At 44.0% G+C, this 72,089-nt stretch overlaps 1 protein-coding gene across 1 annotated transcript; it reads left to right on the forward strand.

The window, feature by feature from the left end:
- Nucleotides 1-8,365: 8,365 nt before the first annotated feature.
- Nucleotides 8,366-57,010, forward strand: LOC134576590 (sentrin-specific protease 1-like; the record flags this gene model as incomplete). Its single annotated transcript, XM_063435401.1, is given in 13 exon segments — nucleotides 8,366-8,587; nucleotides 9,251-9,348; nucleotides 9,436-9,689; nucleotides 10,004-10,061; nucleotides 10,503-10,541; nucleotides 10,622-10,706; nucleotides 11,289-11,423; nucleotides 35,442-35,573; nucleotides 38,006-38,206; nucleotides 55,494-55,573; nucleotides 56,010-56,094; nucleotides 56,159-56,254; nucleotides 56,849-57,010. Coding segments are annotated over 13 exon segments (1,548 nt in total), but the record flags the coding sequence as incomplete, so codon positions are not given.
- Nucleotides 57,011-72,089: the final 15,079 nt, after the last annotated feature.

A 72,089-nucleotide genomic window follows, 5' to 3' on the forward strand; every position in this document is an offset into this window, starting at 1 on the left:
ACACTACATTCACTCAACACACTCTGCACTACACACACACACTACATTCACTCAACACACTCTGCACTACACACACACTACATTCACTCAACACACTCTGCACTACATTCACTAAATACACTCTGCACTACACATACACTACATTCACTAAAAAACTCTGCACTCACTACAAACACTACATTTACTAAACACACTCTGCACTACACACACACACACACTACATTCACTAAACACACTTTGCGCTACAGACACACTACATTCACTATACACATTTTGCTCCACACACACACACACACACACACACTACATTCACTATACACATTTTGCACTACACACACACACTACATTCACTATACACTCTGCACTACATTCACTATACACTCCGCACTACATTCACTATACACTACATTCACTATACACTCTGCACTACATTCACTATACACTCTGCACTACATTCACTATACACTCTGCACTACATTCACTAAACACACTCTGCACTACACACGCACTACATTCACTAAACACACTTTGTACTACACACACACTACATTCACTATACACACGTTTCACTCACTACAAACACACTACATTCACTACAAACACACTACATCCACTACAAAAACACACACTCTGCATTCACTATACACACACCTGCATTCACTACACACACACTCTGCATCTAATGCATGCATACAAACATTACATACATTACACAAACGTACAATCTGCATCCACTATATACACTGCATCCATGACACACATACTGCATCCACTATACACACTGCATCCACTATACACACTGCATCCATGACACACATACCGCATCCACTATACACATTCTACATCCACTATACACACTGCATCCATGACACACATACCGCATCCACTATACACACACACACTTCATCCTTGTGGGCGGACTCGGGGCTGGCCCCGGGGGCCCAGATCTTGAGCTGTGTCAGGGGCCCTAAAATTTCTGATGGCAGCCCTGCCTGTCCCTGCAGGCTTTTGAATGTAAACACTGACTTTGCAGAGAAAAGGCAGTGTTTACATTGCTTCCTAGTGACACCTCTAGTGACAGACACTCAGACGGTCACTAGAGGCGCTTCCTGTGTCAGTGCGGATTGGCTGAGATCATCAAGCTTGATGATCTCAGTCATAGAGGCAGAGACCAGCACGACGTTGGAAAAAAAAAAAGGTGAGTAAAACACTATTTTTAAAAACACACACAGACACCACGACTGACACACACACACACACACACCACGACTGACACACACACACACACACACACACACACGACGACTGACACACACACACACACCATGACAGACAAAGACACACACACACACACCATGACAGACACACACACATACCATGACAGACACACACACCATGATACAGACACACCGTGACACAGACGACACAGACAGACACACAGCATGACACATACAGACTCACACACACAGCGTAACACAGACTCACACACACAGCGTAACACAGACAGACACACACACAGCGTAACACAGACAGACACACACACACACACAGCATGACACAGACAGACATAGCATGACACAGACAGACACAGACAGACACACACACACTGCATGACACAGAAAGACACACAGCATGACACAGACACACCGCATGACACAGACAGACACACATCATGACACAGACAAACCGCATGACACAGACAGACACACACCGCATGACACAGACAGACACACACAGCATGACACAGACAGACCCACTCACATCATGACAGACACACACACACACACCATGATAGACACACACCATGATACAGACACAGCATGACACAGACAGACACACAGCATGATACAGACACACACACACAGCATGACACAGACAGATACACAGCATGACACAGACAGATACACAGCATGACACAGACATACACACAGCATGACACAGACACACACACACAGCATGACGCAGACACACACAGCATGACACAGACAGACACACACAGCATGATACAGACACACACACACACAGCATGACACAGACACATACACACACCATGACAGACAGACACACACACAGCATGGAACACACACACACACAGCATGACACACACACACACTCCCACTGACATACATATTTTTTAGTACCTGTGGGTGGGCAGACTGGTAGCTGTGCTGGCGGCCGCAGGGAGAACTTGAAAGGCGGCCGCAGGGTAAGCTCTTCATGAGTCCGGGAGCAGGCTCTTCTGGGGGAGCAGGCTGTTCTGTCTCTGCTTCCCCTTCCTCGCGCGCTAGACAGAGACCGGGGCCGGAATATGACGTCATATTCCGGCTCCGGTCTCATTAAGCTGCGAGCGAGGGAGGGGGAGCAGAGACAGAACAGCCTGCTCCCCCAGAAGAGCCTGCTCCTGGACTCATGAAGAGCTTCCCCTGCGGCCGCCTTTCAAGTTCTTCCTGCGGCCGCAGGTCACCCCGGCCCCAGGTGCCCGACGGCCCACCGGAAAATTTCCCGGTATCCCGGAGGGCCAGTCCGGCCCTGCTTTCTAGACATGCTATGCTTAATGGTAAAGACGTGATGGATACTTTTTGGGGGAATTATGTGTAATTGCTCATAGTTACACAGTCAAATTTGTATTCTCTACACTGTTTTTGCTTGGTGACAAACTTTGCAACTGCCACCCATGTATCTCAAGATTTTACTTGGTTGGTAGATACTATAAGCACCCAGACTACTTCATGTCTATGAAGTGGTCTCTGTGTAGTGCCCCATGCGTTTTGCTTCCACAGTGTAATACATTGCCATTTGGGAAGTGCGGCAATGTTAGATTGCAGGGCTAAATAAACCTCTACTGGCTGTTACATTGACTGTCTGTCACTACATGGTGCTTCTGGAGTGAGAACAGAGTCAAACTATGTAGTTGACATTTTGTGTCCTCACACATTGCATCAAGAAGTCAAATTTATCTTTGCTTCTCATAAAGAAACATTGCATTCATTGATTGGCTGACCCTTCTCATGCACTTGTTATACATAATGCTTCTCTATAAGAATCATTGGGATGAAAAGTAGTCTGTAGATGTCTGTAACGGAGCTCCGTGTACTCCGACCGAGTACCCTCCGTTGATGGATGCTCCTAGCGCTTACAGAGGACTCCAAGCACTGCAGACGACACCACAACCACCGCACGCTCCACAACCGCCGGAGCTTAACTGGAGCCATGCCGTCTTCCTTCCACCCTGGAATGAACCTCCAGCATTCAGGACCGTGTGGGGAAGACCTCTCCTCCAGGAGAGCGTATCCGGAACAAGCTCTTAAAAGAGCTAAGTGATTAAGATCAGGGGAATATGCAGAGAATAGCAATCCCCAGTGTGATACAGCAATTCCCTCCAATAACGAGACAAGGCTACGTTTTGAAGGGTCAAGAAGAACTGAGGACTGGAACACCCAGCCTGCTTTTTATTACAAAAAGGTACACACAGGACACTCCCAGGGGGAGGTTGAAATTAACCAATCACCTACATGGTACCACTCCCACGTCTCCTCCCCTCAGATAAACATATAACATAATTATAGCATACAGTAAAAATACAGTTTTCACACATACACTGTAACTTTAAAACTATACATTCAATCTCCATAAAAATTACATATTTGAACTCAGCACACTTCAAACATAAACACTTCCAAAAATCAGCCAAATCCCCCCCAGTGGATCAAAAGTTAGCTGGAGGTCCCTTTATGACCGACCGCAAGCACAATTTCCTGCCCAAAACAGTTCCATAGATTTGGGCTGTGCAGTCGGTCAATTTCATGCCGAAAAACGACTAAGTCCCATTTCAAACGGGACTTAGTCTCTGGAGCTGAAAAACGAAGTGTAAGAGAAGGTAAGGGTCAGCGGTGTTCGGTAAAATGTGTAGCCGATTTCAGTTCCACAGAATCTTTAGCATACACCGCTGACCGCGTTCGACTGAACAAAGATGGCCGCCGCCACGTGCAATTAACCTGCAGTAACCTCACAGCCTGGGAGGTAAATTGCCTGCACACTTTAACTTCTGGGTGGTCTGCCTGTGTGGTACTTGGTTCAGTAAGCCCTATTTACTGAACCAAGTGGGAGAGAGCCAGGGGCAAGTTATTTTACAGGTCTGGGGACATAGTCTTAAAGGGGTATTGTTCAGCAAAGTCACAATATGTCCCCAGACGGTTCTTAAAGGGCCATACACACCCAATAAAAGTTAATAAGTTTTCAGGGGCACAATCTTCCAGGGGCCATAGTCATGAGGAAGGAGGCTGGCAAATAGGCTTCTCCACAGGGAAGCAGGGCAATTTTCCATTTAAAGGGCCAGTTACAAATAGCGATTTGTAACACTGTCTGCATTCTTGCAGGTTAAAAATATGGGTCAGGTGGCTGGAGAAAGATTAAGTAAAACTTTACTTGAATCTGTACACTATAGTTTACCTTTTAACTGATATTCCACTATTTTTATTTATATATTTTAATTTATTCTTTGAGTACTCTTTAAGTTGCTATATGTGCTTTCTGGCCAATATTTGTTCTTAAAGGTATCCTGTAGTACCAGGAAAACAAAACTGTTTTGCTAGCACTATAGGGTTTTTAAGGTCCCCCTCTCCCAGGGGCGGACTGAGAACCCTCAGGGCCCCCGGGCAAAATAAATCAAGGGCCCCCTTACAGGCCCCACCCATACTCCGCAGCAAGCGCCACCCATGTCCCGCCTCCATGCACCGCCTCCAGCCACACCCTACACAATCTTTAGACACAAGGAACAAAAGTGCAATAATCCCTTCAAGGCCCCAGTAGAGACTACAATTGAGGGCTAATGGGCCATGGAGGGGGGTCTTTCTAGCAGAAGCTATATCAGTGTCCTTTAGAGAGTGTGTTAGAAAGAATACCCTCCAGGCCCTATTAGAGACTACAATGGAGTCTAATAGGCTTGGAAGGGGGTCTTTCTAACAGAGGCCATCTCAGTGTCCCTGCTGGAAACAGTCGCCTCCATGCCCCAGTAGAGACTACAATTGAGGGCTAATGGGCCATGGAGGGGGGGGAGCATTCTAGCAGAGGCTATCTCAGTGTCCTTTAGAGAGTGTGTTAGAAAGAATTTCCTCCAGGTCCCATTAGAGACTACAATGGAGTCTAATGGGGCCTGGAGGGGGGTCTCTCCAACACTCTGGTTCCTATTCACAATATAGCAACACAACATAGCTCGCTGATACCTAGGCCAAGTTGGCTCCTCTTACCTTAATTACTGTTGCTGGCTGCCAGTCTGTGGGCTTGCTGGAAGGCTGTGGGCTTACTGGCTGCGGCTGGTAGGCTGTGGGCTTGCTGGCAGGCTGTGGGCTTGCTGGCTACTGCCGGCAGGCTGTGGGCTTGCTGGCTGCGGCTGGCAGGCTGTGGGCTTGCTGGCTGTGGCTTGCTGGCTGGCAGGCTGTGGCTTGCTGGCTGGCAGGCTGTGGCTTGCTAACTTTAAGCCTAACTGGTGGCCTGTGGGCTGGCTGGCTGGCTATTGGCCAGCCTGTGGGCTGGCTATTGGCCAGCCTGTGGGCTGGCTGGCCGGCCTGTGGGCTGGCTGGCTTGCTGGCTACTGGGGCACTCGTGGATTATTTAAAGAAATAATCCATGCACAATAACCACTACTGCTCTGTGTAGTCGTTATGGTGCCAGGAGGGCCGGGCCCCCCTCCTAGAGTAAGTAGTCAAACCGTTTAAGAACAGTTTAACAACTTACCTGGGGTCTGCTGGGATATGAGGCTGTAGTAGGGTATAGGAGCAGTGGTGCAATGTGTAAGGGGTGCAGTGTGTGTGTGAAAGGTTCAGTGTGTGTGAGGGGGTGTAGTGTGTGAATGTGTAGGGTGTGTGGGGCAATGTGTGTACGAGGGGGCTGTGTATGTGTGTGGCAATGTTAGTATGGGGGGCTGTGTGTGTATGGGTGGGCAGTGTATGTGTGTGTGTGAGGCAATGTGTGTAAATGTGTATGGTCTGTGTGGGGGCAGTGTGTGTGTATGGGGGGCAGTGTGTGAATGTGTATGGTGTGTGGGGGCAGTGTGTTTATTGGGCTAGAGTTCACTCTCACCACTGCGACCACCAGGAATACCTGGTGGTCACAGTGTTGAGAGTGAACTCTAGCCCGTAGCTCCAGGGCTAGAGTTTACTCTCGCAAGAGCCGTAACGTTGCCGTGGTAACCGCGGCAACGATCTGTGCTCGCGCAAGAAGGACCCAGAGGAGCTGCAGGCTGAGCTCCCGGGTCCTCTCTTCCTCCCTCCCCTGCCGGCTGCCCGCACGGTGCCTGCGGACAGGGAAGGGGGCAATTGCCCTCCTCTTACTCCCCCCTCCCCCTCTTCTTACCCCCCCTCCCCCTCTTCTTACCACCTTCTTACTCCCCCCCTCCCTTCTTACTCCCCCCCTCTCTTCTTACTCCCCTCACCCTCTTCTTACTCCCCTCACCCTCTTCTTACTCCCCTCACCCTCTTTTTACCCCCCTCCCCCTCTTTTTACCCTCCCTCCCTCTCTTCTTACCCCCCTCCCTCTCTTCTTACCCCCTCCCTCTCTTCTTAACCCCCCTCCCTCCTCTTACCCCCCTCCCTCTCTTCTTACCCCCCTCCCTCCTTACCCCCCTCCCTCTCTCTTTTTACCCCCTCTCTCTTTTAACCCCCCCTCTTTTAACCCCCTCTCTCTTTTAAACCCCCCTCTTTTAACCCCCCTCTCTCTTTTAACCCCCTCTCTCTTTTAACCCCCCTCTCTCTTTTAACCCCCCCTCCCTCTCTTTTAACCCCCCCCTCTCTCTTTTAACCCCCCCTCCCTCTCTCTTTTAACCCCCCTCCCTCTTTTAACCCCCCTCCCTCTCTCTTTTAACCCCCTCCCTCTCTCTTTTAACCCCCCCTCCCTCTCTCTTTTAACCCCCCCTTCCTCTCTCTTTTACCCCCCTCCCTCTCTCTTTTAACCCCCCTCCCTCTCTCTTTTAACCCCCCTCCCTCTCTCTTTTAACCCCCCCTCCCTCTCTCTTTTACCCCCCCTCTCTCTTTTAACCCCCCTCCCTTTCTCTTTTAACCCCCCTCCCTTTCTCTTTTAACCCCCCCTCCCTCTCTCTTTTAACCCCCTCTCTCTTTTAACCCCCCCTCCCTCTCTCTTTTAACCCCCCCTCCCTCTCTTATACCCCCTCTCTCTTTTAACCCCCCCTCTCTCTTTTAACCCCCCCTCTCTCTTTTAACCCCCCCTCCCTCTCTCTTTTAACCCCCCCCCCTCTCTATTTTAACCCCCCCTCCCTCTCTCTTTTAACCCCCACCCTCCCTCTCTCTTTTAACCCCCACCCTCCCTCTCTCTTAACCCCCACCCTCCCTCTCTCTTAACCCCCACCCTCCCTCTCTCTTAACCCCCCTCCCCCTCCCTCTTTTTACCCCCCCTCCCCCTCTCTTTTTACCCCCCCTCCCCCTCCCTCTCTCTTTTTACCCCCCCTCCCCCTCCCTCTCTCTTTTTACCCCCTCCCCTGTAGCGTGGCCGAACGGCTTTCCGGTCCGCGGTGCCCGGCCGCCCGGAGTGATAGGAAGGTGCACACTGTGCACCTTCCTGTCAGTCCGGCCGGGTACAGGAAACAGAAACTTCTGTTCCGCGCGGAACAGAAGTTTCTGTTTCCTGTACCCGGCCGGACTGACAGGAAGGTGCACAGTGTGCACCTTCCTATCACTCCGGCCGGGCACCGCGGACCGGAAAGCCGCTCGGCCACGCTACAGGGGAGGTGAGGTGAGAAGCTGCAGCCGCCTGAGCGCTCTTAGGAGAGCGCTCAGGCGGCTGCAGCATTTAAAGGGGCGGCCGGGCCCCCTGATGGCGGGCCCCCCTCCCGGCCGGGCCCTCGGACCACGTCCGAAGTGCCCGACCGGTCAGTCCGCCCCTGCCCTCTCCCACGGTGCTGAAGGGGTTAAAACCCCTTCAGCCACTTACCTGAATCAAGCGCCAATGTCCCTCGACTCTGGGTCAGGCTCCGCCCATGCTCCTCCCCCGCCAACATCAACCGTCAGGGGAGACCTAACGCGCATGCTCGGGAATGGCCATGCGCATTAGACCTCCCCATAGGAAAGCATTATTCAATGCTTTCCTATAGGGAAAATCTGACGCTTGAGGTACTTGTGCAGAGCGTACAGTGTCCCTTTAATCATTATGTTCTAATCTAGTACATTAAACTCAGATACATGTCATACAGAAGTCAATGTTTTCACCATTTCTTTACTTGTAGACAATCTGACGACCGTCAAATAATAAAGCAAAATGTAGATTGTGTTCTGACAGTTAATACCTAAACTTTCATGGTAAAGGTAAACTAAATATTGGTGTATTTTTAAGAACTGCATTTCTGGTACACCTGTAATTTCAGGGTTCGTTTAATGTCTGTTTTTATGGTAATTTAAGCATTTTTTATTTTAATAGTGGGCCTTCAAACTCTGTTTTTCCAAAAACAAATTCTGGTCTCTCGCCTGCTTTTGAAAAATCATTTCCTATTAAGAGCGCTGCAGGTTCATCCTCAAGGAGTGGCACATGTCGACGTAGTCCAAAGAAAGTTCAAAGATGGTATCTCAGTACTGTAGAAGAGGTAAATGGGTAAAATGTGGTCTTTGTCCTCCTTTCATGTGATGTGTCAAATTTTTAAAAATACCTTTTTGCTTCCAATTGTCTATTGGATTGGTTACATCTGAGTAAAGACATGAAATATTGATTTGTAAACATTTTAAGCAAACATGTGTATCTCCTGTCAGATGTATTACACTTAACTTTTTTCTTTCTTTTTTTTTAAACTTTAAAATACAGAGTGCATGCACTAGCTTTAACCAGGTGTGGGAAGGGAGGCAGGGAGTTAGGGTTGGGCAAAAGGGAGGGTTTTAAATATAATCTAAAAATATAAAAGGCAATTTTTACAAAATGGGTAGGGGGGGGGGCGGCATTTGCTGCCTGCAAATGTTGAAGCTCATAATGTCTGTCTCCAGCATGCAGGGCGTGCTGATGAGTGATGTCATTTTTGTACAGAATTCACACTATGACTCCTGAATGCAATTTGGGGCTGCTGCTGTCATGTGTGCCAGGTGTGCAGCCTCTGGCACAAACGTACAAATATTTGTGTGCAGCATTTCTTAGATAAAAAAAAATATGACTACCTCTAAAAACAGAAGAGATTTTTTTTTATTTTTATTTTTTTTATTTTTTTAAAACACAGATTCCCATAATCACCTTTTTTGTTTCCGGTCTCTTTGTTTTTCAGACTGTACGTGAGGAAGAAAAAGAGATTTATAGGCAACTACTACAGGTAGTGACTGGGAAAACGTATCTGTCCACAACCTCTATCTTTCCTCCTGAAACGTAAGTTGCAATCATCTTTAGAACTTGCATATTTTGTAAACGTATGTTTATTGCATGTTTATTGAAACAGTATTGTTTTTTTGGCAGATCTCGGTGTTTGAGTTCAAGCAACAGTATTTCAGAACAACCTGGTGCTTCAAGCCTCAGTTCCCTGGAACCTTATAGCCTGGATTTAGAAACGTCATACAAGCCCTCTCTAAGTTTTATACAGCCATCAACTCATGTTCTTGAACCATTGTTTAATAACACATCTGAAATTAAACTTAACAGTGAGGCTAGAATCCCTATTAATAAACAGCTCTGCAAGGAACAAAATCACACAAGTCCATCACAATCTGAAGGTACGTAGTTTTTTTTCTTTTTTTGGAACATGCAAAATTTTAAACATGCTTTGTTTTTTATTATTTTTCCTCTCCCCTTTTTCTTTGAAAGATGACCGTACACACACACTTTTTATTTGTACTGTAATCAGGGCTCACAATTTCCAAAAGCCATTTGACTACAAATGCTAAGCACTGTTGTAATGTTACACTAAGTTACGTTCTGATGTTTCAAATTTTAAAATCAACTCGCATGACCATGTCATAGTTATTCCGGCTTGTACATTCTTTACTTTTTACGATGTCTGAAACAAGCTGGTTTGTACACTTTTCAGGTTCAAGTTCAGATTTAGTCCTTGAAGATGCTGTACCCAAAGAACAAAAATCTACTAGGTGAGTTTTCAGTACTTATTCTGACGTTGGTATATTTTAAGTGCAAGAGAAAGTTGACACTTTAGCTCTTAATACAAACTAATGCCCAGCAATATAGACATTGTCTATGTTAAATAAATAGACCACGTCTATATTGCAGGGCATTAGTTTGTATTAAAAGCTATTCTAGAGGGGTGGAGGAGTCCTTTTTTTATTTTTTATAACTCTCTATAACATGTTTGCAAAATTTAAGATTAAAATGGCAATCTTAAATGTGTAAATATAAAAGGGTATATTTGGATAAGAATTACTTATAGTGCTAATCTGACCCATGTTATATAATGGTAGCCCCAAGCAAGTTTGTGTGCTTTCATTTTTTTTTTTTTTCATTTTTTTTTTTCTTTCAATGAATATCCTTATAATTCTACGTTTCTTTCTTTCTTTTCTTTTTATTTTTTTTAGTCAATCAATTTTCCAGGCATTACTCTGGATAAAAGAAATGTAAGTAACACTTTTTTTTTCTTTTCTTAAATTGATGACTCATTCTTTTTGCTTACTAATGTTCATTCCATGTTTATTAGCTCTAGCACCTATGATTCAAGAGCAAGAGAAAGAAGCAGACAAATAGAAAAAGAAAAAGCACGTGCTTTACAGTTACAGAAAGAGGTAATGTATGTGTAGGGGGCTAAACAATAGGCAGTAGGGAAGAATGTTAATTGCATACAGAGCAAAATGTTAATTTGGGTTAGTTCTTGCAAGAGGTTGAGTATTTTGACTGAAATTCAAAGACTCTAATGTATGATCCTCTTTAGTAAATGCTTATCTTTATGGTACAGGAAAATCTATGTTCAGATGCTTTAAGGAAACATGGGATACTAAAACTAACCCATGTTAAGTAGATAGTGTTTTAAAATATGCAAATATGTAAAGTTTTTGCACACACACAATTTGCAGTTTAGTCACATTACCCATTTCTTCCATTTATGTATTTTAACCTCTTAAGGACACATGACATGTGTGACATGTCATGATTCCCTTTTATTCCAGAAATGTGGTCCTTAAGGGGTTAATGAAAACCTGGAGCTATACAAGTGGCTATTGCAGCAGGTTTTCAAAGCTCTTTATACATGGCAGCTAGAGAATGCAGGGACTTCTATGGCTCAGAATTGCTTTACTAAGGACTTATTTTAGTGCAGCTGTAAATGTAATATTTATTTTAATGATGTTTTTGCATTCTAATCTACATAGCGATTGCGGGACCATTCGGTTTAAGAATCTGTAGACTTGCACCTAAGGGTGCCTCTTGAAAAGGAAATACCTGTGACTTTGCTTCCAAAAAAAGAAATACAGGAAGAGGAGAATGCATTTCCTGAATTAACAGAGGTACGTTTATTAAACAAGATACCTACTTAATTTGCAGTGTGCACTAAACACACTAATGTGGCGAAAATATACCAGCTACTGTATTTAATAAGCTATAAGACATGGTTAGTATTTGCCTTTTACAGTGCCTCTAAGCACCAAAACCTCTACTTCGACAACTTTTGACTGAAAATGTAAATTTGCATTTCTGAGAAATAGCAATATTCAGGGGCGGACTGACCGGTCGGGCACTTCGGACGTGGTCCGAGGGCCCGGCCGGGAGGGGGGCCCGCCATCAGGGGGCCCGGCCGCCCCTTTAAATGCTGCAGCCGCCTGAGCGCTCTCCTAAGAGCGCTCAGGCGGCTGCAGCTTCTCACCTCACCTCCCCTGTAGCGTGGCCGAGCGGCTTTCCGGTCCGCGGTGCCCGGCCGGAGTGATAGGAAGGTGCACACTGTGCACCTTCCTGTCAGTCCGGCCGGGTACAGGAAACAGAAACTTCTGTTCCGCGCGGAACAGAAGTTTCTGTTTCCTGTACCCGGCCGGACTGACAGGAAGGTGCACAGTGTGCACCTTCCTATCACTCCGGGCGGCCGGGCACCGCGGACCGGAAAGCCGTTCGGCCACGCTACAGGGGAGGGGGTAAAAAGAGAGAGGGAGGGGGAGGGGGGGTAAAAAGAGAGAGGGAGGGGGAGGGGGGGTAAAAAGAGAGGGGGAGGGGGGTAAAAAGAGGGAGGGGGAGGGGGGTTAAGAGAGAGGGAGGGTGGGGGTTAAGAGAGAGGGAGGGTGGGGGTTAAAAGAGAGAGGGAGGGTGGGGGTTAAAAGAGAGAGGGAGGGGGGGTTAAAATAGAGAGGGGGGGGTTAAAAGAGAGAGGGAGGGGGGGTTAAAAGAGAGAGGGGGGGGGTTAAAAGAGAGAGGGGGGGTTAAAAGAGAGAGGGGGTATAAGAGAGGGAGGGGGGGTTAAAAGAGAGAGGGAGGGGGGGTTAAAAGAGAGAGGGGGTTAAAAGAGAGAGGGAGGGGGGGTTAAAAGAGAAAGGGAGGGGGGTTAAAAGAGAAAGGGAGGGGGGTTAAAAGAGAGAGGGGGGGTAAAAGAGAGAGGGAGGGGGGGTTAAAAGAGAGAGGGAGGGGGGATTAAAAGAGAGAGGGAGGGGGGTTAAAAGAGAGAGGGAGGGGGGTAAAAGAGAGAGGAAGGGGGGGTTAAAAGAGAGAGGGAGGGGGGGTTAAAAGAGAGAGGGAGGGGGGTTAAAAGAGAGAGGGAGGGGGGTTAAAAGAGGGAGGGGGGTTAAAAGAGAGAGGGAGGGGGGGTTAAAAGAGAGAGGGGGGGGTTAAAAGAGAGGGAGGGGGGTTAAAAGAGAGAGGGGGGTTAAAAGAGAGAGGGGGTTAAAAGAGAGAGGGGGGTTAAAAGAGGGGGGTTTAAAAGAGAGAGGGGGTTAAAAGAGGGGGGGTTAAAAGAGAGAGGGGGTAAAAAGAGAGAGGGAGGGGGGTAAGGAGGGAGGGGGGTAAGAAGAGAGGGAGGGGGGTAAGAGGAGGGAGGGGGGTTAAGAAGAGAGGGAGGGGGTAAGAAGAGAGGGAGGGGGGTAAGAAGAGAGGGAGGGAGGGTAAAAAGAGGGGGAGGGGGGTAAAAAGAGGGTGAGGGGAGTAAGAAGAGGGTGAGGGGAGTAAGAAGAGGGTGAGGGGAGTAAGAAGAGAGGGGGGGAGTAAGAAGGGGGGGGGGAGTAAGAAGGTGGTAAGAAGAGGGGGAGGGGGGGTAAGAAGAGGGGGAGGGGGGAGTAAGAGGAGGGCAATTGCCCCCTTCCCTGTCCGCAGGCACCGTGCGGGCAGCCGGCAGGGGAGGGAGGAAGAGAGGACCCGGGAGCTCAGCCTGCAGCTCCTCTGGGTCCTTCTTGCGCGAGCACAGATCGTTGCCGCGGTTACCACGGCAACGTTACGGCTCTTGCGAGAGTAAACTCTAGCCCTGGAGCTACGGGCTAGAGTTCACTCTCAACACTGTGACCACCAGGTATTCCTGGTGGTCGCAGTGGTGAGAGTGAACTCTAGCCCAATAAACACACTGCCCCCACACACCATACACATTCACACACTGCCCCCCATACACACACACTGCCCCCACACAGACCATACACATTTACACACATTGCCTCACACACACACATACACTGCCCACCCATACACACACAGCCCCCCATACTAACATTGCCACACACATACACAGCCCCCTCGTACACACATTGCCCCACACACCCTACACATTCACACACTACACCCCCTCACACACACTGAACCTTTCACACACACACTGCACCCCTTACACATTGCACCACTGCTCCTATACCCTACTACAGCCTCATATCCCAGCAGACCCCAGGTAAGTTGTTAAACTGTTCTTAAACGGTTTGACTACTTACTCTAGGAGGGGGGCCCGGCCCTCCTGGCACCATAACGACTACACAGAGCAGTAGTGGTTATTGTGCATGGATTATTTCTTTAAATAATCCACGAGTGCCCCAGTAGCCAGCAAGCCAGCCAGCCCACAGGCCGGCCAGCCAGCCCACAGGCTGGCCAATAGCCAGCCCACAGGCTGGCCAATAGCCAGCCCACAGGCTGGCCAATAGCCAGCCAGCCAGCCCACAGGCCACCAGTTAGGCTTAAAGTTAGCAAGCCACAGCCTGCCAGCCAGCAAGCCACAGCCTGCCAGCCAGCAAGCCACAGCCAGCAAGCCCACAGCCTGCCAGCCGCAGCCAGCAAGCCCACAGCCTGCCGGCAGTAGCCAGCAAGCCCACAGCCTGCCAGCAAGCCCACAGCCTACCAGCCGCAGCCAGTAAGCCCACAGCCTTCCAGCAAGCCCACAGACTGGCAGCCAGCAACAGTAATTAAGGTAAGAGGAGCCAACTTGGCCTAGGTATCAGCGAGCTATGTTGTGTTGCTATATTGTGAATAGGAACCAGAGTGTTGGAGAGACCCCCCTCCAGGCCCCATTAGACTCCATTGTAGTCTCTAATGGGACCTGGAGGAAATTCTTTCTAACACACTCTCTAAAGGACACTGAGATAGCCTCTGCTAGAATGCTCCCCCCCCTCCATGGCCCATTAGCCCTCAATTGTAGTCTCTACTGGGGCATGGAGGCGACTGTTTCCAGCAGGGACACTGAGATGGCCTCTGTTAGAAAGACCCCCTTCCAAGCCTATTAGACTCCATTGTAGTCTCTAATAGGGCCTGGAGGGTATTCTTTCTAACACACTCTCTAAAGGACACTGATATAGCTTCTGCTAGAAAGACCCCCCTCCATGGCCCATTAGCCCTCAATTGTAGTCTCTACTGGGGCCTTGAAGGGATTATTGCACTTTTGTTCCTTGTGTCTAAAGATTGTGTAGGGTGTGGCTGGAGGCGGTGCATGGAGGCGGGACATGGGTGGCGCTTGCTGCGGAGTATGGGTGGGGCCTGTAAGGGGGCCCTTGATTTATTTTGCCCGGGGGCCCTGAGGGTTCTCAGTCCGCCCCTGGCAATATTTACAGTTTGTCAAAAACATGCCTCTGACTGTCAAGTTCACTAGAGGCACTTCCTTCTTCAGATCCTTGAATGTTCGATAATGTTTAGTGTTATCACACACAGCATGATGCTGAATGCAGCTAATCCTTTTTATAGAAAAACATTGCTCTGTCTGTATGTGTCCTCTGCTTTGAAGATGTATTCCTAACAGTTTAGTGTCCCTTGCCCTCCCTCCCCTGCTCCATCCTTAAAAGGATTACAATCCTTTGAACACTTACCTGATTCCAGCGCTGAGTTACCTCTGCGCCTGCCTTTGGGGTTTTGCTTGACGCTGCATTTCCACATGCAAAGCGAGAGGACGTTCTCATTGTGATGCTGCTATATGGTAATCTTGAAAGGAATTTGTTTGTTTTCTTCTTTAGATTACAGGCCCCCTTTAAAATGTATCTATCTCAATCTCACTTTATACATCCAGTGCAGAACAAAACTCTCACCGCAGCCCAATCCTACTTGAATTAGTCACTGTACTCTAGGTTGTAAAGCAATCTTCAAAGTTATCTCACGTTTATTGGTGGTATAGGTCATTTTGAAATATATGGTTTTTAATGTAACCTTTTTTTTTTTAATTCTTTATTTTTCATCGACAGAGGTTACATGTACAGAACCAGGCCCGGACTGGCCATCGGGCATACCGGGCAAATGCCCGGTGGGCCGCGATGGCCGTGGGGCCGAGGCCGGCAGGGGAGATCACAGGATCTCCCCTGCCAGCCCCTGCAGGGCCAGCGCTATCCGAGCGCCGGCCCTGCTGTGTGTCTCCATGGGCCGGTGGGGTGATCAAAGATCTCCCTCACCGGCCCAGAGACACTGACAGGCGGCCGCCGGCAGGAGAGGGTGTGAGGTAGGAAGGCAGGCGAGGGGACCGGCGGAGCTCTAGCCAGCAGCTCCGCCGGGTCCTCTCGCGAGGTCTGAGCGTTGCCGCGGTTACCGCGGCAACGCTCAGATCTCGCAAGAGTGAACTATAGCCTTCAGGCTAAAGTTCACTCTCACCACTGGACCACCAGGGAAGGAAGCTGCACGGCACCCCTCCCCACCCCCCAGGCAGAACGGATCCCCCTCTCCCCACAGGCAGAACAGACCCCCCCTCCTTCCAGGCTAAAAGGTAAGAAGGGAGGAGGGGGGATATAACTTTTTTTTTATTAATAAAAAATATATATTTAAATGTAAATAAAATATACATTCACACACACAGCACACAAACACACACAGCACCCCCAGACACACACAGCACCCCAGACACACACAGCACCCCCAGGCACACACACAGCACCAACACCCCAGACACACAGCACCCCCAGACACACACAGCACCCAAACACACACAGCACCCTCAGACACACACACATCACCCTCAGACACACACAGCACCCTCAGACACACACAGCACCCAAACATACACAGCGCACTCAAACACACACAGCGCCCTCAAACAAACACACACAGCACACTCAAACACACAAAGCGCCCTCAGACACACACAGCACCCTCAGACACACACAGCACCCAAACATACACAGCACACTCAAACACACACAGCACCCTCAAACACACACAGCACCCTCAGACACACACACACAGCACCCTCAGACACACACACAGCACCCCCAGACACACACACAGCACCCCCAGACACACACACACAGCACCCCCAGACACACACACACAGCACCCCCAGACACACACACACAGCATCCCCAGACACACACACACAGCACCCCCAGACACACACACAGCACCCCCAGACACACACACAGCACCCTCAGACACACACAGCACCCTCAGACACACACAGCACCCTCAGACACACACAGCACCCTCAGACACACACAGCACCCTCAGACACACACACACAGCACCCTCAGACACACACACACAGCACCCTCAGACACACACACACAGCACCCTCAGACACACACAGCACCCTCAGACACACACAGCACCCTCGCTCACACATATACAGCACACTCCCACACACACACATATATATATATATATATATATATATATATGAGCTCTTTCTAATTTTCTTTGTGTGTTAACTCACTGAGGGTTATTTTATTTTTTTATATATATATATATATATATATATATATATATATACAGGACATAGGAAGAGCACTCCAGAGGTCTTATTCAAAGGTATTTATTCGGTGAGAAAATCAATCGACGTTTCGACCATACGGTCTTTATCAAGATATAAAAACAAGTGAAACAGTGAAAATATATAACCAAACCAATAAAAGACATGATCACTAACCTGAAAAAGCTGTGTATCCCCAAGCCATGTGTGAACGCCAGTGTGTAATTGTGAGTAAAACCGGAGTGATCCTGTCGGTGACTGATGACGTCACAGGAGTGCGACCGGAAGTAATCGTGTAAGTGTATCTAGGTAACCTAGGTTACCAATCCGTGAATACCCAACTAAGCAGATATGTGAAATGGTAATTAAAGAAATATGGATCGAGTATTAAGCTGCTAATGATACTGGATGATTCTAAATAGATATATAATGTATATGCATTGGCTAATCTTATAACGGAGGAGGTTCCAGAGCGTGGTTGCAAGCGGGGAAGATGATGTATAATAATCAGAAGGAAACGGAGAATAGAATAGAAAAGATCAAAGATGTGTATGGCCTGAGAGTTAAGAGGTGTGTAATGCAGCAAAGAAGTAATAGATAAACTGGTGAGTGAGAGCTAGAATGTATGGTATGTGTGTGGGTGAATAACGTGGCCGAAAGCAAAAAAAGGGGACACCGGAATCTAAAAAAATGTGACAAACAGTAAATAAATGACAGAGAGAGTGTAAATGGGTGAGATAATCTAGTAGAGAGCCACAGAGTAAACAAAATATATACCCAGATATATAAGTGAAGAAAAGGGGAGTGTGGGGGAGCGGACATAATGCCGACAATGCTATGAGGGTGAAAAGAATAAGTGTGTGGAGAGCTCTGGTGAGTGAGATATATCATGACCTCAATGTGGATATCTATATCTAGTATGTGGAATAATATCCAGTAATGTATGCATGGTATATATCCCTGCTAACAAAACAAATTTGGCTATAGAGCCTTAGGCAACTGACAGGATAGAGCAGAACAAAAAAATCAATAGACAGTGTCCAATTATAATGCTGGACAATTGATGGACATCAAAATTGATATGACAGAACAGAGTATCATAGTGGATCGCTTCAAAAAATATTCTAAATCTATATACAGGATAAAAATTCAAAAAGGTTCAAAAAGGTTGTATCCATGAGACGTACTCAGCGAGTGTCCAAAAAGGCGTTAAAGGAGACATACTCATTAAGGCCTTTGGGATGTAGAGTGTCCAGTGTTTTGATCCAGTATGTCTCCCGTTGGAGCAGGATCCTAGAACGATCACCCCCTCTAGACAGGGGGGGGATATGATCAATGGCCATGAATTTGAGAGTGGGTAGCCGATGGTTCATCTCTAAAAAGTGCTTGGCCACCGGTTTGTCTGTCTTACTGTCCCTGAACGCAGTCATAATGCCTGAGCGGTGTCCTCGCATTCTGTCCCGTACTGTGAGATCAGTTTTCCCCACGTAGTATAGTCCGCATGGACAAGATATTAGATAGACTACGTGGGTGGTGAGGCAAGTGATATGGTGTTTGATGGGATAACGCTTTCCTGAGTGGGGATGGGCAAATGAAGAGCCTGTAAGCATGTGGCCACATGTCACACAATTGGCACACTTAAAGCATCCTGTCTTATTATGGATTTTCGATGTCTCGTACTGCTCAGGGCGATCACTTTTGACTAAAATATCTCTAAGCGTCCGGTTCCGTTTGAACGCAATACGGGGTAGATGAGAAAAGGCTGAGTGTAGTGTGGGATCAGAAGATAGTAAGTCCCATCTCTTTCGGATAGACTTCGCCATTTGGTCACTGGCCGTGTGGTATAGCAGAGGTAATGTGACTATCCTTGATTTGTTACATGGTGTCATAGGTCGTACATCTGACTTGTTGTGGATCTCCATCGCTCTGTCCAGGGAGCGTTTCAGTGTTGGATGTGAGTATCCCCTCTTCAAAAATGCTAGTTGCATGGCAGAAATCTGCATTCTAGTATTGTTAGGATCCGAATTGTTCCTGAGGACTCTAAGGAACTGTGAGATCGGCAGTGATCTTTTTAGTGCTCCAGGATGAAAACTTGTGGCGTGTAGGAACGTATTACGGTCTGAGCTTTTCTTGAATAGGGTATAGCCAATAGATTGCTGGGAGCGATAGATTTCCACATCTAGGAATTGGATCCTCTCGATGCTGCAGCAATGGCTGAGGCGCACCGGGGAGTTGATCATATTGAGCTCCTGGATCATATTTTCAAAAGATGAAGGCGGACCTGCCCATAGCATAAGGATATCATCCACATACCTCCGGTATAGAATGAGGTTGGATTGATATTTCGACAAAATGTGCTTCTGTTCATATGAGTACATATAGCTGTTAGCGTAGTTTGGAGCTATGGCTGATCCCATTGCAGTCCCCGTTTGTTGGATGTAGAAGAACTTCTCAAAACGAAAATAATTGTTGTTTAACGTAAATTCAAGGCATTCCAAGAGGAACTCGATGGGGGGTCCGTTATATAGATCAGATCGACTGAGTATCTGTCTCATGGCATCCACCCCTTCAGAGTGAGGTATAATCGTATATAGATTTTTCACATCTACAGTGGCCAGAGTAATGGGACCCTCCGGGAGGGTGATCAGTTTAAGTTGTGAGAGGAGATCTTGTGTGTCTTTGAGGCACGTGGGTATCGATAACGTAGGTGTTTTGCAATGTTGGTCGATGAATTTAGCCAGCGGTTCCAATACACATCGTTTAGCAGAGACGATGGGACGTCCATGAGGGTTGTGCGCATCTTTATGGACCTTTGGTAAAGTGTACAGTAAAGGAATTTTGGGATGTAAATCTATCAGATAATTAGCGGTTTGATCCTCAAGCCAGCCTGCCGTAACGCCTCTATTGACCAGTGCTTGTAGTTTCTGTATAATGGTTTTGGTAGGGTCAAAAGCGATTTTCTTGTATGTGGTTGTGTCCGATAGTTGTCTCAATATTTCTGTGCGGTATGATTCGTAGTTCTGTATCACGATAGCTCCGCCTTTGTCGGCCGGTCTGATGGTAATATTTTTATCATTGGCAAGATCCTCAAGTGCCTTATGTTCCTTCATTGTAAGGTTGTGTGGACCTGACTTGGACTCCGAGACAATCTGATGTGTATCTTTCTTGACTAAACTGGAAAAGCATTTGATAGAGGGATGGGACGTTTTTGGTTCCCATGTACTTTTCAGTCGAAGTGGATTCTTTGATTGCGGATAAGGATGTTGTATAAATGTTTGTAGATTCAAAGTGCGTTCCATCTTATATAGGTCAATGTCTGTCTTAAACATATCCAACTTAGGAGTTGGAACAAATGTGAGGCCTTTGGATAAGACTTTAATGTGTTCAGAGCTGAGGGTCTTGGAGGATAGGTTGAAGATAGGAGTTATATCTTCCTGTTCACAGTTCTTGGGCGAGTGCCTGTGAATCTTGCCCCTCTGTCCTCGTCTACTGACTTTGGGTCTCTTAGATCTTTGCGTCCTCTTGTGTTGAATCCTGGTGGGTCGTTGGAGTGTTGGTCCTGTGGAAAAAAAGGTGGTCGTGTGGATTTTCTCGGTGGCATTACTGACGTGTCCTGGGGTACTCCCGTCCCTTCAGTTTCAGAAGTAGATTCTGCAGAGCTGGTGTCTATGGAGAGGAATTGAGGTTTACGAACCTTCTGTTTATATCTTGGGAAATTCGGTTTGCGTCGCTCTCCACAGAGCCAGTGGTAGACCTGATGATGGGTATAGTCAAAGTTAACCCGTTCAAGTTTTTGTTTTTTGAATCTAATTAGATCGTTCCTGTATCTCGCGATCTCATCTTGCAGTTTCACCATATATTGCGTGGAGGCTGCAGCTGTTAATGTTGATGTATGTAGTGTTTCAAACTTGTTAATGGAGTCTTTGGTGAAAATTAATTCACTCCTCACTTCCTCCACCACTATCAACATCCAATCTAATGAACATTTATTTGAGATGCCTGTCCATTTCTTACAGAATTCAGGGTTCTGGCGTCCAATCGTGGGGGAATTGCGAACCCTGAATCCTCTGGGGATCCGTTTGGCGCGATAATAATCGGAGATAAAGACACCATGAAGGTCAAGGTCAGTCTCCCGTCGCTTTAATTTGGTCAAATCATTATACAGGTCCTTGATGGAATCTGTGTGCATCAATTCTGTGGGGGTGTTAGGCCAGAGTATTTGATCTGCATCCTGTTCGTTCAGTTGCAGGGTTTCTGCTATTTCAGATAGGGCTCCCGCCCTTAGCAAAAAATCTTCCATATTTCTTAAATAACTAGAGCTATGGAGACACTTGATCAGGAAATATGTGTCATACAAATAATATTTCAATTTGTGGAACCACCAGGGAAGGAAGCTGCACGGCACCCCCCCCACCCCCCAGGCAGAACGGATCCCCCTCTCCCCACAGGCAGAACAGACCCCCCCTCCTTCCAGGCTAAAAGGTAAGAAGGGAGGAGGGGGGATATAACTTTTTTTTTATTAATAAAAAATATATATTTAAATGTAAATAAAATATACATTCACACACACAGCACACAAACACACACAGCACCCCCAGACACACACAGCACCCCCAGACACACACAGCACCCCCAGACACACACAGCACCCCCAGGCACACACACAGCACCAACACCCCAGACACACAGCACCCCCAGACACACACAGCACCCAAACACACACAGCACCCTCAGACACACACACATCACCCTCAGACACACACAGCACCCAAACATACACAGCGCACTCAAACACACACAGCGCCCTCAAACACACACAGCACACTCAAACACACAAAGCGCCCTCAGACACACACAGCACCCTCAGACACACACAGCACCCAAACATACACAGCACACTCAAACACACACAGCACCCTCAAACACACACAGCACCCTCAGACACACACACACAGCACCCTCAGACACACACACAGCACCCCCAGACACACACACAGCACCCCCAGACACACACACACAGCACCCCCAGACACACACACACAGCACCCCCAGACACACACACAGCACCCCCAGACACACACACAGCACCCTCAGACACACACAGCACCCTCAGACACACACAGCACCCTCAGACACACACAGCACCCTCAGACACACACACACAGCACCCTCAGACACACACACACAGCACCCTCAGACACACACACACAGCACCCTCAGACACACACACACAGCACCCTCAGACACACACACACAGCACCCTCAGACACACACAGCACCCTCAGACACACACAGCACCCTCGCTCACACATATACAGCACACTCCCACACACACACACATATATATATATATATATATATATATATACATGAGCTCTTTCTAATTTTCTTTGTGTGTTAACTCACTGAGGGTTATTTTATTTTTATATATATATATATATATATATATATATATATATTTGTGTGAAGGGCTCATGATGGCAAAGAGAAATAAGACCTTAATAAGTGTAGGATGGTATAAAAGTAGCAAGTCGGTTGTGGTGTGCCGAAACCGACGATGAGGTAGGCCTGAAAATAAAGAGGGCCCACCAAGAAGAAATGTAAGAAAAGGAGTTGATAAAGAGGTGTGGGTGGGAGGGTGATGCAACGCTGACCTCGAAGGTATGGAGCCAGGTAAGGGGTGTCCCTTAAGTAGGGAAGGGGTGTGTCATACGCCCCTCCCACAAACACAGGCCAAAAGGCCTTACTACTTGTGTGAAGGGCTCATGATGGCAAAGAGAAATAAGACCTTAATAAGTGTAGGATGGTATAAAAGTAGCAAGTCGGTTGTGGTGTGCCGAAACCGACGATGAGGTAGGCCTGAAAATAAAGAGGGCCCACCAAGAAGAAATGTAAGAAAAGGAGTTGATAAAGAGGTGTGGGTGGGAGGGTGATGCAACACTGACCTCGAAGGTATGGAGCCAGGTAAGGGGTGTCCCTTAAGTAGGGAAGGGGTGTGTCATACGCCCCTCCCACAAACACAGGCCAAAAGGCCTTACTACTTGTGTGAAGGGCTCATGATGGCAAAGAGAAATAAGACCTTAATAAGTGTAGGATGGTATAAAAGTAGCAAGTCGGTTGTGGTGTGCCGAAACCGACGATGAGGTAGGCCTGAAAATAAAGAGGGCAAAAGTAGCAATTTCAATATTTAATACAAACTACCAATATACATACTTTTAACAAGACATGTTCTGAAAAGCATTTCTTACTTCTTGTACAGGGTTAGGAATGTATCGTGTGTAAGCGGATGATTTCCAGCGCCCCAGTGTCTTGATAACATGAACCGGTATGTTAACACTGGAGGCTGTGGAGGCCGCTCCTATGCGGAAGGAGTGGCCTGAATAGTTAGCTGGCTTGAGTCCCAGCTGTGTTAGTAAGGACCTAACGTGGGTCATGAAGTTGGTAGTAGTGAGAACTGAACCTCGTAGAACAAAAAGTGGTTGTGATGGTGGAGCCTTGAGACTCTCTGTATAAGAGTCCAGTATTTGGACGGGGCACCATCTGTTGTGAGTCGGATAGTATTTAACCTCTACGGGTGGAGCGTGTTGACTGTTTTTGGAATGAGGTAGTGTCAGGATATAATAGTCCATGTGTTTGGTTAAGTGCGAATGGAGCAGTAGGTGAGTGGATTGTGTTGTATTGATGGCGGTAAACTCTCTAGGTCTCAGAAACCCATAAAAAGCCACGTAAATAGCTGTTTTGATGACTAGAGTTGTGTTGAAGGAGAAGGGTTTTAGATCTAGTAGTTGTGATAATTTCTTAAGGATATGAAAATCTATAGGAAGCCTCTGTGCTGTATGCGGGGGTTCGGATCTTTGTATACCCCTAAGGATGTTCTTGATTTGGTATGATGACATGAAACTTGAGTTGTTGGGTTGTAATGTCAGCATGTGATGTTGGATGCCTGTAAGATATAGTTTGATTGTGTTGTAAGAAAGTTTGAGTTTGATGTGGCAAAAAGAGGCAAAACCTAAAAAAGATGTCATGATGAATGGTTGTAATATGTTGTGTTCCAAAAGGAATCTTTTGAATAAACTGAAGGCTCTGTTGTAGGTTTTCCTGGTATTTGTAGATAGAGCTAGTTGGGACAAAGTTCTGCAATGTTGCATGATAACGTCTAGTCCATTACTAGCTGATGGAACAGTGGAGTGGCCGTGGCTGTGAGCGCGGCTGATGGGAGAAGTTGATGAAAGACCTGGAATTTAAAACGAGACAAATTATCAGCTGCCTCGTTACAAATACCTGGAATATGAACACAATGCAAGAAAAAATTATGACATGCTGCCAACCAAGTGAGTTTCCTCAAAAATCTCATGATAGTAAGGGAGTTGGAGCGACCTTTGTTAATAATGGAACAGGTTGCTTGGTTGTCTGAGTAACACCTGACTGATGAACCTGCCCATAGATGTCCCCATGCCACGGCAGCCGCCACGATGGGATATATCTCGAAAAGAGCTGAGGTAGAGAAAAAACACTCCAGGTCCTGCACCTCTGAAGGCCAGCTACCCCAAAGCCATTCGTTCCCAAATATCGCTGCAAAACCTGTGGTAGACGCCGCGTCTGTCCAAACAGTAGGAGAAGTGTCAGACAATTGAGGGAGGAACATGCTTTTTCCATTCCAGGAGGTTAAAAAGTTTCTCCACATGAGAAGGTCTGCCGTGGCTTGGGTATCTAGGGATAATCTGTGTGCATCATGTAGAAACAGTGGGAACATGCTGAGGAGACGTGAGATGAAAGCACGGCCTTGAGGTATAATACGCATGGCAAAATTGAGTGACCCCAGTAAAGATTGTAATTCTTTGCGGTTGCAAGTGCGTAGTTGTATATAGAGGTTGATGTTTGTCAGGATGTTTTCTACCTTAGTGCGTGGTAGGCTAGCTTGCATGTTGGCCGAGTCTAGCATGATGCCCAGGAAAGTGATGATGGTATCTGGGCCTTCGGTCTTGGTAGGGGAGACTGGGACCCCCAACTGGTTGAATAGGCTGACGGTTTCTTTGAGGCTACTGGGAGGGGAAGAATTCTCCTCGACCATTAGGAAATCGTCCAGATAATGTATGACTGTAGGGCATCTGGATATATTGAGTAGTAACCAGCATAGGATTTCGGCAAATGTGTCAAATATGGCTGGACTACTTTTAGAACCAAAAGTTAGTCGTGAGAAAAAGTAGTAGTTCCCTTCCCACTTGATGCCATGTAGGTGCCACAGTGTGGGGTGGATTGGTAGTAGTTTGAATGCATTTGTTATGTCGGTCTTGCTGAGCCATGCACCGACTCCTGCCTGTAAGATAGCCGTAATGGCGTGGTCTATAGTGGAATATTGCAGGGAAAATTCCTCCGATGGTATTAGCGAGTTGAGGCTAGGAGTGGTAGAGGTGTGTGGTGCCGACAAATCGATAATAAGTCTCTGCTTGTTGGAAGATTTTCCTGTGACAACCCCGATAGGGTTTGTCCTCCATGTAGTGAAAGGAGGGGATTGAAAAGGTCCCAATAAGAAACCTTCTGTCACTTCTTTAGCTATGAGTGTGTCAACAGCTGTAGGGTTGTGTTGGGCGGATTGTAGATTTGGACATTCCAGGATTCCTGAAGGCATATGTATGATACCTGTGTGGAATCCTTCTGATAGACCAGAGATTATGAAATCTACTAAATGTGTAGATGGATGCTGTGACAGAAATGTCGCAAGTAGGGATATGTTGATAGACGTTAGGTACTGTTTGGGATACATTTTATTGGGACACATGATTTTTGCATGTGCCCTGAAACATTTTGAGCATATATGCAATAAACGACAACCGCTGTAATTACATGTACCAACATTAAAGTTATTACATATCTGGGATTTGCCCAGAAACTTGATAGGTCTACCCAGTTTGTCTTTAGCTATTTTCTCCGTAGGACCAGCGGGGCTAGGTCCTTGCACGTGGGTATGCTCGTTAGCAGTGGTGGGACAAAAATTTGCCGAATGAGACATGGAGGAGCAGTATGCACAAGCCGGCGTCCTTAGCCCTGCAAAGTGTCTGCAGAAAATCACTGTGTCTATCTTACTCCAGTTGGACCTTGTCCCGTACTGTGAGAAGGCGCTGAGACATACTAGATGAGAAAATATACCGTTAGTGTTGAAACCCAGGGGATGTACTGGCGGGCTAATTATGCCGAGTGAGGCGAAAAATTAATCTTGTCCTTTGGTGACAGGTGAGGCCCTGCTATTTGCCAAGTGGCTATGAGAGGCTCTATCTATGCGTTGGCGCGAGGGAATATTGAGGCCACCCATCGTAGTGGCAGGAATTCGTAGGCCTCTCGGTGACAATAAAAGAAAAACAGGGGAAGGGAGTGACAGGTGACGCCCTCTCTAAACTTTGCGAGGCGGCTAACTAACGTGTGGCTTGAGGGGTGTTTGCCTCCGAAACGTTGAGGTGGGGTGTTGGCCTCGCGGACCTCTAAACTATAGGCGGTATGCCAAGAGGGGAGGTACCTATTTGGGCCTATACCCCTAACTTGCCAGTACTCTATGTCCTATTTAGGGAGAACGTATGTGATATGTGAGCAGGCTTACGTACCTGATAGTATGTATACGTATATGATGCGTAAGGTATAGAAAACCTGGATAAACCTAAATGGGTAGAAATAGATATGATAGTATGAGAAATGGATCCTGTGATACTAACGTAGACTAGATATGCTGTGGATGATTTTATTAACCGTATATGTTGAAGGGGAACAATTTAGAGTAAGGTAGTACCCAGCCTGATTTGTTCTGGAGAAAACTGTAACGCAGGGATTAGCTTGTAGTGGCTACGTATAATGTGTATACATGGTGACCAATTTAAAAATATATATGGACGTGCTACTGTAGTAATCAGTGCAGGGAGTATTACGTGATTTATCCGGTATGGATTATATAAGTCTGGGTGCAAAACGACAGATGGTTTGGGTGAGTTATAAAATATGAAAATTGACCATATGCAGAAAAAGTTGACGTATGAGAGGTTAAACCAAAAGTGTGATTCAATCCCGAAAGTGTGTGATGTTGGGACCGTGTTCTGTATACACGATATATCGTTTGAGTATATGCAGAAAGGTCAGGAATTGTATGTGCCATGTAATCGGGTGTACATGGTAGTGACAACGTAATATACACAAATAACTTAGAGAAACCTTATCACATATATATACACTATACCTATTCCTGATTAATTATCTGAGTTCTTGTGTATGTAATTTGAGTACATAAAGAAAAAGTCAGCATATGAAAACGTGCCATGTGTCACGATACCTTACCTGTCATCCTCGGACCCACGCAGTACAGCATCCTCCTTCACTGAGCGGCACGGCACCTCTGACGCCGGCCGCTCACTCAGAGCGGAATTTCTAACTTCGGCGCATGCGCGCCACTGCCGTCGGCTGGAAGCCGACAGAATCATGACGCAACCACGCACCCGGACCTTTTGGGGGCGTGGTTTTAAAGCAAAACACACCACACTATAAAAGGGCTGTCTTGACAGCAGTAAGACGCCCTAGTGTGGTTCTTGCTAGTTCCCATAGTGCTCTTTATGTTTATTGGTATTCTCTCCTGGTATTTGACTTCTGGCTACTCTATTTGACTATTCTACTCTCTGGTTCCCTGTACTTTGGCTTGTTAATCGTTATTCCGTCTTCTGTTATCCCTTGACCTCTGGCTATCCCATTTGACTACTCTAACGTGAGCCCGGCCATTCTAAGGTCCGGTATACGTTCTATAGTTAGGTTGCACTCTGCGTGAAGGGGTCACTGTCGTGACATTACACTAGGGCCATGGACCCTGCAGGTGTTAACCCTCTTGGGCTTGGTGCGGACAATAGGTTTGAGGAGCTGGACCATCGTATGGACCAGATCGCCCTCGCCGTACAGACCTTAATTAACCGCACTGCTTATCTCCAGCCGGAGGAGCAGACTCCTAGTCTGAGACCCCAAGAACATCCCATGGAAGTACTACCTACAGGTACTTCCAATCAGGCTACAGCACCTCTCAGGTATGGGGGTGATCCTAACGGATGCAGGGGGTTCCTAAATCAGATAAGCATATATTTTGAACTCCATCCTAGAGCTTACCCTACCGATAGAGCTAAGATTGGGTATATTATAACCCTGTTAGTAGATAAGGCTTTAACCTGGGCTAATCCCTTGTGGGAGAATGACAACCCCATAGTCTTTAATTACACTAACTTTGTTGCAGCTTTCAGGAGAACTTTTGATACCCCAGGCAGAAAGACTAACGCTGCCAAATCCTTATTGCGTTTAAGACAAAATACCCGTTCTCTAGTAGATTATGCCTTGGAATTCCGTACTTTAGCTGCAGAAGTCAGATGGAACGAACAAGCATTCGTAGATGTGTTCCTGAATGGAGTATCTGATAGAATCCTAGATGAAGTGGCCACAAGAGATTTACCAGATACTCTAGAGGAGCTAATAACATATTTAGCTCATATTGATGAACGTCTTAGGTACAGGCAGAACACCAGAGAGAGACCTAGGAGAGTACCGGAACGTCTTGCTCTAACCTATCCCTCGTCCGAAACCCCTCCAGAACCCATGCAATTAGGGGCTACAAGATTGTCTGAGACAGAGAGACAATACCGTAGGAGGGAAGGTTTATGTTTGTATTGTGGCAGGAAGGGACATACACGAGTGAATTGTCCTAACCGGCCGGAAAACTCTCGCACCTAAGTTCACAAGGGGGACAGGCCTTGGGTGTTATGTGTATGTCCTCCTTCAATGATAAAAAAGATCTCCGGCTTCTTCTACCTATTACTTTAGAATGGGAGGGAAAGAAAATATCCACCCTTGCTTTAATTGATTCTGGGGCTGCTGAGAATTTTGTAGATCTCTCATTCGGGCAGAAAAATACCCTTCCATTCCAAAAAAGATCGGCACCCTTGGCCGTTGAGGCCATAGATGGTAGACCATTATCGATACCTCTTATTACCCAGGAGACCATTCCTCTAGTATTATCTACAGGTCTTCTTCATAGGGAGGTTATCATTCTGCAACAGATAACATCTCCTATTTTTCCTGTAATACTTGGGTTTCCTTGGTTAGTCCAGCATAATCCGTCGATTGACTGGGAAAAGAAGGAGATCATTAAGTGGGGAGATTCTTGTCACAGTAAATGCATTACTCCGATTAAACCAGTAGGCTTAATCAATATACCTACTATGGAACCATTGACTACCCAAATACCCAACCAATATATTGACCTTAAAGATGTCTTTGAACCTAAAGAGGCAGAAAAGTTACCTCCCCATCGTCCCTATGATTGTCCTATTGAATTGTTGCCTGGTACTATGCCTCCAAGAGGCACGGTTTATCCCCTGTCGATAGCCGAGAATAAAGTATTAGAGGAGTACATTGCCGAGAATTTAAAGAAAGGGTTTATCACTAAATCCTCATCGCCCGCGGGTGCGGGGTTTTTCTTTGTATCTAAGAAAGAAGGGGATTTAAGACCCTGTATTGATTACAGAGGGTTGAATAAGATTACTATCCGTAATGCTCATCCTATTCCCTTAGTGACTGAACTATTTGACAGGTTAAAAGGAGCTACTGTCTTTTCTAAACTAGATTTGCGGGGAGCATATAATTTAATCAGAATAAAAGAAGGGCATGAATGGAAGACTGCTTTTAATACTCGTTATGGTCATTATGAGTATCGAGTTATGCCCTTCGGCTTATGCAACGCTCCAGCAGTCTTTCAGGACTTCATCAATGATGTGTTGCGAGACTTTTTACAAATGTTTGTAATCGTATATTTGGATGATATCCTGATTTATTCTAAAAACATAAACGAACACTATGAACATGTCAGATTGGTTCTTTCAAGGTTATTAGAGAATGGTCTCTATTGTAAATTGGAGAAATGTTTGTTCCACAAGGAAGAAGTGCATTTCCTGGGATATATCATTTCTAGTACGGGTTTCCAAATGGAGCCGAAAAAGTTAGAAGCCATTCAGCAATGGCCCTTACCAGTTGGACTCAAAGCAATCCAACGCTTCCTGGGGTTTGCCAATTACTATAGAAAATTCATAAAAGGATTCTCTTCAATAACAGCCCCTATTACTGCTATGACTAAGAAGGGAAGAAATCACAGGGAATGGTGTACTGAAGCTAAAAGAGCTTTTGATTTATTGAAAGAAGCCTTTTCCTCAGCACCAGTATTAAGACACCCTGATCCTTCTCGTCCTTTCATACTGGAAGTAGATGCATCCGAGTCAGGGATAGGAGCAATACTATCTCAAAGACCTTCGGATGATCAACCATTGCATCCTTGTGGGTTTTTTTCAAAAAAATTAACGGAAACTGAGAAGAGATACGATATAGGGGAGAGAGAGTTGTTGGCAATTATTTCTGCCCTTAAAGAATGGCGATACTTGCTTGAAGGGTCACCCATCCCTGTTACCATTTTTACAGATCATAAAAACCTCTCTTACTTCAGTGAAGCCAAGAAAATGTCTGACAGACAAGTACGTTGGTCTTTATACCTCAATCGTTTCAATTATGTTGTTACATACAGGCCAGGGTCAAAAAATACTAAGGCGGATGCTCTATCCCGCCAATATGAACCTGTTACTTCCTCCAATGAAGTTATGTCCTCTTTAATCCCTCATAATCGTATTGTAGCAACTGTCTTTGCTAAAGTCTCATCGGGATTAATAGAGGAGATCTCTACATTCCAAGATCGTACTACCTTGACTGTTCCTCAAGGAAAACTATATGTGCCATTAACCTATCGGAATAAAGTATTATCCCTCATGCATGACTCCAAAATGGCAGGGCATCAAGGGATACATAAAACCACATCATTGCTGGCGGAACGATTCTGGTGGCCTTCCTACAAAAAGGATGTGCGTGAGTTTGTCCTTGCTTGTAATATTTGTTCCACTACAAAATCACCTAAGGGTCGTCCTATAGGACTCCTTATGCCCTTACCTGTTCCAGAGACTCCATGGTCAAGTATTGCTATGGATTTCGTAGTAGACCTACCCCCTTCTAAGAACTACACTGTCGTATTAACGATAATTGACAGATTCTCCAAGATGTCTCATTTGGTTCCTCTTTATAAATTACCTACATCATCTGAACTGGCGTATATATTTATAAAAGAAGTGGTCCGTTTACATGGGGTACCCCAAGATATTGTCTCTGATAGAGGGCCTCAATTTATTTCTCGTTTCTGGAAATCATTTTGTGGACAGTTAGGTATCAACCTTAACCTTTCCTCTTCTTATCATCCCCAATCTAATGGGGTTACAGAAAGGATGAACCAATGCCTGGAACAATACATCCGTTGTTTCACTTCGGTTCATCAAGATGACTGGGCGGACCTGTTACCATGGGCAGAATTTGCTCACAATCATCATATCCATGAATCCACTTTACACAGCCCGTTTTTTATTAATTATGGGTTTAATCCTACAACTTTACCGAGTTCCATTCATTCTACCGGAGTGCCAAGTGTAGATGACTCCGTTAGGAACATGAGGGAGACTTGGTTAGGGGTTAAACAAATATTGACTCAAAGGGCTAGTGTGTACAAAGCCAATGCGGATAGGCATCGGAAACCTGCTCCCACGTTCATGATCGGGGATAAAGTGTGGTTAAGTACCCGTAACATTAGACTTAAGGTCCCATCTATGAAATTCGCTCCCAGATTCATTGGTCCATTTCAGGTTCTCAAGCGTATCAACCCTGTTTGTTACAGTCTTCGTTTGCCCTCTAATATGAAAATACCGAATTCGTTCCATGTCTCACTTCTCAAACCATTAATTTGTAATCGGTTTACTCGTAATACCCCTCCTCCTCTTCCTGAAGTTGTGGAGGGACAAAACGAATATGAGGTTAGGTCTATTTTGGATTCTCGTTTTTCTAGGGGTAAACTTCAATACCTTTTAGACTGGAAGGGTTATGGACCTGAGGATCGTTCGTGGGTGGACGCTTCTGATGTGCACGCCCCCCGCCTGATTCGTTTATTTGAAAGGAGGCGTTCTAACCGCCCTGGGGGCGGTCCTTGTGGGGGGGGTACTGTCACGATACCTTACCTGTCATCCTCGGACCCACGCAGTACAGCATCCTCCTTCACTGAGCGGCACGGCACCTCTGACGCCGGCCGCTCACTCAGAGCGGAATTTCTAACTTCGGCGCATGCGCGCCACTGCCGTCGGCTGGAAGCCGACAGAATCATGACGCAACCACGCACCCGGACCTTTTGGGGGCGTGGTTTTAAAGCAAAACACACCACACTATAAAAGGGCTGTCTTGACAGCAGTAAGACGCCCTAGTGTGGTTCTTGCTAGTTCCCATAGTGCTCTTTATGTTTATTGGTATTCTCTCCTGGTATTTGACTTCTGGCTACTCTATTTGACTATTCTACTCTCTGGTTCCCTGTACTTTGGCTTGTTAATCGTTATTCCGTCTTCTGTTATCCCTTGACCTCTGGCTATCCCATTTGACTACTCTAACGTGAGCCCGGCCATTCTAAGGTCCGGTATACGTTCTATAGTTAGGTTGCACTCTGCGTGAAGGGGTCACTGTCGTGACACCATGTAATAGAAGTGTACATGGTGTGTTGTAACAGGAACAAAACCCGTTGTTGCAAACAAAATTCTCTAAGTGCTGGTGTAAGGTACACAACATAATGTAAAGTTTAATCAAGCAAGACTATGTATATGTATACCAAGATTAATATCAAGATCTAATAATACAGAGAGCCCTAACCTAAGTATAATTAATGAATATGAAAGCACAAATTAGGAAGTGTATGCTCTGATCATTATATGTATATAAACTACAGACTGTGTACTCAATGAACTATAAACAGCATATTTAAAACGGATAATACTAATATCAGACACTAAAAAGTCTTATAACATGGTAAATAGCAAAACTGAAGTGAAGGAGGGAGAGAAGCAAAGCATCTGAATGCTACATACTCAGTACATTGGTTTCCGGACACCGGAGGGTTAAATTCGCCTGAGACTTGGCCGTAAAGCGTGTGGCCGTAAAGTAAGGCTGAATAATGATTGCGACGCCGTGGGAATTAATCCGGGCGACGGACTTACGTTTTAGAAGTCCTGGGGACTCAATCAGCGAAGAAGACCGGGTTTTTGTGCGAGGCTGGCCGTGGAAAGACCTGTAAGGAGTTCCTGGACACAGCTAACACTGAAGAAAAAATGCGGAGTTTCCGAAAGCAAGATGGCGCCGTCCGTGAACCGGAAGTGGATTCAGGATGCAACGCTGACCTCGAAGGTATGGAGCCAGGTAAGGGGTGTCCCTTAAGTAGGGAAGGGGTGTGTCATACGCCCCTCCCACAAACACAGGCCAAAAGGCCTTACTACATATATATATATATAAATAAAATAACCCTCAGTGAGTTAACAGACTAAGAAAATTAGAAACCTAGAATGTGACGGCACATAAAAACACCCTCACACACAGCACCCCTCTTACATACACACACACTCCAGATGCACGCTAGATCCCTTACCCTATATGCACTCTTAATCCTCTACACACACACACACACACACACAATCCTATACACACTCTGGGTCCTTTACACAGTAGATCTCCTACACACACACTACATTCCTTGTCAGCAAACACATACAACATTCTCTAAACACACCCTCTCTACAACCCCTACACACACTACGTCACCTATACACACACACTTCAACCCGTATGCACACACTCGCTACATCCCCTATAACACTATGCTCCCTATAAACACACTCTCTACAGCCCCTAGCCACACATATTATACCACAAACACAAATGAAATTGACCTATTTACACAATACCACACCACACTCTACACACACACAATCCCTCAAGCAGGCTCCAAACACATGCACCATACACTTTCCTGGCCCTTTTGTCCTCTGGTATCCCACTTGTGGAGATACCAGAGACAATTTAAAAGCAAACACAGCGCAAGCATGTTATTAAATTTGCTTGCGCTGCGCAGAACAAATTCAGGGCCTTTTTCTAATGCCAGAGCTCTTTAGTGGGGCTCTGCGCATTGAACTAACATGCTCACTTTGAGAGGGGGCGTGCTTGTCATTAGTGATGACAAAACACACCCTCTCTGGCCCCGCCCCCTTCTTAGGGGGCCGCTCTGATTGAAAAATGCCCGGGCCTAATTTTTTTCCCAGTCCGGCCCTGTACAGAACATATGTGAAAATAAACATATTTTATATCATTATAAGCATGATAAAAAGTAACACTTGCAGCACCTTTTAACGCTTCAATTTACCCTGATTTATGTCTGAGTGCTCCTGACTAATGTCGTGTTATTTACACAATCAAGTTACCTCTTGTCAACATTTTTGTCCTTTCTAAGAGATTAACAGCGCTTCTTATATTACTGATCAAGTGAAATGAGACGCTACATCAACGTAGATGTGTTTCCCACTGGTTGTTATGTCCCTGTTTGATTACTTATGATCTGTGTCATGCGATATTTGTCATAGACTTTGAGATTCCGCGTCTCTTTCCTTTTTCTCTTTCTTATACCAGTACTCAGTTTGTTCCGCCCCCTGAATTTGTTAACCTTGAGGAGAAGAACAGTAATAGAAAAGTGAGATAGAGAAAGATGAGAGAGGTGGTGGTGGTGGTACAAAAGGCTGCTGGGGAATTGTGCTCTGTTATTCTGTCTTGTGAGGATAGGCGGGGGGGGGGGGGAGGGAAATCGATGTCCCTCAGCACAGGGGGCTATCCTCCCATGGTGCCCATATTTTCTGAAATGTTTTTTGGGTCCCCTTAAGTCTTGCTGTGAGGTCATCCATTAGGTGGACTTCCCGTATTCTGTTAAGGACCCCCGCTATTGACGGTGTGGTAGGTTTAAGACAATCGGAGGCCATCGCTTTCCTAGCTGCGAGGGTTATTTTGTGTATAAGTTTCTGTTCGTTTCTAGTCCACCTGTCTGTGGTCCTACTCAGGAGGTATATCCACGGGTCCAGGGGAGGGGCCCTGGCTAGTACCTGAGTTACCAAGTCTCTAACCTTTTGCCACAATTGTGCTATCTGTGGGCATGCCCACCACATGTGGATATACGTTCCCTTCATACTGCACCCTCTCCAGTACACATCTGTTGGTGTCTGTTTCATGTGGTATATCTTGTGACCGCAGTTGTGTACCACCCTAGCATTGATTTAACAGCTTGTTCCTGTAATGTAACGCCTATAGAGGCTGTGTGGTTGGCCTCCCATATCTCCTGCCACTCTATTCCCTCCAGTTCCTCGCCTAGATCCCTCTCCCACTGTTCTGAACAGATGTGTGTGTGTAGGCATATTCAATGTAACCATTTTTTAAAGCTGTTTTAGCCATAACCACTTATTTTGTTTATTAGGAAATGGATCGAGAAATAAAACGTGCATTTTTTGGTGGCAGCCAAGATCAAACTTTAAGTGAAGCCTTTCGTTTAGCAATTACCCGTAAGGACATTATGACACTGAATAATCTGAACTGGCTAAATGATGAGGTATGTATTTTAACTGTGTAGTAGTGTGTTTTGTGTGTTTTTTATTTATTTTTATTTATTTTTTGGAGGGGAGGGGTCAAACTAAAAGATTAAAATCCTAAGCTTAAATTTTTCTAATTTAAACAGATCTTTATATTGCTTTATATCAGTGGTAGTCAACCTTTTTCTACCTACCGCCCACTAATGCATCTTTTTGGTTGAAAAAATTTCCTTACCGCCCACCAGTTTTCGCGCAAATGCAGAATATTTTTAAGAAAGGGGGGTGTTTTTTAAAAAAATAAATGTACGTACATTTATCTTTTTATTTCTACTTAATGCAGGTTTATAAGGTTTTTAACTTTATAACGTTTAATGAGAAAACAATAAAGTAAATTGAAATTACCTTTACTAGTGATTAATGAGATCCTTGAGGTTGATGCTGCGAGACTAAATATTTGATATCTGGTTCGATTTTCGTAAGGAACAAACAAAGGTCTCTTTCAGTGATATTCAGACGACTTCTCTGTTTGCGCATAATATGATTTCTCATTTGTGCGTCAGCTCATCTCCTCTCCCTCCTCAATTCCCCTCCCCACCTTTTATTCCCCTTTTTTTCTATTTTTTAACCGTCCTTATAGCAATGCCCAGTAGGAAGGCTGAGCTAGGTAGCCCACTTACTATAGTCCACTATAACATACAGACACACACACAGGACACACACACAAAGACACACACACAAAGACACAGACAGGCACACATACAAAGACACAGACAGGCACACATACACACACGTATGTGTGCCTGTCTATGTCTTTGTATGTGTGCCCTGTGTGTGTGTGTGTCCTGTGTGTGTGTATGTCCTGTGTGTGTGTGTCCTGTGTGTGTGTCCTGTGTGTGTGTCTTGTGTGTGTGTCTTGTGTGTGTGTCTTGTGTGTGTGTCTTGTGTGTGTGTGTCCTGTGTGTGTGTGTCTGTATGTGTGTGTCTGTATGTTATAGTGGACTATAGTAAGTGGGCTACCTAGCTCAGCCTTCCTACTGGGCATTGCTATAAGGATGGTTAAAAAATAGAAAAAAGGGGAAAAAAAGGTGGGGAGGGGAATTGAGGAGGGAGAGGAGATGAGCTGACGCACAAATGAGAAATCATATTATGCGCAAACAGAGAAGTCGTCTGAATATCACTGAAAGAGACCTTCGTTTGTTCCTTACGAAAATCGAACCAGATATCAAATATTTAGTCTCGCAGCATATACATACAAACAGACAGGCACACATACAAACAGACATGCACACACACATAAGACATACATAGACACACACACATGCAGACACACAAACAATGACACATACATACAAAGACAAAACACACATACATACAGACAGACACATAGACACACACAAGACACATACAGACACACATACGACACACACAAGACATACATACAGACACAGACAGGCACATATACAGACACACAAGACACACATACATACACACACAAAGACACAGACAGGCACACACACACAAGACACATACATACAAACAGACACACAGACATGCACACACACATGCAGACATACATAGACACACACACATGCAGACACAAGACACACATACAATGACACATACATACAAAGACAAGACACACATACATACAGACACACACACACAAATATATACACAGGCAGACACATACACACACACAAGACATACATACAAAGACACATACAGACACACACACACATATATACACAGACAGACACACACACAAGACATACATACAAAGACACATACAGACACACACACACATATACACAGACAGACACATACACACACAAGACATACATACAAAGACACATACAGACAGACACACACAAGACATACCTACAAAGACACACACACACACACATTATATTTAAGTCACCCTCCTGTTTCCTACCTTTAAGGTGCAGGAGGGTGACTTTCCCTGGGGTCCAGTGGTGGCTCAGGTGGATGGGAGTCAGAGTTCCCACTCTGACTCCCTGGTGTTCCTCCCGCGCGGCTCTCAGTGTTAGCTGGGAGGAGTGACCGGGGAATCACTTCCTCCCAGCTCTGATGTCATCACAGGGGGCCCGGTCGCGCTGTTAAAGCGCCCAGCGCTGACCGGGCCCCCTTACAATCCGCATCCATCGGGTGGCCCTGACAGCATGGGCCACCCGATGGACACTTTGGAAGGCGGCCCCGGCGGTTTACCGGGCGGGCCGGAGCCGCAAATGGTCACGGCGGTACCCAGTCGCACGGGTACCGCCGGCTCACACCCGCCCGCCCGATCAACCTGGAAATCCCTACCGCCCACCTGGAATCCTGAAACGCCCACTAGTGGGCGGTAGGGACCAGGTTGACGAACCATGCTTTATATCTTTCAATTTGTTTAAGTATTATAAAGTACAATCTGTCACTTTTCACTCTCTACATGCAGATTATAAATTTTTATATGAATCTTTTGGTGTAAAGAAGCAAGAAAAAGTGTTTGCCCACGGTCCATGCATTCAACACATTCTTTTATCCCAAGTTGAAAAATGGCTATATAGCTGTTAAAAGATGGACAAAAAAGGTGGACATATTCTCAATGAACATTATATTGGTTCCAGTTCACCTTGGAGTTCATTGGTGTTTAGTAGTGTTGTCGCGAACCCGAAATTTTCGGGTCGCGAACGGCGAACGCGAACTTCCGCAAATGTTCGCGAACCGGCGAACCGTGCGAACCGCCATTGACTTCAATGGGCAGGCGAATTTTAAAACCCACAGGGACTCTTTCTGGCCACAAAAGTGATGGAAAAGTTGTTTCAAGGGGACTAACACCTGGACTGTGGCATGCCGGAGGGGGATCCATGGCAAAACTCCCATGGAAAATTGCACAGTTGATGCAGAGTCTGCTTTTAATCCATAAAGGGCAGAAATCACCTAACATTGACACCTGTCCTCAAAGCCATGCCCTGATACACACTGACACAGAGCAGAATAGAGACTGTTCCCCCTACATAGGGTCACTTGGCAGATATGGATTGACACCTGTCCTCAAAACCCCTGATACACACTGACACAGAGCAGAATAGGGACTGTTCCCCCTACATAGGGTCACTTGGCAGATATGGATTGACACCTGTCCTCAAAACCCCTGATACACACTGACACAGAGCAGAATAGGGACTGTTCCTCCTACATAGGGTCACTTGGCAGATATGGATTGACACCTGTCCTCAAAACCCCTGATACACACTGACACAGAGCAGAATAGGGACTGTTCCCCCTACATAGGGTCACTTGGCAGATATGGATTGACACCTGTCCTCAAAAGCCCTGATACACACTGACACAGAGCAGAATAGGGACTGTTCCTCCTACATAGGGTCACTTGGCAGATATGGATTGACACCTGTCCTCAAAACCCCTGATACACACTGACACAGAGCAGAATAGGGACTGTTCCCCCTACATAGGGTCACTTGGCAGATATGGATTGACACCTGTCCTCAAAACCCCTGATACACACTGACACAGAGCAGAATAGGGACTGTTCCTCCTACATAGGGTCACTTGGCAGATATGGATTGACACCTGTCCTCAAAACCCCTGATACACACTGACACAGAGCAGAATAGGGACTGTTCCTCCTACATAGGGTCACTAGGCAGATATGGATTGACACCTGTCCTCAAAACCCCTGATACACACTGACACAGAGCAGAATAGAGACTGTTCCCTGTCCACAGAGACCATGATACACACTGAAACAGAGCAGAATAGAGACTGTTCACCGTCCACAGAGACCATGATACACACTGACACAAAGCAGAATAGAGACTGTTCCCTGTCCACAGAGACCATGATACACACTGACACAGAGCAGAATAGAGACTGTTCACCGTCCACAGAGACCATGATACACACTGACACAGAGCAGAATAGGGACTGTTCCCCCTACATAGGGTCACTTGGCAGATATGGATTGACACCTGTCCTCAAAACCCCTGATACACACTGACACAGAGCAGAATAGAGACTGTTCCCCGTCCACAGAGACCATGATACACACTGACACAGAGCAGAATAGGGACTGTTACCCCTACATAGGGTCACTTGGCAGATATGGATTGACACCTGTCCTCAAAACCCCTGATACACACTGACACAGAGCAGAATAGGGACTGTTCCCCCTACATAGGGTCACTTGGCAGATATGGATTGACACCTGTCCTCAAAACCCCTGATACACACTGACACAGAGCAGAATAGGGACTGTTCCTCCTACATAGGGTCACTTGGCAGATATGGATTGACACCTGTCCTCAAAACCCCTGATACACACTGACACAGAGCAGAATAGGGACTGTTCCTCCTACATAGGGTCACTAGGCAGATATGGATTGACACCTGTCCTCAAAACCCCTGATACACACTGACACAGAGCAGAATAGAGACTGTTCCCTGTCCACAGAGACCATGATACACATTGAAACAGAGCAGAATAGAGACTGTTCACCGTCCACAGAGACCATGATACACACTGACACAAAGCAGAATAGAGACTGTTCCCTGTCCACAGAGACCATGATACACACTGACATAGAGCAGAATAGGGACTGTTACCCCTACATAGGGTCACTTGGCAGATATGGATTGACATAAAGTCCCACAGTTTGGGACGAAACGCGTTGATCTGTGGGCTGCTGGCTGTTCCTTTCTTTCCATTTCCCCTGGGTTTGACGTCCTGTCTTCATCTTTGGCTGAATACCGCGGTCTTTTTTGAAAATACCGACCGCGGTTTCTATCTGCTGGTTGCTGTCTGGGCGGTTGCTGTACCACTCTGCACCTACTTTGTCCATCTTCACGGCTTCACCTCCACTGTGGTCTTTTTTGAAGATCCCGACCGCAGTGTGAGAGAGTTGGAGTTCCCATAACGAGGGTTCATCTGGTTGCTCTTTGATCCGCCCAACATCACCTTTATTCTGCCTACCCAGGGAGGACTTCCGGACAATTACTGGTTTTTTTCATTTTATATTATTTCACTTAGTATTATTGTTTCTTGTCTCTTGTCTTTTATTTTTATATATCTCATTTATTCATCTTCTGGTTATATCTACCTCAGGTGGGGGCCCACACCGAGGACAGATATATATTTTTTCCCATTTATTATTACTATTGTGTTTATTGGTATATAATTTTTTTGCTTTTTTTTGCCTTTTTTTTTTTTTTTTGTATCCACCCTACCTTCACTTAGTGATCGGACCTCTATATATATATTCTTTATATTGAGGTTATTCCATCTTTTTGGCCATTCAGTGCAGTTAGTTTGTGGATACATTTTTTGCCTTTTTTTTATTTATTTTTTTGTTATTCTGTTTTATGAGATTTTTGTATTTAATTGTCCGGTTAAGGTATAACAGTGGTGATCGGAATTAGTCCTTTGCTGATTTATTTTTTACTTAATTAATAAATTATTTTTGATAATTTTTATACTATTTATCTAGTTTTATAATCTTAAGCGCACACACCCTATTTTCCATTTCTGAGTATATAACTCATCAAGTCGCTAGAGTGGGTGTGTAGCTGCTACTCTTCTTTTTTATTCATTTACTGATTTATTTGTGGTGTTATCACTGCATGTACCGTTTTCTATAAGTTTTTTTGTTCTTTAATAGCGCAGTTGGTGTGGTACCTATTTAGACAGCTTTTAATTGGTGTTTTAATTTAAATAACTATTATGAGCCTGAATAGCATTAATGACAGATTTGAGAGGAGAAAAACCTTTACCCTAGAAAATGATCATGTTTCTGGTGTTACTGGTTGTTCAGATGAGGCTGATATACGCAAATTATTTTATGATTTGGAGAAAAATTTGAAGAATGAAATGAAAGATTGGTGGGACAGTGTCCTTCTAAATAAGTATATAGAAAACAAGTTCATCCCTAGAGGATTGAGGTTTGATAAAAAACCGTTCTTTGAAGATAACATTTTATTGGAACAAGAATGGCTGGGAGCACTTGACTCTTGCTCCTTGATATTAATGAATATCCTGGTTAAATATAGGGAATCAAGATTGGTGATTACAGAGAAGAAGATTGATGATCTTCAAAAACAAATTGGCTCTACCCAGAACACGGCTGAGATCTCTAAACTGGATGATGTTATCAATCAACGCCTGATTAAATTTGAGAAGGATATAATGCTCCAGAAAAATAAGAAATTTTTAAGGGATAAAAAGGACTATCAGACAGGACAGGTGAGGAGTTGGCAGCGTAAGAAAAGACTCAGGCAATCATTTGGTGACAGGAGGCGTGCGATCTTTAACACCACTGATAGCACCCCGCCAGGTCCCAAAATGGCATTTAATAAACGGTCAGGGGTCAAACAGAAAACCTATGCAGAAGTAGCGAGGAGCAACTCGTGGAGGGAGCACCCCTTACAGCCTGTGTATAGGAAGAGGGCTAATGATGGGAGATTTTATAGCTCTCCACGACCAAATAAGCATACTAAACAGACTAGGTCTGATAACCCTAATTTTATTCCTGTAACTGATGGTTCCCGTTTCACATCTAGGAACCAAGTGACGTCTGAGGCAAGGTTCCCACCTACACAAGAGTTGGGTGCCAGACCTAAGACGTCCCTTAATAGGATGAACAGGGGTAACTCGGAACAAGAGGATTTTTTAGAGATAGCTCCAGCTGGGGCAGCAAAGACCTTTCCATTATTCAAGGCTGCTCTTTCCAAAAAAAGGGGTGCAGTACTAGAGGAAGCAGAGGATGTGGTAGACAGCCCGTCCAAAGTGAGGTGCCTGTAATCAAAGGCATTTTTAATCTATCCTCGCACACCCTTAACCCCGGGGAGATGTCTCTCCTGAATAAAGGGTTGAAATTTTCACCTGATAGACTACCTAAGATATTCGAACTTTTTAAAGATCTTAATTATTTTGTGAGGAAGCTCACGATTCTGAGGTCATTTAATATTAAGCAAACTGTGGGTACCACAGAATGTCCAAGGATGTTCCATAATCCACAAGATAAAATTGTTTTCCATAACCTTTTTTCTCTATTGGAGGAGCAGGATTTGCCATCACTGGAGATGGATGTTATGCGTATCGTTGAAGCTAACATCTCATCGGGGTTGAAGGCCCCCTCTACTTTCTATCCACAGGCTGATAAGGGACAGTTTATTCAATTGTTTTACGATTTGGTCTTGAAGGAGTTTAAGGATTTATGTTTGCGCTGTGGCGCTATTAACAAATCGAAAAATAGTTCTAATAATCTTAACCAGCAGGAGCTATTAGCCATTAAGAGTCTTAAGAATAACCCTGATCTTATTATCAAAGGGGCGGATAAGGGAGGTGGAATTGTTTTGTTAAATAGGAATGATTACATTGAGGAAGCTATGAATATTTTGGGTAACAGAGAATATTATCGGGTTTTAAAGAATGACCCTACGAAGCAATATGAAAAGGAGTTGAGAGTCCTTATAGAATTAGCTTTCTCTAGTGGATGTATAGATAAGAAGGAAAAGGGTTTCTTTTTGGCCGCACAGTGTAACATACCCATTTTTTACCATCTGCCCAAGGTCCATAAATCCCTCACTCGACCGCCAGGTCATCCCATCATTTCTGGTATAGGTTCCCTTATAGCTCCCATTTCTAAATGGGTTGATTTCCACCTTCAGAGGTATGTTCCCCATCTACCTTCCTTTATTAAGGATACAGGTCATGTCCTGTCCCTTATGGAAGAGGTTGAGTGGCAAGATTATTATTGTTGGGCCACCATTGATGTAGTTTCACTCTACACTAATATTGATCATGCTCTTGGCCTCAGAGCTATTTCATATTATCTCTCATCTGATCCTCTATTACCGGAATTACAGGCTGATTTTATTTTGAAATTCACAGAATTTATCTTAAAGCATAATTATTTTGAATTTGATGAAGTTTTTTATCTACAAACCAAGGGGACTGCGATGGGGGCGAGTTTCGCCCCATCCTATGCCAATTTGTTCATGGGCCTCTGGGAGAGCACCATGATTTTGGAAAATTCGCATTGGAGGGGGCGACTCGCCTTCTATCGCAGGTTCATTGACGACATCCTTATCATTTGGAGGGGGGGTTGGGAAGAATTAGAAGATTTTATCTCCTACCTAAATGATAATTTATGGGGACTTACCTTTACTTACCATAGACATTTGTCCACCATTGATTTTCTTGATCTCACCCTGACTGGTTTTCAGGGGAGAGTTCTAACTAGGACCTTCCAAAAGAGTGTTGACGTTAATGGATATCTCCATGCTGATAGTGGCCACCATCCCACTTGGATCCAAAATATCCCTTCTGGACAATTCTATAGGTTAAGGCGCAATTGTTCCTCCCTTATGGACTATGAGAGAGAGTCACTCGTTTTATGTCGTCGCTTCATAGAAAAAGCGTATCCAGCTGAGCAGATCAGACGGGCTTATTTGAGGGCAGGGACACTAAATAGAGAGGACCTTGTCCCTCCGTTAGGCCATTTAAAGAATAGGGTAGGGCCACTTGATAAAGAGTCACACTTGATTAGGGTGTCACACAGTAACAATCACGAACTTATCCTTAACCTTTTGGATGAATATAACTGTCCACAAAAGAGGAGAGCTAAATACAATATCAGTACTAAGGATGTGGGGGTGGGGATTTCTCCTGTCTTTACTACGGTTTTCAACAAATGTTATGATGATATTATTAGTGTCGTTTATAAATACTGGCCTATCCTTAGAAAGGACCCTTTACTTTGTTTTAGTATTCCAGAACTCCCGAAGATTACCTTTAGGAGAGCCCCAAACCTGAAAAATATATTAGCCCCCTCTAAACTAAGGGACAATGTGGAGGGGCCAGCTACTAGTAAGAATGGTGTCAACAATTTACGTTGCGGGCGGAGCAGATGCCTGACCTGTGGGTTTATTTGTCATAATACGTCCACCTTTAAATCATATAGGGGAGAAGAAACTTTTGTGGTTAACCATAGGATTACATGTAGTACCCCCTTTGTTGTATACCTTTTGATTTGTCCGTGTAATCAGCATTATGTGGGACAGACCACCAGACCCCTGAAATCTAGATTTAGAGAGCATAGACTGGCTATATTGAACAAAGATAGGAGATCTTCGGTTGCTCGACATTTTGAGTTGTTTCATAATAGTGACCCGGCATCTATTAAAGTGATGGGAATAGAGTTTATACCTCCCACTAGGGATTTTGCTATTAGGAAAAGACACCTGATCAGGGCTGAGTCCTTATGGATTTTTAGGTTAGACTCCCTCACACCCAATGGCCTAAACGAGGAGATAGAACTTTTTTAGTTTGAGGTCCCTTTTCTATATCTAGTTGGTTCATTGAGGAAAATTATATAGCTATATTATTGAGATGTAACAATAATATAGGGGGCATCTGCACTGCATTCTCTTTGTATGGAGATGTTTTTTTTCCCCTGACCTAGATTTTTGCTGTCTAATAGAATTTATTATAAATTTCTTTTATATTATGTGTATAGTTTTAATGGAGCTTTATATGTTAATATTAAATCAGATTGTGTGGAAATAATTCGCTAAAAAAATTTTGTTTATATGCTAATGTTAAATCAGATTGTGTGGAACTAATTTGTTAAACTGTTTACCTGTGTGTTAAACTGTCAGTTTAGTGTATGTATCATTAGCACCTGTTCTATGTTTAACAGGTTTCACTGATGTAGCTTGATTACTGATAATTATCCACTCCGGGGTTCACCTGCTGGTTTTATCTTGAGCAGGTATTTAAACCCTGGGTGGTGATCTAGGCACAAGTACTGATCTTGATAAAGTCCCACAGTTTGGGACGAAACGCGTTGATCTGTGGGCTGCTGGCTGTTCCTTTCTTTCCATTTCCCCTGGGTTTGACGTCCTGTCTTCATCTTTGGCTGAATACCGCGGTCTTTTTTGAAAATACCGACCGCGGTTTCTATCTGCTGGTTGCTGTCTGGGCGGTTGCTGTACCACTCTGCACCTACTTTGTCCATCTTCACGGCTTCACCTCCACTGTGGTCTTTTTTGAAGATCCCGACCGCAGTGTGAGAGAGTTGGAGTTCCCATAACGAGGGTTCATCTGGTTGCTCTTTGATCCGCCCAACATCACCTTTATTCTGCCTACCCAGGGAGGACTTCCGGACAATTACTGGTTTTTTTCATTTTATATTATTTCACTTAGTATTATTGTTTCTTGTCTCTTGTCTTTTATTTTTATATATCTCATTTATTCATCTTCTGGTTATATCTACCTCAGGTGGGGGCCCACACCGAGGACAGATATATATTTTTTCCCATTTATTATTACTATTGTGTTTATTGGTATATAATTTTTTTGCTTTTTTTTTTTTTGCCTTTTTTTTTTTTTTTGTATCCACCCTACCTTCACTTAGTGATCGGACCTCTATATATATATTCTTTATATTGAGGTTATTCCATCTTTTTGGCCATTCAGTGCAGTTAGTTTATGGATACATTTTTTGCCTTTTTTTTATTTTTTTTTGTTATTCTGTTTTATGAGATTTTTGTATTTAATTGTCCGGTTAAGGTATAACAGTGGTGATCGGAATTAGTCCTTTGCTGATTTATTTTTTACTTAATTAATAAATTATTTTTGATAATTTTTATACTATTTATCTAGTTTTATAATCTTAAGCGCACACACCCTATTTTCCATTTCTGAGTATATAACTCATCAAGTCGCTAGAGTGGGTGTGTAGCTGCTACTCTTCTTTTTTATTCATTTACTGATTTATTTGTGGTGTTATCACTGCATGTACCGTTTTCTATAAGATATGGATTGACACCTGTCCTCAAAACCCCTGATACACACTGAAACAGAGCAGAATAGAGACTGTTCCCTGTCCACAGAGACCATGATACACACTGACACAGAGCAGAATAGAGACTGTTCACCGTCCACAGAGACCATGATACACACTGACACAGAGCAGAATAGGGACTGTTCCCCCTACATAGGGTCACTTGGCAGATATGGATTGACACCTGTCCTCAAAACCCCTGATACACACTGACACAGAGCAGAATAGAGACTGTTCCCCGTCCACAGAGACCATGATACACACTGACACAGAGCAGAATAGGGACTGTTACCCCTACATAGGGTCACTTGGCAGATATGGATTGACACCTGTCCTCAAAACCCTTGATACACACTGACACAGAGCAGAATAGAGACTGTTCCCTGTCCACAGAGACCATGATACACACTGACACAGAGCAGAATAGAGACTGTTCACCGTCCACAGAGACCATGATACACACTGACACAGAGCAGAATAGGGACTGTTCCCCCTACATAGGGTCACTTGGCAGATATGGATTGACACCTGTCCTCAAAACCCCTGATACACACTGACATAGAGCAGAATAGGGACTGCTCCCTGTCCACAGAGTCCATGATACACACTGACACAGAGCAGAATAGAGACTGTTCCCCGTCCACAGAGACCATGATACACACTGACACAGAGCAGAATAGGGACTGTTACCCCTACATAGGGTCACTTGGCAGGTATGGATTGACACCTATCCTCAAAGCCCATGATACACACTGGGGGGAGCTACTGTCCTCCCCAACCCCTGCGCGGTGGGTGGGGGCCATAAATCACAATGGGGGGACCTACTGTCCTCCCCCCCTCGGCCCCCACCCCTGCGCGGTGGGTGGGGGCGATAAATCACAATGGGGGGGCCTACTTTCCTCCCCCCTGGCCCCCATCCCTGCGCGGTGGGTGGGGGCATAAATCACAATGGGACGGACCTACTGATAGGAGTGGAGTATTGTTCATATCAGTTTAATACCTTTCCGCGTCTCCTATCAGTGGACGTGTAAATGGCAGAGATTTTTAATTGTTGAATCACCTCCCCTTTTTAGGCCAAGGTGGGAAGATGCTTAGACCACTGGTATATTGGTGCCATCTTGGAGGATTTTTTTTTGGTTTGGTTTTTGAAGCCACAGTGCTGCACTAGTGGGCCTAAAAATTAGGCATGTACACATGCCTGAAAAAATTAGTATTGTTGCAGCCGCTGCTGTAGCAGCGGCCAGAAAAATTGATGTTTGTTTCACAGGCAGAAAGTGCCCTAAAACATGGCGGCTTGAACCCTAGTTGGTGGCGGATAAGTCACGCAAGTCAAACGTCATTCAGAGCTAAAATACAGCAGCGTGTGGACCATTTTTAGCCCAAGGCAGCTCATCTCATCAGGCCTTTTTTAATCGAATGTATCGCCCAGTGTCAGTCCCTTCGGGATCCATCCCTCATTCATCTTAATAAAGGTGAGGTAATCTAGACTTTTTTGACCTAGGCGACTTCTCTTCTCAGTGACAATACCTCCTGCTGCACTGAAGGTCCTTTCTGACAGGACACTTGAAGCGGGGCAGGCCAGAAGTTCTATCGCAAATTGGGATAGCTCAGGCCACAGGTCAAGCCTGCACACCCAGTAGTCAAGGGGTTCATCGCTCCTCAGAGTGTCGATATCTGCAGTTAAGGCGAGGTAGTCTGCTACCTGTCGGTCGAGTCGCTCTCTGAGGGTGGATCCCGAAGGGCTGTGGCGATGCATAGGACTTAAAAAGGTCCGCATGTCCTCCATCAACAACACGTCTTTAAAGCGTCCTGTCCTTGCCGGCGTGGTCGTGGGAGGAGGAGGAGGAGGAGGATGACTTCCACCTCTCCCCCTGTTAGATTCCCGTTGTGCTGTGACATCACCCTTATACGCTGTGTAAAGCATACTTTTTAATTTATTTTGCAAATGCTGCATCCTTTCCGACTTGTTGTAATTCGGTAACATTTCCGCCACTTTCTGCTTATACCGGGGGTCTAGTAGCGTGGACACCCAGTACAGGTCGTTCTCCTTCAGCCTTTTTATACGAGGGTCCCTCAACAGGCAGGACAGCATGAAAGACCCCATTTGCACAAGGTTGGATGCCGAGCTACTCATTTCCCGTTCCTCCTCCTCACTGATGTCATTGAAGGTATGTTCTTCCCCCCAGCCACGTACAACACCACGGGTACCAGATAGGTGACAACGAGCACCCTGGGATGCCTGTTGTGTTTGGTCTTGCTCCTCCTCCTCCTCCTCAAAGCTACAATCCTCCTCTGACTCCTCTTCCTCACAATCCTCTTCCAGCGTTGCCGCAGGTCCAGCAAGCGATGCTGATAAGGCTGTTTCTGGTGGAGATGGTGACCACAACTCTTCCTCTTCCTCTTCACGCTCATCTACAGCCTGATCCAGCACTCTTCGCAGGGCACGCTCCAGGAAGAAAACAAATGGTATGATGTCGCTGATGGTGCCTTCGTTGCGACTGACTAGGTTTGTCACCTCCTCAAAAGGACGCATGAGCCTACAGGCATTGCGCATGAGCGTCCAGTAACGTGGCAAAAAAATTCCCAGCTCCCCAGAGGCTGTCCTAGCACCCCGGTCATACAAATATTCATTAACAGCTTTTTCTTGTTGGAGCAGGCGGTCGAACATTAGGAGTGTTGAATTCCAACGTGTAGGGCTGTCGCAAATCAAGCGCCTCACTGGCATGTTGTTTCGCCGCTGGATATCGGCAAAGTGAGCCATGGCCGTGTAGGAACGCCTGAAATGGCCACACACCTTCCTGGCCTGCTTCAGGACGTCCTGTAAGCCTGTGTACTTATGCACAAAGCGTTGTACGATCAGATTACACACATGTGCCATGCACGGCACATGTGTCAACTTGCCCAACTTCAATGCCGCTATCAAATTTTTTCCGTTGTCACACACCACTTTGCCGATATCCAGTTGCTGCGGAGTCAGCCACTTTTCCACCTGTGCGTTCAGGGCGGACAGGAGTGCTTGTCCGGTGTGACTCTCTGCTTTCAAGCAAGTCAAACCCAAGACGGCGTGACACTGCCGTATCCGGGATGTGGAATAGTACCTGGGGAGCTGGGGGGGTGCCGTTGATGTGGAGCAAGAAGCAGCGGCACAAGAGGACTCAGCCGAGGAGGTTATGGAAGAGGATGGAGTAGGAGGAGTAGAGGAGGTGGCAGCAGGACTGCCTGCAATTCGTGGCGGTGTCACCAACTCCTCTGCAATGCCACGCATTCCTTGCTTGTCAGCCGTCAGCAGGTTTACCCAATGCGCAGTGTAGGTGATATACCTGCCCTGACCATGCTTTGCAGACCAGGTATCAGTGGTCAGATGGACCCTTGCCCCAACACTGTGTGCCAGACATGCCATGACTTCCTTTTGCACAATCGAGTACAAGTTGGGGATTGCCTTTTGTGAAAAGAAATTACGGCCGGGTACCTTCCACTGCGGTGTCCCAATAGCTACAAATTTTTTGAACGCCTCAGACTCAACCAGATTGTATGGTAAAAGCTGGCGGGATAATAGTTCGGACAAGCCAGCTGTCAGACGCTGGGCAAGGGGGTGACTTGGTGACATTGGCTTCTTACGCTCAAACATGTCCTTGACAGACACATGACTGTGGGCAGATGAGCGGGAACTGCTCAAGGCGGGAGACGGAGTGGCGGATGGTTGAGAGGGGGCAAGAAGGACAGCAGTGGTTGACGTGGCTGAAGATGCTGGACCAGGAGGAGGATGGCGGCTTAGAGTAGGCGTGCTGCTTGTACTCATGTGTTGATCCCATAGGCGTTTGTGATGTGAGATCATGTGCCTACGCAAAGCAGTTGTACCTAGGTGGGTGTTGGACCTCCCACGACTCAGTTTCCTTTGGCACAGGTTGCAAATGGCATCGTTGTTGTCAGAGGCAGACACACACAAAAAATGCCACACTGCTGAGCTCTGCAATGACGGCATTCTGGTGGTGGACACAGCATGCGTTGATTGGCGTGCTGTCGGGCTGACCCCGGGTGCCGATGCATGCTGTCTGACTGTGCCACTAGCTCCTTGCGACGACCCCCCCCTGCTTCCAACTCGTCTCCTCCTCCTCTCTGTCTCCCCATCTGAACTTTCGTCCTGTTCTTCTTCTTGCCGAGTGGGCACCCACGTGACATCCATGGACGCATCGTCATCATCAACTGCTTCGCTTGTATCTGACAACTCAGAAAAGGAAGCAGCAGCGGGTAGAACATCATCATCACACCGTACCTCCATGTGTTTAATGCTGCCTGCCTGAGACATATCCCTGTTATCTACATCCTCTAGCAATAATGGTTGCGCATCACTCATTTCTTCAAACGGGTGTGTGAATAACTCCTCTGACATACCAAGTAAAGCGGCTGTGGTGCTAGTTTCGGTGGTGGCGGCAGGCGGGTGAGTGGTATCTTGAGAGGTGCCTGAAGCTAAGCTGGAGGAGGATGGTGCGTCAAGGTTCCGAGCGGAGGCTGTACAAGATTGGGTGTCCTGTGTTAGCCAGTCAACTATGTCCTCAGAACTTTTCAAGTTCAGGGTACGTGGCTTCTGAAAACTGGGCATTATTCTAGGGCAAAAGGGAATCACAGCACCACGACCACGACGGCCCCTGCGGGGTGGCCTGCCTCTGCCTGTCATTTTTTTTGGTATTAGTGGTATTATGCGTGCAAGCTACTGTGAGACCAGATATGATTGGCAATGTGAACTGTAACAGTTCTGCAGAGCACACACTGTAGGCCTGACACACCCGCTTGAAGACAAGTAACTGCTATTCAATCTATAACATTGTAAAATAAATTTTGGTTTTAAAAGCACGCTATAGAGACACCAGATATGATTGGCAATGTGCACTGGAACAGTTCTGCAGAGCACACGCTGAAGGAAGGCCTGACAGAGCCGCTTGAAGACAAGTAACTGCTATTCAATCTATAACAGTGAAAAATAAATTTTGGTTTTAAAAGCACGCTATAGAGACACCAGATATGATTGGCAATGTGCACTGGAACAGTTCTGCAGAGCACACGCTGAAGGAAGGACTGACACACCCGCTTGAAGACAAGTAACTGCTATTCAATCTATAACAGTGAAAAATAAATTTTGGTTTTAAAAGCACGCTATAGAGACACCAGATATGATTGGCAATGTGCACTGGAACAGTTCTGCAGAGCACACACTGTAGGCCTGACAGAGCCGCTTGAAGACAAGTAACTGCTATTCAATCTATAACAGTGAAAAATAAATTTTGGTTTTAAAAGCACGCTATAGAGACACCAGATATGATTGGCAATGTGCACTGGAACAGTTCTGCAGAGCACACGCTGAAGGAAGGACTGACACACCCGCTTGAAGACAAGTAACTGCTATTCAATCTATAACAGTGAAAAATACATTTTGGTTTTAAAAGCACGCTATAGAGACACCAGATATGATTGGCAATGTGCACTGGAACAGTTCTGCAGAGCACACACTGTAGGCCTGACAGAGCCGCTTGAAGACAAGTAACTGCTATTCAATCTATAACAGTGAAAAATAAATTTTGGTTTTAAAAGCACGCTATAGAGACACCAGATATGATTGGCAATGTGCACTGGAACAGTTCTGCAGAGCACACGCTGAAGGAAGGACTGACACACCCGCTTGAAGACAAGTAACTGCTATTCAATCTATAACAGTGAAAAATACATTTTGGTTTTAAAAGCACGCTATAGAGACACCAGATATGATTGGCAATGTGCACTGGAACAGTTCTGCAGAGCACACACTGTAGGCCTGACAGAGCCGCTTGAAGACAAGTAACTGCTATTCAATCTATAACAGTGAAAAATAAATTTTGGTTTTAAAAGCACGCTAAAAAGAGACACCAGATATGATTGGCAATGTGCACTGGAACAGTTCTGCAGAGCACACACTGTAAGCCTGAGACACCCGCTTGAAGACAAGTAACTGCTATTCAATCTATAACAGTGAAAAATAAATTTTGGTTTTAAAAGCACGCTATAGAGACACCAGATATGATTAGCAATGTGCACTGGAACAGTTCTGCAGAGCACACGCTGAAGGAAGGACTGACAGAGCCGTTTGAAGGACACTGACTGGCTGCTATTAGCTTACACTGGAAACCTTTTTTCTTTGTAAAAGCACGCTAAAGAGACACCAGATATGATTGGCAACTGTCAAAGCATGCTGGCACAGGTCTGCAGAGCACACGCTGAAGTAGGCCTGACACCCAGACGCTTGCAGACAACTAACTGATCTTCTATTACAGTGAAAAAAATATGATTTCTTTACAATCTAAAGCTTAAGCTATTGTTAAAACAGATATGAGTGGTGGCACTGACTGTGCAAATGGGCAAGGCATCCAACCTGACACAGAAGCTGGCAGGCAGGCAACTGCTCTTCTATTACAGTGAAAAAAATGATTTCTTTAAAATCTAAAGCTTAAGCTATTGTTAAAACAGATATGAGTGGTGGCACTGGGCAAGTAGGCACAGTATCCAATGTGAACCTCACACAGAAGCTGGCAGGCAGGCAACTGCTCTTCTATTACAATGAAAACAAATTATTTATTTAAAATCTAAAGCTTAACCAATTGTTAAAACAGATATGAGTGGTGGCACTGGGCAAGTAGGCACAGTATCCAATGTGAACCTCACACAGAAGCTGGCAGGCAGGCAACTGCTCTTCTATTACAGTGGAAACTAAATTTTGGTTGTAAAAGCACGCTATAGAGACACCAGATATGAGTGGCAACTGTCAAAGTACGCTGGCAGGGTTGTGCAGGGCACACGCTGAAGGAAGGCCTGACAGAGCCGCTTGAAGGACACTGACTGGCTGCTATTAGCTTACACTGGAAACCTTTTTTCTTTGTAAAAGCACGCTAAAGAGACACCAGATATGATTGGCAACTGTCAAAGCACGCTGGCACAGGTCTGCAGAGCACACGCTGAAGTAGGCCTGACACCCAGACGCTTGCAGACAACTAACTGATCTTCTATTACAGTGAAAAAAAAAGATTTCTTTAAAATCTAAAGCTTAAGCTATTGTTAAAACAGATATGAGTGGTGGCACTGACTGTGCAAATGGGTAAGGCATCCAACCTGACACAGAAGCTGGCAGGCAGGCAACTGCTCTTCTATTACAGTGAAAAAAAATGATTTCTTTAAAATCTAAAGCTTAAGCTATTGTTAAAACAGATATGAGTGGTGGCACTGGGCAAGTAGGCACAGTATCCAATGTGAACCTCACATAGAAGCTGGCAGGCAGGCAACTGCTCTTCTATTACAATGAAAACAAATTATTTATTTAAAATCTAAAGCTTAACCAATTGTTAAAACAGATATGAGTGGTGGCACTGACTGTGCAAATGGGCAAGGCATCCAACCTGACACAGAAGCTGGCAGGCAGGCAACTGCTCTTCTATTACAGTGAAAACAAATTATTTATTTTAAATCTAAAGCTTAACCAATTGTTAAAACAGATATGAGTGGTGGCACTGGGCAAGTAGGCACAGTATCCAATGTGAACCTCACACAGAAGCTGGCAGGCAGGCAACTGCTCTTCTATTACAGTGGAAACAAAATTTTGGTTGTAAAAGCACGCTATAGAGACACCAGATATGAGTGGCAACTGTCAAAGTACGCTGGCAGGGTTGTGCAGGGCACACGCTGAAGGAAGGCCTGACAGAGCCGCTTGAAGGACACTGACTGGCTGCTATTAGCTTACACTGGAAACCTTTTTTCTTTGTAAAAGCACGCTAAAGAGACACCAGATATGATTGACAACTGTCAAAGCACGCTGGCACAGGTCTGCAGAGCACACGCTGAAGTAGGCCTGACACCCAGACGCTTGCAGACAACTAACTGATCTTCTATTACAGTGAAAAAAATGATTTCTTTAAAATCTAAAGCTTAAGCTATTGTTAAAACAGATATGAGTGGTGGCACTGACTGTGCAAATGGGCAAGGCATCCAACCTGACACAGAAGCTGGCAGGCAGGCAACTGCTCTTCTATTACAGTGAAAAAAAATGATTTCTTTAAAATCTAATGCTTAAGCTATTGTTAAAACAGATATGAGTGGTGGCACTGACTGTGCAAATTGGCAAGGCATCCAACCTGACACAGAAGCTGGCAGGCAGGCAACTGCTCTTCTATTACAGTGAAAAAAAAATATTTATTTTAAATCTAAAGCTTAACCAATTGTTAAAACAGATATGAGTGGTGGCACTGGGCAAGTAGGCACAGTATCCAATGTGAACCTCACACAGAAGCTGGCAGGCAGGCAACTGCTCTTCTATTACAGTGAAAACAAATTATTTATTTTAAATCTAAAGCTTAACCAATTGTTAAAACAGATATGAGTGGTGGCACTGGGCAAGTGGGCACAGTATCCAATGTGAACCTCACACAGAAGCTGGCAGGCAGGCACCTGCAATTATATTACACAGGAAAAAAAAGCAGCCTGATGTTATAGCCCTAAAAAGGGCTTTTTGGGGTGCTGTCCTTACAGCAGAGATCAGATGAGTCCTTCAGGATTGTAGTGGACACTGAATACCCTAGCCTAGCTATCAATTTCCCTATCTAATCAGCAGCAGCTAAACTTTCCCTCCTCTCACTAAGCATGCAGCTTCAGAATGAATCGAAAATGGATGCTGGGAGGGAGGTTGGAGGGTGTGGAAGGGAGGGAGTGCTGCTGATTGGCTGGAATGTGTCTGCTGACCGAGAGGCACAGGGTCAAAGTTTGCCCAATGATGACGAATAGGGGGCGGATCGAACTGCGCATGTGTCCGCCCGCCGCGGCAAACGCGAACACGCTAAGTTCGCCGGGAACTGTTCGCCGGCGGACAGTTCGGTACATCACTAGTGTTTAGCAGTAAGTAAAGAGATGCACCCATTTGAATGAAAAGTATATTGCGTTCTAGTTGTTAAACTGTTCTATATTGATTCAGTATATCACTTTTTCTAATTGTGTTTGTCTAATCTATAGGAGGAAATCAAACATTTTTTGTTTTTGTTTTGATTTTATTTTTCTCTCCCCTTTCAGGTGATAGATTTTAGGAAAAAGTCCATCACATATTATGACTCCATGGGTGGTTTAAATAATGAAGCTTGCAGAATATTATTGTAAGTACTCCTGATTTATAAACATTTGTTTATTTTAACCAAGTACTTATTACATTCACTTTGTTTTTATAAAAAGTTTTTCATAGAACATTGCAATTATTAATGATTCCAGAAATCGATTTGTAGAAATCTTCCATCTTGCCAGTTTTCAGTTGCTACTTCAAATTCTGCAATCTCCTATAGTGAAATTCTGGCCTTCTGCTTGGTTATTGGATTTATTTACTAAACTCTGAATTGTAGTGAGTTGAAGGCAAAATGTAGTCAACAATAGATAATTAAGAAAAATTCTCCCACTCTGTTATAGTCAACAAATTTGCAATGCATGTTTTCATCCTTTGCAGTTTGGAGATTAGTCTTATTAAGTATTATATAAGTGTGTGTGTGTGTGTATGTGTAGTTGTTCAAGCAAGTTTATCAATTTTTTTTCTCCATACAGACATTACCTAAAACAAGAAAGCCTAGATAAAAAGGGAGTATGTTTTGACACAAATGGTTGGACTCTGTCCTGAAAGAACAATCAGGTATGCTTTTGTGACATTTATACCTGTGTCTTTGTTATGCTTACTTAAATTAAATGATTTTTAGGAAATCCCACAACAAATGAATGGGAGTGACTGTGGAATGTTTGCCTGCAAGTATGCAGACTACATTACCAAAGATAAGCCAATCACCTTTACCCAGGTAATTTCAAAGCATTGCTTGCTGTTATCCCCTTTTTGTTATAGTGCTGTGTGTGGGTTTTTATTTTTTTTTGTTCACTCTGATTTTTCTTAATAGATATTAAAGTAATGTCTCTGTATAGTCCATTCTATTTAACTCTCTTCATCCAACCTGTTGGTCTTTGGGAAATTATCCAGCAAAACAAATATGAAAATACTTCAATACAGTCTAACAGATTTTCAGTTTTCTATGTTTATCCCCACTCCAATAATGCTATTTTATTTAAATGTTTTGTGTGTTATTGACTTCACCAAATGTCACTAGTCATTCAAGGGTCTTTGCTTACTTAAAGCTTTCCCTTATTTGTTTCGCCATCTTTCTCCTAGCATCCATCTTCAGTTCCTGTCAATTCCCTTAAGACAATGTCCCATCCTAGAATGTAATGCTTTTTTCCACATAATTGGCACTAAAAAGCAGATATAATACTGGGTTCAGTTAGATATTCTGTATCCAAGCAGTGTTTCAGAGTACCCCTGTTGACAAAGACATTATTCTTAACAAGTTTATAATTGCTAAGATAATTAGATTCACCCCCCCTTTTCTTTTTGATTGCAGCGTCACATGCCATACTTCAGAAAGAAAATGGTTTGGGAAATTCTTCATCAGAAATTGCTTTGAAATTTCTCTGGAATTAAGAGAATTCAAAAAGTAACCGGTGACAAATGTATCACAGTTCACTGAGCAGAACATGGACCAAGGAACATCAGCTTTTTTTTTTTTATAACACAACACGTTTACTAATGTAAATGGTAAAAACTGTTATGACTTCCTGCCATATTTTTTTATTATATTGCCAAACCTTTGACTTTTTTTTTATTTTTTTTTGTAATTTCCTACATTAAATTCTGTCTAAAATTAGACCTATTTAACATAAATGCATACTTATGTAATTTTTCAGATGGGATTTTCATTGAGTAAAATATATTTGCATTTTGAGCTGTGATTCTAACCGTAAATTCTCTTCAGACACGCCTATAAAGTTCAGTCACATTAACTGCAAAGGTGTATGTTAATAAGTTCCAGCACTATTTGCTCTGATAATGAGCATTCACTGTTTGTACTTGTATAATAGAATATATATATTTCCAGCTACTGTTTTATAAAGTGTGTACTTAAGTGTGATATAACAAACCACTTTCTGATTTCTGTATTTTCTATACTGGAATTTTTTTTTTTGGGGGGGGGGGGGGGGGGTTAGATGGGGATAAGATTTGAAGTACTAGTGCATAATTGTAATATAAGAGTACTTCTGTAATATGGTTGTTTTGTTTTTTGATCAATGATTTAAGCTTCTAGCCTACCTCAATTCGGTTTAAAGGAAAACGCATTACAATATAATATTATGTAATTTCCCTTGTATCCCTTCTTAAGGAAAATCTACTTTTACTGCAACAAACTGGTCTGTCTGTGTGTGTCCTCCCCCCTCTGTTCTCTGTGAACAGTATTTGGTGTGATCCTTTGTTAGATGTGCCACTTGACTGACTCAGGATTACTCCATGAATGAAATTCACTCTGACTTAGCTTCCAAAGTTATCATTGATAGCAGGGAAATGGGAAGCTCACCTCTGTATAGCCGTGATAACCTCAATCTTTCTACTTACTAAATGCTTCGCAACCACAGGTGTCTGCGTCATGTTAAAAGTGCATTCATTGAGTGGAAATTGCATCTGCTGCAGTAAAAAATGATTTCATATATGTAAAAAGCAAATGTTTTAATGATGGTTTTCCTTTAACTACTCATGACAGCGGTGGACATTAACTGATTTGCTAATTATCACAATTTAGTGGCCTGAGATGTTTGACTGTAGCAATCACTTGACCAGCAAGACTGACAGAGTAAAGAAATGAAAGGCGAAATAATATATTTGGGGAGAAAAATATTTTTCTAATTGCTTTTTTTTCTGCTTTTGCTTTTCAAGAAATATTTAATGTAGTTTTTCTATACAAAATTGTGTACAGTGAAGCTTTTTTTTCATGTTATTCACTTGCCTATTTTCTATTTAAATAAAATGTAAAACATTTGTGCACTTGATGTTGATTTACGATTAATATTTAATCATTCTTTCCACAATGACTTCTTGTTCGTACTGAAGAATTCACTCTCAAACTTTAAAGGCAATCACAACAGATGTAATCCCAGAAAAAACTGATAGGGGTGCAATATAGAGAACCAATATAAAGAATATATAATAAAACTGCTTAATCATTTTGATCCACAGCTACGTATAAAATAACCATAGGAGACAATTGATAACTCACAATTTCGTCTGGCTATATAAGCATGTAGAAGGTGTATCAATGCTGCTCCAGATCTCCCTTTACAGTCTTTCAGTTGTCAAAGGTCAAGACTCAGAAATAAAGGCAAGAATAACGACATTAATGCAGCAAATAAATTAAAAAAATCTAAAGCGCTACATCAGATAAAAAAGCACAAATGAATAATAAAGAGTTTACTAACAGCACAACATTTTTTTGGGGGGTTTTAAAATTTTTCTTTATTGGTACAAAAGTGATATACAGTACAATCAAATGAGTACACTCAGATTGACAATCGATTAGAAATGACTATAATAACAACGTGTTACACGGTGCCGAAGCAATTGCGTGGAATAGTATTTTGCGGTCTTTGGGAAGTGACACATAATAATAAAAATAATAATAATAATAGAAATAATATTAGTAGTAACATTAACAGTATAAATAATATTTTATTGATTAGGTAACCTTATTGTAGTGGAGTGAACTACTCCTCATATTAAACGTGAGTAGATGGAGAACCAATACATAATAATTAATGCATAGAAGGCAGATACGTAACGCAGGAGAGTCAAGTATCTATTATCGGGTGTCTGTCCACAACCATTCATGTACAACGAGCAACCCTAGGAATGTGGTCGGCATATGTGTGGTTAAGTTGGTCGTCCGTGCGTGTTACTGTGTCGAAGTGGTGCCTCTGTGAGCCATGAATGTTGTCCATTGTAACCGTGTGTGTGTTTTTTACCATGGTTTTAGATTTAGAGGAGGTAATCTCTTCCATTTGTCTGATATTTTCTACTTTTTGGATCCATTCCCTGATGGAGGGCGCTCTAGGGTGTTTCCAATGTAGTGGAATAAGGAGATTGGCCGCTATTAAGAGGTGTGTAAGCAAAGAAAGGTTCAGATTTTTTGGGCTTTGTGAGCTTTTCGGAGGGGGCAAAAGGAACAGCATGTATTCTGGGGCGAATGGATATTGTGAGCCAATTATAGTTTGTGTTAAAGTGGGGATACATGTCCAAAAGTTGGCTATAATCGGACAGGACCACCACATGTGTGATGAGTGAGCTGGTTGTTGTTTGCAGCGCCAGCATTCGTCTTTAAAATTCTTATGCATCTGACTAAGTTTCGTCGGGGTATAGTGCCAGCGAGTTAGTCTCTTGTAGTTACTCTCCTGTGTTGTTAATGTCGGTGACGTAGTGTGTGTTCTAGTGATGATGCGTTGCCACTGGGGGTTGGAGAGCGATATTGGTAATTCTGTCGACCATTTGTTTATGAAGGCCGGAGGGATTGGGTTGGGTTCTTTTGGAGAATTTGATACATCGTTGATAGAGATTTTTTCTTTAGTGTGTGTGTGACTGACACAGTTGTTCAAATGATGTAAGATCTCTCGCTTCCCTCGGGAGCAATGAAAGAGCACGGATAAAGTGGTCAATTTGGTTGAGAAACAGATAGTGGGTGCTTGAAGGGGTGGAGTTTGGGAGGAGGGTCTTTATGTCCCTAATCGTGTCTCCTTGAGTGACGTCCCGTAGTTGTAGGTAGGAGGAAGTCTTGGTTAGCTGTTTTGTCCAATGTGGAATACTTATTTGAAGTAGAGGATTGTGTTAGTGGGTATAAGGGAGAGGGATATGGTGGTAAGCGTTGCCGGATGCCTTCATTAGACCATATTTTGAGTGTGGCTGTGATTGTTGGATGTTGTTTGTGTGATAGATGAACACGTCCATCTTTGTGCCATGGGATTGTGGAGATGGGAACCGTCATGGAGGCTTCTTCTATGGAGGCCCATTGTGGAGTCAGTTTGTGTCTTGTCCATTCGTATATTCTCGTTAAGTGGATAGCCTTATGGTAAGTCTCTATATCGGTGAGTCCAATACCCCCGTCTTGTCTAGAATTCGTGAGAAGAGAATAAGCTATTCTGGGATGGGAGTCTGACCAGAGGTATGCTGATGTGATTGTTTTTGTAATTCTTTATTTTATTTGTGCGTGGAGTAACAGTAAACATGCAGAGCCACAACAGCTGCTGCAAGCATCGTCATAGCATTTCACATAGCACATTTTTATAATATAGATTTAACAAGCTCTAAGGCATCATCGATTTGTGGTAATTGGTATAACATGCTAAGACAAATAGCACAATTTAAAGTGTTATGGTAGGCAGGCTTAACATATTTCTCAACATGAGATCAATTCACGTTTTATCAACATCTTAAGCTACAAACAAATTACTATAGGTTTAATTACATGTCAAGATGGGTTAAACAGCAGATTATGCATGAGGGAGAGGCTTACATGGAAAGTGATTATATTTTAAATGACGAGAGACAAACTAGTCAAATGGGTGGCTGAACATGGTATACTTTGCTTATAAACTGACTATATATTTGTTTAGATTCGAGCAGTAAAAGACAGGCTGGGTCACTAAAGCGGTGTAAGCAAGAATTAGGTAATAGTCCCCAGGAGGCTTCCACGTGGTCATAAATTAAACTAGTTAAGGGCAAATGAAATAGCGCTGGATAAAATAAGAGACAAAAAGTTAACTTGCGTTGCTCTCCCTGTGATCGATGTGTACATGAGAAGCTGGTGGGGGTTAAGTTCCCCCTTGCTCAGTCCGAGAGTTCACTCAGCCGATGCCTGCCAGAGGAGCCCTACAGTCCTGCAGCTTGGAGATGCATAGCGTGCCTCTGGATCCAATCGCTGTCAGATGGAGCTGGTATGCTTGTGGAGTCAGGAGCGTTTTAGCCCGCTTTTGATCCGCCGATACCGACTGACAGGTAGGCCATGGATAGTAGCAGGGTTGGCGTCTCTGAGGCGGCTCTTTGCGTGTGTCTATTGTGTGCCGGGTACTTCGCTGCATCCCGGTTAGCCACAGAGCCCCCAGCGTGGGTTCTTGATTGCCGGGTGGTGCCTCGCTGGTCGGTGGTCTCTGGCATTGCTGGGTGATGGATAGGTCGTGCTTGCCCAGCGATCTTGCACTGATATGTGAGCTTGTGGGTGTTAGCGCCCGCAAGGCATGTCGCCGTTGCCCGCCAATTAGATCTCTGGGGTCATCTCCAACGGGAGGGTGCCTTGGGGGCTCGCGGTGTGTACTCACATAGTTGGCGTCGGGTGACTGGGCGGATCCACGCTGCTGCCGCCTGCACCGCTAGCCTGAAGGGCCAGTCCTTGCCTCGGAACTTTGTCCAAAGGTTGGTGCAGAGCTGATGGAAGAACTCTTGGGTGTGCCTGGGTGGGGTGGCAAGGGTGCTGCCTGTTGCAGGTTGTGCCTGTGTCTCCAGCTTTGTCAGTTGTGCTGTGGGGCTTTCTGCATTAGGTTGCGGTTGAATCAGACCGCGTGTAGTGAAACCAGGCCTGTCCGCCATTTTGGGCCTTGTATTTTCTGTGCTGCTGGAGTGTGCACCAGCATCTGCTAGTTCGTCTGAGTTTCTGGCCTCTCTTGCTGGTGTGGACCGGGATAACCCCCTCCGGTTCATGCAGGGGGGGGAAACGATTTGCGAGTGTCCCCTCTTCAGCTTGAGAACAGGGAGAGCGGCCGTCTCTCTGCGACTCCCACCCATGTAGGCCGCAGATTGCGGTGTGGTAGTTTTAGCGGCGGGGAGCCCCGTGTCAGGTATCCCGAGGTTCAGCATCCTCTCCTGAGCTGGAGGGTAGTGATTCGCAGCCGGCACGATCTGGTGGTCGGGCGTAATGCCCAGAATCAGGGCTTCAGATGCGGGAGCTCTCGCCATAGACGTCTGGCTCGCTCGGCAGCTAAGCTCCGCCCCCCGATGTGATTGTTTTTAGGTTATCAAAAATTTTTTTAGGGATGAGTATAGGTAAGGTTTGTAGCAAATATAAAATGCGTGGGAGTATGTTCATTTTTAAGATGTTCAGTCTACCAAACAACCATATTGTGGTTTGCGCCATTTTGTCAGGTCTTTATTTCTAGTTGTTAGTAGAGGAAGGAAGTTGAGATGGTATGTTTGAGATAGCTGGCGTGGATGTGTATCCCTAAGTATTTTATCGAGGTCGGAGCCCAAACGAAGTGACATTTTTTCCTGAGCTGAGTGTCTACGTCTCGTGTGGTGTGGATGGGAAGTATTTTGCATTTCGTGAGATTGGCTTTAAAGTTGGAGAATACCCCGTAGTCCTGCATTTCTTGAATTATATATGGGGTGGACTGGATGGGATTTATGACAGAAAAGAGTATATCATCAGCAAAGGCCGATACTTTATATTCTGAGTCTTTAATTTTTATCCCCTGTATTTCTGGATTGTCACGAATGCCTTGTAAAAAGGGCTCTAGAGACAAGATGAAGAGCAGAGGAGAGAGTGGACAGCCTTGTCTAGTACCATTGGTTATCGTGATTGGTGTAGATAAGTGCCCGTTTATCCTTAATCTAGCTGTTGGTGTAGAGTATATTGCTGCCAGCCAATCTAACTATCTAGGTCCAAATCCCAATGCCTTAATTGTCGTTAACATAAATGCCCAGTCTACCCTATCGAAAGCCTTTTCGGCATCTATAGCTAGGAGAGCGCTTGGAGTGTCTAGTCATTGTGCCCAGTGTACAAGATTCAAAATTTTTGTAGTGTTATTTTTTGCTTCCCGACCTGGAACGAAACCGGATTGGTCTAAATAAATTATGTTTGGGAGAAGGTTTTTAAGTCGGGATGCAAAAATTTTGGTGAATATTTTAACATCTATGTTTATCAATGAAATAGGTCTGTAGCTACCGCAGTGTAGAGGGTCTTTTCCGGGCTTCGGGATGAGTGCTATTGTCGCCTCCAAAGTTTGTGTGGGGAGTGGCCAGCCTTGGGATAGAGAATTAAAGGCATTGAGAAAAGGTGTGGCTAGAACAGGGGCTTACAGTTTATAGTATTTAATGGTTAAGCCATCAGGACCTGGGCTCTTACCTAGCGGAATATGTTTAACAGTGTGAATAAATTCGTTGTGTGTGATTGGATCGTCCAGAAAAGGTTCTGAGGTTGTGGGGAATCGCTGTGTGAAGTTGTTTTTGTAACTTTTGTAAAATGTCTGCACCTCATCATGAGAGGGTGGGGCGTCCCTAAGGTTATAGAGTTGTGTGTAGAATTTTTGAAATTCTGCGGTAATTTCAGGTAACGTTTGTAAGCGTCCCGTCTTGTTTTTGTAGGCCCTGTATAAAGGTCGTTTGTCTCTCTGGCTTGAGGGATTGTACCAGCATCTTACCACATTTGCCTCCTTGAGAGTAGTAGGAGTGTTTAGTCAATTGTATCTTCCTCTTTGAGTGTAGTTGCAATAAGGTGTTTAGTTCGGTTCGTTTGGCTACAAGATTAGTGTAGGTCGCTAGGTGGCAGTCAGTGGTGTGTTTGTCTTCTAGATGTTTTATGTCCCTGATTAGTATCTTGATAAGGGCCTCCCTTTTCCGTTTTTGATTAGCTGCCAATTTTATGAGTTCCCCCCTTAAAACACTCTTGTGGGCTTTCACAACACGTTTTGATCGTCTGCCCTCTGCCTGATGGCTTTAAGAAAATATTCTGCTCTTTATTGATTTGGTTTCAAAGTAGTTTGTACAAGACCTTTTATGGACATAAGGTCAGTGGCCATACAGTCTGCTCAGACATGTTACTATGTCAGAACCATCTATCAAATCTCCTTTGAGACAAAAAACTTAAGCTTTTTGAAGTTTCAGATTCAAGTTTGTACTCTTCATACGAAAATTCTGCCTCTGAAGACTCCAGTGCTTCCTCACATGAGGACAGGCTCATAAGAGAAATCCAGAGCCTTATGGAAACCTTCGGGGGGTGGGGGGGGAGTGGGGTGCAGTTTCTTCCCTAAAACTCTTAGCAAAAGCTAAGGGCCTGTCTAATGTGGCCAGAAGGGCTATATGGCTGAGGAATTGGTCGAAACACACTGCCTTCAAGAACTCCCTGTGTAACTTACTATTCAAGCAGGAAACACTTTTTGGATTTCGGCTTGATGAGTTATGTAAACAAATGGCTGATGGGAAGAAATCTTTATCTGAAGATCACAAGAAGAAACAATGGAATACAAACAGATCTGCGTGCAAAGGTTCTATCATGCCAAAGCATGAGTTGGCATTTGATGTTATGAGTTGTTTTTGTAAACGTTGGGATAACATTTATTGTAGGCTTTGAGCTGTGTTTTAAAAAAATAAAAAATTTTTTTTTTTGTTGTGCATCGAGACTGCATGGATATCAGTTACAATATTTGAAGCCACATAAGTTAATATCCAGCTCAGAATATGATACAAACAAGGTTAGCAAGCATTGCTAGTAAGCATATCATCACCAAGAACTAAAAGCAGATAATCACAGGCATAGGCTACTTGCCTCATGCTTAGTCTGAGTTTCTGGGCAGGTACCAGTCAATAAGACTGGAGGGTATAGTAAATCGGTAGGTAATAATGAAAACTAAAAAGAAACAAAACCATGTTAAAGGGACACTATAGTCACCAGAACAACTACAGCTTATTAAATTTGTTCTGGGGACTAGAATCATTACCTGCAGGCTTTTTACTGTAAACACTCTTTTACAGCCTAGTGATAACTTCCCTAGCCACTCAGATGGCTGCTAGAGATCCTTCCTGGGTAATTGGCTGCCTAAAATGTATCCAAACATTCAGTGTCTCCTCCCTCTGCATGCAGACACTGAACTTTCCTCATTGATACAATTCATCTCTATGAGGATATGCTGATTGGCCACGGTTGTGTTTGAATCATGCTGGCTCTGCCTCTTTGTCAGTCTCAGCCAATCCTATGGGGAAGCACTGTGATTGGATCAGGCTACCACTTCTGATGATGTCAGCAGCCTGCTTTAAAAAAAAAAAATATTATAGACAAACAGCATGCAAAGTTACAGCTCCTGGCTTGAATACAGTAAGATTTTGCTATATTTATGGAGGCATGAGGGGCCCAGGGGGGCTAGATGGTGATTATAACACTATAGGGTTAGAAATACATGTTTGCCTGACCCTATAGTGATCCTTTAAATCTTAGTAGTAATGAGTCAAGATAACAAAAAATACAGAAACCACTGGAGCTCCAAGAAGCTTAGAGCCTCGATCTTGCTTAGTATAGTCAGTTTGAGCAGAGAGTCTACAATGTATGTGTGTAATAGCATAAGTTAAATTGATCATGATAATAGCCTCTCAGGAGATTCTCTCTTCCCATTCTGACCTTCAGTGCCTCTGATGTGTAAGTTGGCAAAGTCCCAGCTTAGAGGTATGTACTGCTAAGACTGCTCCACCAGCCCCAGAGCTCGTCAGCATCCAATGCCTTCGGATCCGGTCCTCAAGTCGCAATCGGTATTCCCAAAGAGGCTCACCTCTCACTGGCGAGCCCTCTCCTGGGAGCTTGTGGTCCAGGTAGGCGGATGCAGGACCTAGACACAGACCTCGGTTGTTCAGTTTTGTGATGGGACAGCTTGTGTCAGAATCGGTAGCAGGATCTGTAATGAGCCCTCTTCGTGGTGCCCTTCCGTCGACTAATTGGTGAAGCTGATGGTGTGGAGTCGGCCATTTTGGATAACCTGCTTCGGTGAGCTACTCACAGGCCCCTTTGAGGACAGCTTCAGAGTCTTCCAGCGGGGACTGGGATAACCCCCACTGGTCCATAGGGGAGGAATGGGACCAGAGAGATGGTATTCAAATAGCCCCTGCTCTGCATTCAGGCACGAGAAAGAAGCAGCGGCCGTCCACTGAGCTCCTGGCTTGAGTAGGCTGCAAAAATCTGCATTTCTTCTTAGGAGCTCCAAAGCACCAAGTTTAGGAGAAATATTTAACTTACAGATCTGTAAGTATCTGTAATACTTTGGAAAGAATTCAGAGAAGTGCTACTAAACCTGTTCGTGGATTACAGGATAAAACTCACAAGGAAAGGTTAAAAGATCTAAACATGTATAGCTTTGAGGAAAGACGAGACGGGGGGATATGATAGAAACATTTAAATACATAAAGGGAGTCAACACAGTTACGGAGGAGACTATATTTAAAAGAAGAAAAACTACCAAAACAAGAGAACATAGTCTTAAATTAGAGGTTTAAAAATAATATCAGGAAGTATTAACCCCTTCAGGACCGGACTGTTTTTGCGATGTTTGTACGTTAAGGACCAGAGCTATTTTAACACTTTTGTGGTGTTTTTGTCTAGCTGTAATTTTCCGCTCTCTCATTTACTGTTCCGATACAAATTATAGATTGGGGTTTTTTCAGGACAAAAAGGGCTTTCTTTACATATTATTATTTTTATCATGTCATATAATTTAATTTAAAAAATAATAATAAAATATGGTGAAAAATTAAAAAGAAACACGTGTTTTGACTTAAAAAATCTTTTACTGATCTACAAAATCGAATGAAACAAACTGCTAAATAGATTCAAAATTTTGTCCTGAGTTTAAAAACACCCAATGTTTACGTGTTTTTTTGCTTTTATTTGCAAGTTATAGGGCTGTTTCAAAATGTACCTTTTTCAAATGTATCAATAGTGACATTGTTAACACTGTTATGTCATAAATCTCAAAAAAACACCCCACATGTATATATTTTTCTTAAACTAGATAACCCAGGTTATTCATCTAAGAATATTTTGATACTTTATATGCAGCCATTTTACCACAAACCTTTGCCAAACCTTGCATAGGTAGTTTTTATTTTGTTATTTTTGTCACATACATTGCAATTCAGGTATAAATTCACAGATTCTGTTAGGTGTCACTACCAAACAACACCCCAATATGTGTTCAGCAGCATCTCACGAGTACAGGGATACCCCCCATGTATAGGTGTGTCGGGTTGTTGGGGGGCTAAAAGGCCACATTTGGCAAGTGTGCATATCAGTTTCCCAGCTTGGAATTTTGACATGTAGTCAACCTGCATGCATGTCCTATTTGGGACATTTTTGAAGCCGGACAATGTATTTTACCCCCATCAAAACAGATATTTTTGAAAAGTAGACACCCTAGGGTATTTCACATGGTGGTATTTTAACACTTTCCATGCACTAATTCTTCCACCGGGCTTTGTCAAACATTGAGTTAGTAAATTTGTTTCTGTTTTTTTCACACACATTGTACTTTAGGCATGAATTAACAGATCCTGTTATGTGTCACTGCCAAACAAAACCCCAATATGTGTTAAGCAACATCTCTTGAGTACAGGGATACCCCCCATGCATAGGCCTGTCGGGTTCTTTGGGGGCTAAAAGGTCACGTTTGGCAGGTGCGCTTATCAGTTTCCCAACTTGGAATTTTGACATGTAATCAACCTGCGCCCATGTCCCATTTGAGCCAATGTATTTTACCCCCATCAAACCATATATTTTTGAAAAGTAAACAACCAAGGGTATTTTAAATGGTGGTATTTTAACACTTTTCATGCACTGAATTCTACCACCAGCCTTTGCCAAACTTTTAGGTAGTAATCTTTTTTTGTTTCTTTGTCACACACACACACTTTAGGCATGAATTAACAGATCCTGTTATGTGTCACTGCCAGACAACACCCCAATATGTTCAGCAACATCTCCCGAGTACAGTGATACCCCCCATGTATAGGGTTGCTGGGTTGTTTGGGGGTCAAAAGGCAACAATCAGAACTTGTACATGTCAGTTTTTCAACTTGATATATAGGTATGCTTGATCTATCTTCAGTTTGACATATTTTTGCACCCCCCAGTTAATGTTACCATAATGAAAGTATATATAGTATATATTTTTTATAAAGTAGACATCAAAGGTTATAGAAGATGGGGTGTTTTGACTTCTTTCCCCCAACCATTTTGCCCCCCAAAAAACAGAGAAAGTGTAATGGTAATTTTTTAATTCTGTTTTTTATGCACACGTCATCTGGTTTTGGCCAGCTGGTTATGTGTTACTGCTAGAAAACTTATTAGACCAAATATGCAGGTAGCAAATGTACATTTATCAGCAATCTTTAAACTGACTCCTGCAAATAGAATCTAACTGGAGATTTGGGGGAAGGAAACTGACTAACAAAAAATGGCTGCCTTCCAAAGAAACAAAAAATAAAATAAAAATTCAGGAACACTTCTTACAACTGTTCTGTGTGGTACAGCTTGAAACATGTTCCTACACACAGTCCTGGTTTCGAAGGGCAATCAGGACAGTGAAAAGGGGTGTCTGTCCTTTTCCCGTTTTTAAAACAGACCCGGCAACGTTTCTGGGGTTTGTTTTTTTCTAGCACTTGGCGGTAACTTAAAAATAAAATGCCTGGACTCAGCTTGCACTGTTGTTGGAACTTGTCCATCTCCATAAATTGTTAAAGAAATTATTTGCAACTGAAATTGGAGAAAGGTGGTTTTCCCTGGATTATTTAAAAAAAAAGGGGAGGCACAGGGGGGGGTGATGACGTGATGCGCAGGGAGACGTAGCGTGGCGCGCACGCACGCTGTCGGGTGGAGCTGAGCTGGAGTCCCATGTGAGGGGAGAGAGAGAGGAGAGAGAGGCAACGGATTCCGGATACACGCCGGAAAAACACGCCGAGTTATCTGAGTTATCTGAGCATGTCCCAACGGAGGCGATAAAGGGAGATTAAGGTCGGCAGTACGGAAGGGATCAACTGGCGGAACAATCAGGTTTCTAAAAAAAAAAAGATACATTACCTTGTCCACCGAGGCACTGCAAGAAAACTACAGTTAGCTTGGGCAGACGGTGTATCCGGCAGACGGTGTATAAATGCATTGGAACCCGTAGCGCATGTTTATTTACAAAATTGTAATCTGCCCTGGAAATGAGTGGTAAATAAATATGGCAGAGGGAGATATTCGTATGAAGTAGAGCGGAGCACTATGGTTATTTTGTGCAATCAATCTACAATCAATTGTTGTGTGAAATGGTAAAAAAGTTTTGACTCATTTGAATTTTTTTCAATCTACAATCAATTAAGTTATAAGCCATAAAACACTACAAATGAACCTGAGGCAACCGGCAGAGAATTGGGAAACAAAGTGTTAGTTGGAAGCACACTCTCACTGTCATTGCCACTGTTAATCTATCAAGACTTGAGTGAGGTTATTTAATAATTAATTAATACTAACTCACAGACTTATAATTGTGCTGATTGTCACAGACAAAAGCACCCCTAAAAGTGGGGGGGGGGAGCAAGCTGTTAATATTAGAAAAGGGAAAAAAAAAAGCCTCTGTGTATTGGTTTAATCCTGCCAGAAGAAAAAAACAAGGAGAGAAGGGGGAAGCCGAATTTTCTGCTGTGTGTTTTATACAATCCCCCCCTTAAAGAGATAGACGATAAACGTCCTTTGTATTCTGTATTCCCGGGGGCTCCCGGGGGAAAAATATACATAAATAGAAAAAAAACATAAAAAAAAGAACTTTTAAAAATAGAGGCATAACAAAGATCAAATACATCACAATGACAACAAGGAAAACAGCAGATCAGAGACAAGACTTGAAGTCTCTCCCAAAAAAAGACCGGGAAAAGAAAGAAAAACAAGAAAAGAGACTTTCAATTTTTTTTCAATGCCCCAGCAGATAAAAGTATTTCTGAAACATCCTTGACTCTAACGCCAAGTAAAATGGCTCAAAGTAAACGCACAGGAGAATTAAATGATGCAGCATCACAGGAAATTCAAGAAAATCCAGAGGAACCAATGATTACCCAAGCATATTTAAAACAGTGCTTAAATCAACAACTGGAACAGATAAAAGTAGAAATGCAGGGGAGCTTCGCCAATTTAAAGAAAGAAATAATGACAAATGGACAAAAAGTGGTAATGAACGAACAGAAAATAGAAAATTTGGAATTCCTCCTTCAGAAGCAAAATGACATCATTGAGAGACAACAAACGAAGATCAATGATCTGGAGGAGAGATCAACAAGTATAGAAGACAGAGAAAGAAGAAATAACTTAAGAATAAGAAACATTCCTGAATCTATCTCTCAAGAAAATTTAGCTAACTTTCTTGCGGAATTTTTTAAGGCTCTCAAAATCAATATTGATGACAAAGTGGATTTTTTGGAAAGAACTCACCGCCTACATAAACCAAGAACACTCCCAGACGACCTTCCAAGAGACATAATTATAGCCTGTCATTCTTATTCTTTTAGAGAAAAAATCTTAAAAGCAGCAAGACAAACGGAAAGAGAACAAGGCAAATACACCAATATAAAAGTCTTCCCGGATTTGTCTTTTCAGACAAGAAGTGCGAGGAAACAATTTTTTCCAGCTATCCTGCGCTTGAGGGAAAAAAATCTAAAATACCGCTGGGGTTTCCCAACCAAATTAATAGTCTCTAAGGAGGGGACTGTGTACACATTTGACTCTCTGGTTAAGGCCATAAACTGGCTGGATAATATGGGGTAATAGAGGGGAGAATAGGAACCAGTAAGATGCAATTATGGACCTTATTAAGATCGAACCAGTATTATAACTAAGGAGTTTGGTAATTTAATCGGTCCTATCCCGGGGACATAGTTATGTGTCAGGATATAGAATCAGTGCGTTAAATGTTTAAAATAAGTCACTATAACACAATACTTGAGGTAATAGGTCTATACTGGTATGTGTCACGATAAACAATCAGTGTGTTAAAGGTTCACAATAAGTTACCAGAACACTAAACATTTTGAGGTTTACAAGACAAGATTGGCACTATTTGGGTATATAGGTATCTGTCACGATATATAATTAGCAGGTTTAGGATTATAATAAGTAAAGATAATATAAAATATTTTGAGATATACAAATAGAATTAAGGGCAGTCACATTTTTTTTATCAATAGACAAATTGTTGCCAATTGGATAAGGATTATCATAAAAAAAAATATATATATATATATATATATATATATATATATATATATATAGGGGGAATGTAAAAAGAGGATAATAGATTAAGAGGATATTGAAATAAATTGAGTATATTATTGTGATAGGTAAAACACCAAGAGGGTTATAAAGAAATAGAGTGGTAGTGATATATATGGCTCACTGGACTCAATTAGACTAAGAATAGGTAATTATGGTTAGATTTTGTTACAATGGCACATGGAAAAAAATATAAATTGATTAAGTCACAGTGATAGGTAAAACACCAAGAGGGTTATAAAGAAATAGAGTTGTAGTGATATATATGTTTCACTGGATTTAATTAGACTAAGAATAGGTAATCCTGTGTAAACTTTGTTATAATGGTAGTTTGTGAATGTGGAAGAAAATATTAGCACTGGAGAAGAATTTTGAAGTACACGCTAATTTATTTGAAATATCTCCATAAAATGTCCCAGGGTGGTAGAAGGGGAATTAAAGGGACGGAACCCCAAACAGCGTGGAGAAGATAGAGTTGGATAGAATCCCACAAAAACAGGGTTGAATTAATAGTTAAAATCTGGTAATTAATGCTTAGATTGGGGGAGGTAAATGAAGGTTTATATTTTGGTATGCTTAGGGACGTTCCTAGCTCAGCTTTTAACATCCTTATCTTGGAGAATCCTAGATGAGGACAAGATTCCATTTAGGAGATTTTTTCCTTATGGATCTACACCCAGAAGTTTATATTCTGGGTTGTTTGATTGTTTGCCTCTGGCAT

The sequence above is a fragment of the Pelobates fuscus genome, chromosome 1, assembly GCF_036172605.1.
Source record: "Pelobates fuscus isolate aPelFus1 chromosome 1, aPelFus1.pri, whole genome shotgun sequence".
NCBI classification, from domain to species: domain Eukaryota; kingdom Metazoa; phylum Chordata; class Amphibia; order Anura; family Pelobatidae; genus Pelobates; species Pelobates fuscus.